Source organism: Pristiophorus japonicus, chromosome 14 (assembly GCF_044704955.1).
Source record: "Pristiophorus japonicus isolate sPriJap1 chromosome 14, sPriJap1.hap1, whole genome shotgun sequence".
NCBI classification, from domain to species: Eukaryota; Metazoa; Chordata; class Chondrichthyes; family Pristiophoridae; genus Pristiophorus; species Pristiophorus japonicus.
In genome coordinates, this window is record NC_091990.1 from 10,623,613 (window position 1) to 10,695,701 (window position 72,089).

Below are 72,089 nucleotides of genomic sequence, written 5' to 3' on the forward strand. Positions count from 1 at the left end.
GCTCACTCCAAACCCGCCTGTCCCGAGTACTGCTCAGCTACCGCACGAGACCCCACTCGCTCAAAGGGGTGCCCCCGGCTGAGCTACTCATGAAAAGGACACTTAAAACCAGACTCTCGCTGGTTCACCCCAACCTGCATGATCAGGTAGAGAGCAGGCGGCAGCAACAAAATGTAAACGATGGTCGCGCCACTGTGTCACGGGAAATTGATCTGAATGACCCTGTGTATGTGCTAAACTATGGACATGGTCCCAAGTGGATCGTGGGCACGGTGATAGCTAAAGAAGGGAGTAGGGTATTTGTAGTCAAACTAGACAATGGACAAATTTGCAGAAAGCACCTGGACCAAACGAGGCTGCGGTTCACAGACTGCCCTGAACAACCCACAGCAGACACCACCTTTTTTGAGCCCACAACACACACCCAAAGGATCAACGACACCACGCCAGACCAGGAAATCGAACCCATCACGCCCAACAGCCCAGCAAGGCCAGGCTCACCCAGTAGCCCTGCAGGGCCAACAACACACCAGCCCAGCGAGGGCACAGCCAACACACCAGAACAGACATCTGTACTGAGGCGGTCCACCAGGGAAAGAAAGGCTCCCGACCGCCTCACCTTGTAAATAGTTTTCACTTTGACTTTGTGGGGGAGTGATGTTGTGTATCTGTAAAGCATGCACTCCCATGTTCCGCCACCAGGGAGCGCATCCCCTGAAGTCCCAAGGGATCCCAGCATCCTTTGGGAGCACTGTATATAAGCCAGCCCCTAAGGCCTGTTCCTCACTCTGGAGTGTCTTATTAAAGACTGAGGTCACTGTTATTTTAACCTCCCTGTGTGCAGTCTCATCTGTGTTAGGAACACAATAAAACCCATCACATCTCTTTCAACACCCACAGGTGCATGTGCACACACAATGTACCTTCTACTGCTGTCATATTTATTGATGACTATGTTTCAGTTCAGTTGAGCTGCACATAGGCGGTCATATCTGAATATATGAAAATTGATAGAAATTATGATGAAAAGGGGATAACTGCTCATCCATCACCCCTGTGCTCGCTGACCTCCATTGGCTCCCAGTTCAGCCATGGCTCGATTTAAAAATTCGCATCCTTGTTTACAAATCCCTCCATGGCCTCGCCCCTCCCTATCTCTGTAATCTCCTCCAGCCCCACAACACCCCAAGATGTCTGCGCTCCTCCAATTCTGCCCTCTTGAGCATCCCTGATTATAATCGCTCCACCATCGGTGGCCGTGCCTTCTGTTGTTGGGCCCCAAGCTCTGGAACTCCCTGCCTAAACCTCTCCGCCTCTCTACCTCTCTTTCCTCTTTCAAGACGCTCCTTAAAACCTCCCTCTTTGACCAACCTGCCCTAATTTCTCCTTATGCGGCTCGGTGTCAAATTTTGTTTCATAACGCTCCTGTGAAGTGCCTTGGGATGTTTTACTACATTAAGGGTGCTATATAAATGCAGGTTGATGTTGATACTACAACTCATGTTTAAATGTTTGACATTGCAACGGTTGAGTATATTGAAGAATACAATTATAACAAATGGGCATCGTACTGATAAACTTTATTTAAATTTTGATCTTATACAAATATAAATGTTTTGAAACTTTACTAATGCAGAGAAGTAACAGATCCATGTCTATCTGACAGGTTAAATAAAACCTGCCTTAAACCAATGAGCACCTCCCAGTTACTTTGTAAAACACAGACCGAGGCTTTTAGATAGCTGATATTCATTAACATTATAAGGAGAGGAAAAGGAAGCATGTGTCAGGGCAGTGTTACTAATTATTCTGTAAAACAAGCAATATTTGATTGTCACCACCAAATTACATGTTCTGTAAAACAGCTGGTAAAGCGCACAGGTAACCTCCACTCTCACATGCTCGGGGATACATTAATAGGATATATGGCAAACTGTTAACATTCATGATTCAGTATCTCGTCACTGTTCTGAAGGTTGAATATGAATTCGGTGGACAAGGGATGTCCACCAAAATATGATTGCAATTTTTCTTTTCAACATCAGATGGCGCTGCATTGCTTTTCTAGATGCAAGCACCCTTTAAAGGTCTCCAATTTTAATGCAACATTTACTGAAACACAACGAATTTGTGACTTACTGAGACAGTGAACCTGGAATAAGCTTTGTATCAGTTCTGTGGCTTAAAAAATATAAAGCCATAGCTATTTGAGGCTCAAAACTCCGATAGTAATATCTTTTTAACTGGATCCTCACCCTTCCTATAGAGGAAAGTAGATGGCCTACATCTTTTTTATAGCTGTATATTATCTTTCAATCCTAATACGTATTGAGCTTTCCTGCATAAACCAATGCTGACAATTGCTAAGTGCGAGTGAAATTACCAACACACACACACACAAAAAAAACACTTCTGACCTGGAATATCTTCAGAGAAACTCTTTCAAAAATATAACAAAAACTGTCCAATTCTACCTCTAGCGCCCAGGAGGACAGCTTGGGCTGATCTGATTCCAGTACTGCAGATACTCCGAAGACTTGGCTGCCCCGCTGTGGACCACAAGGCCCTCATCCTGTCCTCAGACCAGAAACAAGTCGGTGCACCAGCGAATGTGAGCTGGCTGAATAATCAGTAGCTACGGGTGTCAGCAACATGCTAAGACGGAAAATATCTCACTTGAAATCAACACACGCTCACACACCGATTCATCAGCGTGTTCTTACCAACAGAGCAAATAATAAAAAGTTAAATAAAAATGGTCTTTTTAAACTTTTATTCCACAATAAATTGCGTTTGGAAAACTGCGTTCGCCCAACTCTCCTTTCAACTTAGCAATCAATGGTTTTCGACATCCACCCCTGTGGGTACAAGGTCCCAGTTTTCTGCTACCGGGCAGTAGCTGATGGATGACCTCGAAAGGACTAGGCTGAGAAGTTCCGAAAATCAATCAGAGCGACACTGACGCCTGAGTACCAAGTGCTGAGAAGTTCTAGTTTCCGCAGTAGTCTTCCATCGGCACGCACCGTCCTGTGTTTGTCGGATTGGACTTTCTCCTGCTCTGTTCCATGATGTGATTAATCTGCTCCCAAGCCTCATGCTGGCGCTCTGGCGACTGGTTCCATCTCAGAAACAAGCCTGAAACAAACAAACAAACAAAAACACCAATGGACTACCACTGCACACAAGCAAAATACTGCCGGTGCTGGAATCTGGTCAAGCAGCCTTGGCAGAGAGAGAGAGAAAACAGAGTTAGCGTTTCGGGTCGCTGACCCTGGCTCAGAACTGGCGAATGTTCGAAACGTAACAGGTTCTTAAGGAGCGCTGAAAGGGAGGTAGGGGAGGAAAGAACATAAGGGAAGCTGCCTGTGATAGGGTGGAAGACAGGAGAGATCTGAGAGAAAAAAAGGATGATGGGCCGACTTGAGATGGTAATGGCAGAAGTTAGAAAAAGATGAGTCTAGACAGGGTGTGAATGGCGGGATAATTACCGGCTGCCATGAGAAAGAGAGAGAAAAAATACGTAAGATCAGAGCGGGGATTATAATGGAGTACCATTGACGTGAGTATCAAAACAGATAACTGGACCAATTCAGTATTCACACAAAAACCAAGGTGAACTCTCCACTTTCCTTCATTCTACTCTTAGCTTTGTTATCTTGTCCCACCCCTTCTTGCTTTCTCCTTTTCTCACTTACTCCTTCCCTTTCCATCTCTTCTCTGTTCCCCTGACTTCCTTCTTGCTCGTATTCCTCCCACCCTGCATCTCTCCTTTTGTAATAATTTCCCACTTTCTGAATTACCCTTATTCCTCCATCTCCTTATATCATTAGATATACTCAAAAGGGAGTTAGATGTGGCCCTTGCGACTAAAGAGATCAAGGGGTATGGAGAGAAAGCAGGAATGGGGTACTGAAGTTGCATGTTCAGCCATGAACTCATTGAATGGCGGTGCAGGCTCGAAGGGCCGAATGGCCTGCTCCTGCACCTATTTTCTATGTTTCTATGTTTTCTATGTTTCTTTCCCCATTTGTATGTTCTTATTGAGATAGAGGAAAAAGACTTGCATTTCGATAGCGCCTTTCACGACCACCGGACGTCTCAATGCGCTGTACAGCCAATTAAGTACTTTTTGGAGTGTCGTCACCATTGTGATGATATGGGAAACACGGCAGCCAATTTGCGCACAGCAAGCTCCCACAAACAGCAATGTAATAATGGCCCAGATAATCTGTTTTTTGTTATAGATAGATTTTTGGACTCTGGGAGAATCAAGGGATATGGGGATCAGGCGGGAAAGTGGAGTTGAGGTCGAAGATCAGCCATGATCTTATTGAATGGCGGAGCAGGCTCGAGGGGCCGAATGGCCTACTCCTGCTCCTGGTTCTTAATCTTCTTTCTCTTCATTTTCCTTTCTTCTGCTCTTCTTTGCGGGGAGCTGGAGTTGCTAATATTGAGCTTCTTTGGGCTTTGGTACAGCTGCGTCATTCTGTATAGGGTAACGTTGAATGCTTCATTTAACCTGAGCGACATGAGCGTGGGCCTGGATTACCAACACAAGCAAGGCAGCTTCATTGTTTGAGAGAAACCGCAATGTTAGCTGGCAACGAGGCTGAGAATTTACAGGCAAAATGAGGCTAAATTTCAACTATCAGACTCTTTTCTGCTATTTTTAACATTGCCTTGATGAAGCAGAAAGTGTGCTTCTTATACTAACTCTCCTTATGGTTGCTACCACTGTGTGGGTTGATTGCATCCTTTCTCCCTCTAGATCCTCTTAGATTCTGTTTCTATCTAAGTTGTATCTAAATGAGGGCCTATTTTTTATAATTTATTCTCCAACATTCGAACCAATAAAGAGGCCAACATTTTTGATTTGCTAAAGAAAATACGTCTCAAAATTTGGGAAACGTTGCCATCCAGTTAAGTTCTCCTTTTCGGCTCATTAATAGTCATCTGTGGGTTTGCTGCTCTCGATTCAGCTAAAGTCCCTTCCCTTCTCATCAGTTTTGGGTACTTTCTCAAACTTGGTGCTTTCAACAGCACTGCACACATCTCGTAAAGCTCCCGTGCATCTTACACGACAAATCTCGTCCTGAGTCGATTGGCTGAAAATTTGGTACCGCCCCATTTGGGGGGGGTGGGGGGGGCCGTGACAGCCATGAGGTGGGAGTTCCTGCTCCGGTTGTCCCCGCGAGCTATATTGGGGCTTACCTCTTCCTCCCCTTCCCCCCCCCCCCCCCACCTCCCCCGAGAGAAAAATCTCACGCTCCACTTCCTCTCGGAGCGCGAAGTGATGCGGATCTTCCAATGCCACGCGGAGGGACGTGTAACGCTGGTGGGAAGACAGGGCCCGCCCCCTTCCGTTAAAGGGGAGGGGCCAAGCTGCTGACTCTGTAGGGGGGGGGAGAAGGGGCCATTGCTGGACCACCCGGGAACGGGGTAGTCATGGCAACAGCCCGCAGTGAAGGCCGCGAGCGATCAGTCAGCCATTTTGTTATTATTCACCGATGTCCCTCCCCTTTAATTTTTGGCCCGCGAGGGGCCTACAGCCGGAAACCACTTTTGAAGAACGGTCTGAGTATCTGTCCGGTGGCAGCGGTGTCCCTCAGAGGACAGCTGATGCCTTTCTTTAACTTGCCCATGAATTGTTTCTGTTTGCACAGCAATGGAGGAGCTAAATAGACAGGGTAGTTCGACTGCTGTGCAATTTCTTTCCTCTTTAGGTTCCTCCTCCCGATGCCAGCCACAGCCACACGGGGCACTACCGAACTTTCACTCTGGGACGGATACGGGTTGCGGTGCACAGTGATGACCATGGGAATGAATTTGGCAGCAAGATCTGCTCGGAAGGGGTCTCTGGCCATTTCCATCACTGATGCTCTCACCAGCTGGCTCGCGGCGGGTTTTTGGCTCATTGAGAGACTCAGCATGTCGATCACTTGCTAACTCGCCCATCCTTTTATCTCGAGAAACTTGCATTTTTTTTTTACTCTCTGTATTTTCTGGCAATAAATCTTTCCTGAGCGGCTGCGGGGTTTCTACACTGACCTGGCACTGACCATCAAATCGAACCTCGCTGGCTGCCAGACTTTGCGAAGGAAATTCGTCTGGGCCCAACCCTGAGGCCCGAGGCCTCATTAACACATGGTGTGCGAATGGCCACTGTATGTTGTGCCTTCAGCCGCAGCTCAGGCCTTTACTGAGAAGAATGGCGGGTGGTTTGCCTCTTCACAAGGGGCCCAAAGGTGAACCCTGGGGGGAGTGTGGGGAGCGGGTCAGGACAGGGGATGGCGGGGGCATCTTGCCGACTGCAGAGTCGGAGAACAAGGAAGAAAGAAAATAAAAAAGGAAGGGAGGGGAAGGAAGGAAGGAAAGAAAGAGAAGGAAAATAATAAAGAGAGAGAGAGATTTAAAAAAAGACAGAACTTGCATTTATATAGCATCTTTCAGACTGTCTCAATGTACTTGTCTGCCAATGAAGTACAGGTTGAGAGTCCGAAATCCGGGAAACCTCGGGACTGAGGCCGTTCCGAATTCCGGGTATTTCCGGATTTTGGAACGTCTTTGCCTGGGCCGAGGTAGGTGGGGTCTGAGGGGGGAGAAGGGGTGAGCCAGGCCGGGCCGAGGTCGGGCTGCCGAGGCAGGGGGGGAGTCCAGATTTCGGAACATTTTCCAGTTTCCAGGTGACCCCACCACGGATCAGCCTGGTGTCCGGATTCTGGAACATTTTGAATTTTGGAACTCCGGGTTTCGGACGCTCAACCTGTACTCTTATAAAGTGTAATCACCACTGGATGGCCAATATGGTGCACAGCAAGCTCCCACAGCAGCGATGAGATAATGACCAGATAATCTATTTTTTAGTGATGGTAGTTGAGGGATAAATATTGGCCCCGTGACAGCGGGGATAACTCCCCTGCTCTTCTTCGAAATAGTGCCGTGGGATTTTTTACATCCACCTGAGAGAGCAGACGGGACCTCGGTTTAACGACTCATCCGAAATCTGTGTGATGTCACCTGCCTGTTTTTTTAGCAGCAGTTGCTAGGTGGGCTAGGGAGAGCAGAAACAGGTAGCTTGGTTTGCGCTCCCCAGCCACTATGTTAATCACACGTACCTTGCCAAAGCTGCAAGGTCTGAGGAGCTACTGAAGGCCATATGGTGAGGTTGTTCCGTTCATACAGAGGATTCACGTAGCGTTTTCGCTCAGAAAGACTGTTCATCCAAGCCCAAATGGATATGGTCTGGTCCTTCACATTCAGTATAAACCTACAAACAGTGCATAACAATAAGGGAAATATTCAGAAATTCAATGCACTTTATAGAGTGTCTCTGCTACCAGTAATTTACGTGTCCCGCAAATTCTTGCAAACTTGGGGAAATCTGAGACAACCAAGCTCTTTTATTTTCTTCCAACTTGCAGATGAAAAAGTGACATTGGAGCAGGATGCAATAATAACGGGGCTGATTAATTCCCCCGACCCGATTTACTGCAAAGTCCGAGACGGTCACTAATCTACTAGTGATTAGCCTCAAACCATGTTTCCAGGGATTTAAAATAAAATAGCAATTTATGGTTCATGCCCCAGATAATGAGAGCTGTGGAAGCCAGGACATTGAATAAATTTAAGACAGAGATAGACAGTTTCTTAACCGATAAGGGATTAAAGGGGTTATGGGGAGCAGGTAGGGAAGTGGACCTGAGTCCATGATCGGATCAACCATGATTGTCTTAAATGGCGAAGCAGGCTCGAGGGGCCGTATGGCCTACTCCTGCTCCTATTTCTTATGTTCTTATAGGCGATCTTATTGATGTAATATATTCTTTACAACATCACTAACAAACACACTACACAAGATGGTTCCAACACAGAAACCTGTCATCATGTGACTTTACATGACCCTTTATTGTATTTACATCAGTAGTTGCATTACCACAGTAGTCCACTAGCAGAAGCTCTATATTACAATTGAAACATAAGATTCTGAGGGGGCTTGACAGGGTAGATGCAGAGAGGATGTTTCCCCTCGTGGGGGAATCTAGAACGAGGGGCCATAGTTTCAGAATAAGGGGTCACCCATTTAAGTCGGAGATGAGGAGGAATTTCTTCTACATAAGAACATAAGAAATAGGAGCAGGAGTAGGCCATACAGCCCCTCGAGCCTGCTCCGCCATTTAATACGATCATGGACTCAGCTCCACTTCCCCGCCCGCTCTCCATAATCCCTTATCGTTTAAGAAACTGTCTATTTCTGTCTTAAATTTATTCAATGTCCCAGCTTCCACAGCTCTCTGAGGCAGCGAATTCCACAGATTTACAACCCTCTGAGAGAAGAAATTTCTCCTCATCTCTGTTTTAAATGGGCGGCCCCTTATTCTAAGATCATGCCCTCTAGTTCTAGTCTACCTCATCAGTGGAAACATCCTCTCTGCATCCACTTGTCAAGGCCCCTCATAATCTTATACGTTTCGATAAGATCACCTCTCATTCTTCTGAATTCCAACGAGTAGAGGCCCAACCTACTCAAACCTTTCCTCATAAGTCAACCCCCTCATCTCTGGGATCAACTTAGTGAACCTTCTCTGAACTGCCTTCAAAGCAGGTATATTCTTTCGTAAATACGGAAACCAAAACTGCACGCAATACTCCAGGTGTGGCCTCACCAATACCTTATACAGCTGTAGCAAGACTTCCTTGCTTTTATACTCCATCCCCTTTGCAATAAAGGCCAAGATACCATTGGCCTTCCTGATCACTTGCTATACCTGCCTACTATCTGTTGTGTCCTTACACACTACAGCAAATCAACACAAGGCCATTACTGGAGTCAAGGTCACTCTGTGACCTGTACCTTTATTCACAGGACCAAGAAGTGATGACCCTGCGTGGGACCTCCCTTTATATACCTGGATGACCAGGTGAGGAGTGTCTCCCACAAGTTCACCCCCTGTGGTCAAGGTGTGCATTTCTCAGGTGTATACAGTGTACAGTGTTGTTACATAAAGGTTACAGTTATGTGAAGGTTACAAACATGACACTATCCTTTTGTGTTTCATGTACAAGTACCCCCAGGTCCCGCTCTTCTGTGGCACTTTACAATCTTTCTCCATTTAAATAATAACTTGCTCTTTGATTTTTTTTTTCTGCCAAAATGCATGACCTCACACTTTCCAACATTATACTCCATCTGCCAAATTTTTGCCCACTCACTTAGCCTGTCTATGACCTTGTGCAGATTTTTTGTGTCCTCCTCAAACATTGTTTTTCCTCCCATCTTTGTATCATCAGCAAACTTGGCTATGTTACACTCAGTCCCTTCTTCCAAGTCATTAATATAGATTGTAAATAGTTGGGGTCCCAGCACTGATCCCTGCAGCACCCCACTAGTTACTGGTTGCCAACCAGGGTTGTGAATCTTTGGAATTCACTACCCAGAGAGCTGTGGAGGCTGGGTCATTGAATATATTTAAGGCGGAGATAGACAGATTTTTGAACGATAAGGGAGTGAAGGGTTATGGGGAGCGGGCGGGGAAGTGGAGTTGAGGCCAGGATCAGATCAGCCATGATCTTATTGAATGGCGGAGCAGGCTCGAGGGGCCAAATGGCCCACTCCGGCTTCTATTTCTTATGTTCTGATGTATTATCTGCTAATTTACTATTGAACATTAAGGTTACACCACGTTAGGTTCTGTACAAACAGACGGCATTAATCACTGCTAAGTAAACCTTCCCATTTACACAGATTCATCCAAACAGAAACATAGAAAATAGGTGCAGGAGTAGGCCATTTGGCCCTTTGAGACTGCACCACCGTTCAATAAGATCATGGCTGATCATTCAACCTCAGTACCCCTTTCCTGCTTTCTCTCCATACCCCTTGATCCCTTTAAACGTAAGGGCCATATCTAACTCGAACCAAATTCCTGTCTGAGCAATAACTCTGTTATTCATTACACATGTTGATGCTTATAAAGGCCAGGAAGAGATCCAAGGAGCAAAGCGATTCTGAGATTGATGGTGGGGCTCCATGATAGTGATGCTCAGGCAGAGGCTTGGGATCTTCGAACGTCCTTCTGCCATTTACTACATGGACCTAGAGGAGGGTCAATAAGACGCAGCACTGTGTCTTCTGTGCCTTTGGTCACCAACCTTGGGACTTAGGAAAGATCATCCCCAGAAAGTCGCTGGAGATTTAGGGCCAGAGTTTGCTGGAGCCTGCCCCGCCTGTTAGACTTGCTCATACACGTTTGGGTTTAAAAACAAATACCCCACAAATTTGCTGGAAGTTTGAGCTGATAACGACATGCGCCAGCAAAATCTGGCCCACTGAAAAATGAAAACTTGCATCTCTGTAGCACCTCTCACGACCATCGGATGAAGCACTTTTGGAGTGTAGTCACTGTTGTAATGTGGGAAACGCGGCAGCCAATTTGCACACAGCAAGCTCCCACAAACAGCAATATGATGATGACCAGATAATTGGTTTTAGTGATGTCAATTGAGGAATAACTATTGGCCAGGACTAACTCCCCTGTTCTTCTTCAAAATAGCGTCATGGGATCTTTTACATCCACCTGAGAGGGAAGACAGGGCCTCCTTTTAATGTCTCCGAAAGACGGCACCTCCGACAGTGCGGCACTCCCTCAGCACTGCACTGGAGTGCCAGCCTAGATTTTTGTGCTCAAATCTCTGGAGTGGGACTAAGAACGCACAACCTTCTGACTCCGAGGCGCAGGTGCTGCCCACTGAGCCACAGCTGACCTATAGAAAGCGCCAGAGATTTAGGGCCAGAGTTCCCCTCATTTGTATAGACGTATGTTGCGAGTGCGGGAATAGCATATGTTTCCTGCCAGTGGCACCCTATCAACATAAACGTGTCTTAAGGCCTGTGGAAGAGCAAGTTTCTTCTGTGTTACATCATTGCCAGAACTGCTTACAAGCAGTGCCACGTTAAAATAGCCTGATCCAAACTGCAATGAAAATAATGGCCATCTCCTTTCTCTCTGATGCAGTCCCAGTTACAATTTTCCACAACCAGCCTCCCTTTTTTTTAACAGCAACATAATTTTGGCCGTCAGAAATGTGCTGGATGTCTGGTGGGGGATAACCACTTATTTTGAAAACGTGACCATTTCCTCTTTCATTGCCGAGGCAGTGCAGACTGAATCTGCGATTGCAATCTGTAAAGAAAGAACCAACTTGAGATACGCTGTGGGAGACAACTTCCTGTGATGTACCTTCGGGTGACTTGAGGAAGGAAGGGGCGTCTTTCTTCACCAGCAGCTCAGAGTAAGATGTAGTGAGCAACGACTGCTCTCACCAGAGAGCCAGCTCATCTCAGAGGCACAAAGCTTTCATTATCCAATGACCCACCATCATGGAGGTCCGTGTGGACAATGGGAATCAGCAGATAATTGGGACTCCCCAAATCTCCTTTCAACCGGTGTTTTAAACAAACCTCTTGAAACTTATTTTGTTTGGAACTAGACGTTTTTCTTTTTTTCCTGGCAGATGGAGTCCCACTGATCGTCTAACTTAAAACACACACGGCATTTTTTTTTTATGCATTCTAGGGATGTCGCTGCCAAGACCGGCATAATTGCCCTTGAACCGCTGCAGTCCATGTGGTGAAGGTGCTCCCACAGTGCTGTTAGGGAGGGAGTTCCAGGATGTTGACCCAGCGACAATGAAGGAACAGCCCATATATTTCTGAGTCGGGACGGTGTGTGACTTGGAGGGGAACATGGAGGTGGGTGGTGTTCCCATGCGCCTGCTTGCCCTTGTCCTTCTAGGTGGTAGAGGTCGCAGGTTTGCAAGGTTTTGTCAAGTGCATCTTTTTGTAGCAGTTTGGTATAACTGAGTGTACCTCGCTGGGCCATTTCAGAGGGCAGTTAAGAGTCAACCACATTGCTGTGAGTCTGGAGTCACATATAGGCCCAGACTGGGTAAGGCCAGCAGATTTCCTTCTTTAAAGGACATTAGTGAACCTAGTGGGTTTTTATGACAATCTGGTAGTTTTATGGTCCCCATTACTGATCCTAGCTTTTTATTCCAAATTTATGTAATTAACTGAATTTAAATTCCCAAGCTGCCGTGGCAGGATTTGAACTCACATCTCCGAATGATTAGTCTGGGGCTCTGCATTATTAAGCCAGTAACATAACCACTCTGCTACCAGACCTGGTTTGATAGATATCGGTGGATAAGCAAGAGTGCAGGTGATATAATCTTGGATAATCAAAGTTACTTCGCCTGCACTGTAGGCTGTCGGAGCAGACTCGAGGGGCCGAATGGCCTACTCCTGCTCCTAATTCTGATGTAAGGACAATTGAAGTCACGGTTGTGTTATACAGGGCTTCTGCATCAGGAGCAGTCTCTTGCAAATTCTGATGCTTTTATTATCGCCCCTCACTCACTAGATTTTGCAAGAATACTGGTGGCTATGTGCTAACCTATGTTGAAATTGACTCTTTCTTTAATGGTTGACCAATTGATATTAAAGTTGAGGAAGTAATTTGTTGCACACAGCTAGAGTTTCACACATCCGAGTTGCGTGTAAGTGGGGGTCAACGGAACAAACGGCCTTTGCCTGGAATCTAACGAGAAAGTAGAAATGGGAGAAGCAACCGAATGGTTAACCGAACGTTTAAACTCCACGTCACACGGGGCCGTTATTTGAGACCCCCAGGGGTGTGTACGGGGTGCCCTCGTGCCCGTAGGGGGCCACACAAGTTCGGGATTCTGGCAAACGTTGCACTTGCGCTGAAACCCGGAACTTGCAATCTGTCAAGAATTCTCTTCAGAGAAATTCAGCGTAAGAGTCTTAAAAAACAGAAAAATAAAATGTTATCAATAATTTATACATTTAAAAACCTGTGAAATAAGGTACGTTTATTTTTAAAACATGTAAATTTATTTTTCAAAACTTTAAATTTTTGTTTTAAATATTTAATTAAATGCCATTTTAATTCATTTTAAATACGTGATGTTTTTTAAAATTTATTTGATGTCTGGATGTATTTTTTGGTGGTATTCCCATTCATGCTTATGAGGTTTATAACAAAGACTGGGTTGGTGTCTGAAATTCATCACATACACTGCTTTCTCACGGCCTGGGTTTTGGTGGCCACGTTCGAAGCACATTCTTTATACATCCATTTCATAAGAATCTAAGAAACAGGAACAGGAGTAGGCCATTTGGCCCCTCGAGCCTGCTCCACCATTCAATAAGATCATGGCTGATCTGATCTTGGCCTCTTCACTTCCCCGCCCGCTCCCCATAACCCTTCACTCCCCTGCAGTTCAAAAATCTGTCTACCTCCACCTTAAATATATTCAATGACCCAGCCTCCACAGCTCTCTGGGGCAGAGAATTCCACAGATTCACAATCCTCTGAGAGACGAAATACCTCCTCATCTCAGTTTTAAATGGGCGACCCCTTATTCTGAGACTATGCCCCCTAGTTCTAGATTCACCCACCAGGGGAAAGATCCTCTCTGCATCTACCCTGTCGAGGCCCGCTCAGAATCTTACACATTTCAGTAAGTGGTGGTATTTTGTGCAGTTGCTTCCTGTTCCTCCTGGCCCACGAGCAGTGCTGTAAAGGGCATTTACCTTCGCCCCTAAACTCTCAATCGCCTCCCTTCAGCTGCCGGGTTTCCCGAGGCCCGGGAAACCCAGCCAGCCAGGGTTAAACCTGGGAGACGGGTTAAATATGGGACACGCAGCCTCAGTATTATATTTAAATGACCAAGCCGCCTCCTGGGAGTGTGCTGGTTGCCCTGCCTCTGTTGAAACCAGAAGTGAACGGGTTGGGGTTGGGTTTGAGATTTTTTAAATTTTAACATCACACCTGTCCCCAACCCAGCTGTTTTTTTTTTGTGGTTAAAGTTACCCCCAAGGAGTCTGCAACGTGAACTTTCTTAACTAAGTTCTGTGCTGGTAGCATCTGACTTTACACACCACTTAGGCTGCACGGGGCAAACACAGAGATTACATCTGTACAGAGGAGAAGAGGCACTTATCACCATTGGTAGGTATGGGACAGGTTCATGGGAGGTGCCCACCAACCTCAGGGGTATAAGTGGGGTACGTTTCATAATCCACCACTAATTGAGGTTTATTCTGTTCACGCCACACACTTTTTACAATTTAATTTTTAAAACATTTAGCAGTTTAGGAATGATCTTAAAACAGACAATGAAATGTTTGAGCTGTAGAAGCCAAGTTCTGGTAACATATTACAGCTCTACTGACGTGTGGCTCAGTGGGCAGCACACTTGCCTTTGAGTCAGAAGGTTGTGGGTTCAAGTCCCACTCCAGGGAGTTGAACACATAAATCTAGGCTGACGTGCTGTCTTTTGGAGACGACATTAAACCGAGGTCCCGTCTGCCCTCTCAGGTGGATGTAAAGGATCCCATGGCTCTATTTTGAACAAGAGCAGGGGAGTTATCCCTGGTGTCCTGGCCAATATTTATCCCACAACAAAAACAGATTATTTGGCTATTATCACATTGCTGTTTGTGGGAGCTTGCTGTGCACAAATTGGCTGCCGCGTTTCCCACATTACAACAGTGACTACACTCCAAAAGTACTTCATTGGCTGTAAAGCGCTTTCAGACGTCCAGTGGTCGTGAAAGGCGCAATATAAATGCAAGACTTTCTTTTATTGGGCTTATAGAGAACTGTAACCCCGTGATTCACTGACAACCACCTCAGCATTAAGCGTATTTTGGTAAAGTGATTCCCTTGGTACATTACCGTTCCTTTTCGTTATTGCACAGGAAGGTCCCAAAGCAGGAGGCGTACGCATGCTCAAACAGCGCGATGAGGAAGGGCTCATTGAACTGGAAGGAGCAGGGGAATTGACAGCTCATCTGCCAGCAGCAGTCGAGGAAGATGAGGAAGACCGGGGCTTCCTGTCTGGGCTTGGCGTGAGAGTAGGCTGAGCTCACGCAGCGAAGTTGGAAAGAGTGACCAGCCTGCAGGAAAGGAAAGTCAGACTGTGAGACCAGGATCAACAGCTCTGTCCGCTCACCTCCGCAAGCAGAATCGCAAATATACTTCAGAGCTAGAGTCACCCTCAGGATCACTTAATGAAACAAGTTAGCATGAATATTGTTTCCTCGAGAGTATTCACTTCATTCTGCGAGCCGAGACAGTAAGGGGTCGGAATTCGGTAACCGCCGGGGCGAGGCGGCTAATGGGCGGCTAAATCCTTACCATTGGCGGCGACCGGGTTCCTCGGCTCACGGTAAATTTATCTGGCCGGTGGGAGGCGGTGGTGACGTCAGCGGGTGTGCAACCCCCACTTGCCGCCGCTACTGCGAGATTCGGTAAGTACGGGTTCGGAGTTTTGGATGAAGTTTACGGAGGGTAAGCCAGCCCGGAGTGTATTGGAATGGTCAAGGGTAGAGGTAAGAAAAGTGCGGATGAGGGCTTCAGCAGCGGATGAGCTGAGGCAGAGGCGGAATTGGGCGATGAAACGGAGAGGGAAATAGACGGTCTTAATGATGGTGCGGATGTGTGGCCGGAAGCTCATCTCTGGGTCAAATATGAGACCAAGGTTGCAAAGCATGCGGTTCAGCCTCAGACAGGTGCGTTGGGACTGCCTGTTTTGTTAACAATGAATTCCTTCAACTCTTCGAGCTTCTAGGGATAGTTACAGACTAAGTGAGTAGGTAGTTAATGGAACAACACCCTGCAGCTGAGCTAGAGGTTGGGACAGTATTGCCTGTTAGGATGAATATTCTGGAGTGTTACTTTATAACATTTGAAGATTAGAGGGTATTTATGCAGAATTTATCCTTAGCAGATTAAATGGGTGGAGTAGAGAATGGACTGTACATGGTCTGTGCAAGGAGTGGATTTTGGGGGGGACCCAAAAGGCCTGTTCCCATTCACGCTCTCTTCTGACTTTACCTACCTGTAACCATTCCCGTTCGATAAGTGCTTGAAAACCACTAATGGTCCTGCAGTCTGGATCCAAGATGATTTGTGCCAGCGATGTGAGTTGTAGTGTGGTGTCTCTCCCCTCAGAGCCATGGATCAGGACAGATGCTTCTTCCCTGCACAGAATGACAGTATAACTCGCTCGTGTAGTCAAACAATCAGCTGTGATTTTTTTTTCAGGTTTCATTGTAGTTATTTATATTTAACCTTCAGCTAACATGGCGCTTAGAGTTGATGCAATCAAATTCTTTGCTTAAGTCCGTTCTCTTTCTCCAATGTCATAAAAACCCATCTGGTTCGCTCATGTCCTTTCGTGAAGGAAATCTGCCGCCCTTACCCGGCCTGGCCTATGTGTGACTCCAGAACCACTGCAATGTGGTTGAATCTTAACTGCCCCCTGAAATGGCACAGTGAGTCACTGGGTTATACCAAACTGCTCACCACAACCTTCTCAAGGGCAACTGGGGATGGGCAATCAATGTTGGCCTTGCCAGCAATGCCCACATCCCGTGAATGAATAAAAACATTAGACAATATGTATGAAAGAAAAAATGTTCCGGGATCATTTCAGAGCCAATGAATTATATTTCCAACTGTAGTCACTGTTGCTTTTCTGGCAACCTTGAGGTATTAAGATTATCAGGCTTTTAAAGTTCTGAGTACCTGCTTAAGACCCATATTCATGTGTCTGTGTAATCAGGCACTTCTGTTGACACCCAAGAGGTGAAATGCTACCCTGGCAGAGGACCTTTATGTAGGAAACGATCCCAAAGTCCCCAATGAACAGTATGGCTCCTTGTAAATCTGTTTTGCACCCTATCCAGTGCCACTATATCTTTTTGATAATACGGCATATCCTTTTTATAATAACAACCCACAGTTGAATAGCCTGCTGATACTCTGGGCTCACACACGGAAAATGGTCACGTGGGCGAGTTATAGAGGGCTGAATCAGGAATGGTGCAGTTAAGCTTCACTGCTGAAGGAATACTAACTCCTTCAGCAGTGGAGGATGTTAAGCAAAATTATGATGACCAAATATTATAAACGTTCACCCCTAAAGTAATCGTGAAAGGTTCCTGGTTGAATTAGCTGCCCTCAGCCGCAGTAACAGTTAGGTCTCTATCACGGGTATCAGTGTTCGCCGAGCTAGGGAGAGGAATATTCCGCCGTATTCTTTCCCCTCATTGCTGTTGAGTGGCCCCTGCTGGAACTTGTGCTTATGTGAACATCGGACAAGAGCAGGATTGGGCTTGGGTGTAATTACATCGGATTACATCGGATATACGGCACAGAAACAGGCCATTCGGTCCAACCAGGCCATGCCGGCTTTTATGCTCCACTCGAGCCTCCTCCCGTCTTTCCTCATCTAACTCCATCAGCGTAACCCTCTATTCCCTTCTCCCTCATATACTTGTCTAGCCTCCCCTTAAATGCATCGATACTATTCACCTCAACCGCTCCCTGTGGTAGCGAGTTCCACACTTTCACCTCTCTCTGGGTAAAGAAGTTCCTTCTGAATTCCTGTTTGATTTAAGAACATAAGAAATAGGAGCAGGAGTAGGCCATTTGGCCCCTCGAGCCTGCTCCGCCATTCAATTAGATCATGGCTGATCTGATCATGGACTCGGCTCCACTTCCCTACCTGCTCCCCATAACCCTTTACTCTCTTGTCGCTCAAAAATCTGTCTACCTCCGTCTTAAATATATTCAATGACCCAGCCTCCACAATTCTCTGGTGCAGAGAATCCCATTGATTTACAACCCTCTGAGAGAAAAAATTCCTCTTCATCTCAGTTTTAAATGGGCAGCCCCTTATTCTAAGACTATGTCCCCTAGTCTTAGTTTCCCCTATGAGTGGAAATATCCTCTCCGCATCCACCTTGTCAAGCCCCCTCATTGGGCCCAAATTTGGCCAGTATAGATTTCTGGCGCACTCACCAGAGGTGCGCCGTTTTGTAGAACTCCAAGGGCGCCAAAAATCTTCGGGCCGAGTTTGACCGCTCCCCAGCCTCTCCTCCATGGTGGCGTAGCCATGGCAACTGGATTTGGGGGCGGAGCCAGGTCCCGGCGCTGAAAACAGTGCCGGGACCTCTGCACATGCGCTCTCGAGTGTGCGCGCATGCGCAGCAGCTCCGAGCCCCCAGAATCTGAGAGTGTGTGATGCAGGCTGTGTGGGAGGGGCCGACGCTCACCATCCCTATCCCGGGCCGAGTGGCCTGCCGCACAGGAGAACCGCTGCCTACCCTCGCTGCGGGCTACAAGAGACAGGTTGGTGGGGAGAAGAGTTTTGATGGGGGGAAGGGGAAGCGTTTTGATCCGGCGGCGGGCGGGGGAGTGGGGGGGAGAAAAGAATCTTCAAAGATTTTCCAGTACTTTAATATCTAGCTATCTTTACTAAAAAGATGCTCAGTTTAATCAGGCTGATAGCACCTACACCCTGTCCAGTCTCGCTGCTTGGGATTTAAAAAAAAACTAGCATTCCTATCATAACACTGTCATTTAGAGGCTACCTGCGCTGATCTCTTAATTCACCGCAAGGTTTTTCTGAGCAGACACAAGTGGCCTCATACGCTGGCCTAAGTTAGTTTGGAGTAACTTTTAACTGGCCAAACTTGCTTAAATGGTCAAAACCGGCGTAAGTGGCTGGTAACGCCCCCTTTTGAAAAAAAAACTAGACTAAATAAAAACCTAACTAACTCACTTACACTGGAGCAAATTAAATGGGGAGAATTGCGATTTTTAAGTTACTCCAAAAAAATCTAGTTGCTCCAAAAAAAACGGAGCAACTCCTGGGGAAACTTGGGCCCAATATCTTAGAAGTTTCAATAAGATCACCTCTCATTCTTCTGAACTCCAATGTGTATAGGCCCAACCTTTTCTTGGTGACGATCTTATATTGATGGCCTCTAGTTATGCTCTTCCCCACAAGTGGAAACATTCTCTCTGTAGCCACTCTGTCAAAACCTTTCGTTATTTTAAAAACCTCTATGAGGTCACCCCTCAGCCATCTCTTTTCAAGAGATAAGTGACTCAGCCTGTTCATCCTTTCCCGATCAGTTCTAGTCTCGTCCTTGTAAATCTTTTTTTGCCCTATCCAGTGCCACTATACCTTTTTCATAATATGGCATATCCTTTTTATAATAACGGCCCACAGTTGAATAGCCTGCTGATACTCTGGGCTTACACACGGAAAATGGCCGTGTGGGAGAGATATAGAGGACTGCTGGAGCCGATGGAAGTGTGTTCCAGCAAGGCTTAGCGCCAAGGAAAAAAAGTTGTGTGTGTCCTCACTATATGGAGTTGCTGATATTGTAAAAGCCCCCTAAAGTACGTTACCTGTCTACACACTGTGCGGCGAGGCAGGCTGTTGTCAGTATGGTTTTAACATGGGACAGCCATTTAGAAGCCTCCAGTTTACTGAGCCACCTGTCGATGCTGTTTGATTGGTCATTACAAGCGTCCACCAGCTTACTCAGACTTTCCTGAAGGACTCTGCCTCTGCAATAAAATAAAATACATTGAAACATGTTAGAGAAAAGCTTTTTGAGTTCTCGTAGTTTTACTGACAGTAATCCATGAGAAAGAATGGGGCTACAAGTGTTGTTCTGAGCTGTTTTGTGATCCTTACGGATTTAGAGAGTAGACTGCAGAAATTGTGGTCTAAATATTCAGTTAAGTTGCACTCATTTTACAGGCGTAAGATAGACGTTGCAATGTATGCACCTGTGAGTATGCTCACAGGTTTGTGGAGCTGTTCAGTTGGGAGTGGCTTAGCCAGTCACATGATGTTTACAAGAACTCAATAAAACCCCAGCCAGTTGGGTCTAGGTCATCCACAATGAGGTATGCAGTTGCGAGTCTAGTGGATGACCTGATAATGCGTAGTGTCCTAACTCGCACAAGTCCCGCTCACCCATCATCCCCTGTGCTCGCTGACCGACATTGGATCCGGTTAAGCAACACCTCAATTTCAAAATTTTCATCCTTATTTTCAAATCCCTCCATGGCCTCGCCCCTTCCTATCTCAGTAATCTCCTCCAGCCCCACAACCCCCCCGAGATATCTGCGCTCCTCTAATTCTGCCCTCCTGAGCATCCCTGATTATAATCGCTCAACCATCGGTGGCCGTGCCTTCTGTTGCCGAGGCCCCACACTCTGGAACTCCCTGCCTAAACCTCTCCGCCTCTCTACCTCTCTTTCTTCATCCAAGACGCTCCTTAAAACCCACCTCTTCAGGCGCTAATTTCTACTTATGTGGTTGGGTGTCAAATTTTTATCGCATAATACTCCTGAGAAACGCCTTGGGATGTTTCACTACGTTAAAGGCGCTATATAAATACAAGTTGTTGCTGTTGTTGTAGTAGTGTATGCCTTTGATAATAAACCAACTAATTCCTAATAACAATGTGTTGCTATGAATTCTTAAGCAAAGAACCCATGGAGCAAATACATTACAAAACATGCAATAGAGTAGGTGCTGCGTGTGCATTCTGAGCCAGAATTGTGCCGCCTGCCATATTGGTAAAGGCATCAAAGATGGTGTCTAATGTCAGATGCAACTGAAGCCTGAGGTGGACTATCGCCTACCTGTTCCAGCGCAGGGATTGCTCCCTGTGCCCAGTCCGTGGCGGCCAGCCAGCCCAGACCAATCTCTCGGCCTGCGCTACTGACATTGCATGTCTGGTGCTGCACAAACTAAGGTACAATATGAGGACAATGAGCTCACTAACATTTAAAGGGAAGTCCAACTCTCCAGCTAAACCTCTGCAACCCAGTGCACTGTTCCTCTTCCTCTCAGGTAAGACGGAATCCAAGTCAAACCCTTAAGTTACTTAAGTAACCCTGGAACTCTAAAGTGACAAAGAGCATTGTAATGCTCAAAGGTTTGTAGAGCTGTTGCTCTCTATACGGGAGTCCTCCCTTTATTTATTGGGGTCTTGGCCGGGAGGGTGTTGAACGAGGCAGTCCCTTGCAATACATTTTTAAGTCAATTCACGGACTCCTAGGCTGCCGGCAAGCAAATTTTAATTTGACCGTTTAAGATTCACAAAGTTTGGTTTGTTAATTTGTCGGTTCTAGTGCCCCTTTAATAAAGGGCCACTTGGCTTTATAGTTTAATTAAAATAGTTGTAGAGCTGTTGCATTGTGAGTGGCTTAGCCAGTCACGTGATGTTCACAAGACTCAATAAAACCCCAGCCAGTTGGGTCTAGGTCATCCACGATGAGGTATGCAGTTGTGAGCCTGGTGGATGAACTGGTAATGTGTAGTGTGATTGTTAAACCTTTGTTAATAAACCAACTATTTCTTAATAGCAATGTGTTGACATGAATTCTTAAGCAAAGAACCCATGAAGCAAATACATTGCAAGCATGTCTTGGGAAATTTAGCTGTGAGCTTATTGGCACACACCGTAAAACAATAACTGCTTTTAGAAACTATAAGATAAAGCTAACTGGTAAAACCTGGATAGTTTTAAGATGAATACGTCAGGTCAGATCAAACATTTGTATTGAGGTGACAATGTGCCACATATAACCCAGCAGTCTTCACTAAAATGTTTAACTTTTTTTTGTCTTCTTTTGATGGCCCTTTACAAAAATTACAGTTGGTAATATTCTCCAAGGCTTGGAGTATTTCATCACCTCGAGTAACTGAGTGCGTGTCCCAGTGGGTTGTCAGGTGAATGACATGGACAGTATCAGCGCGGAGGTCCATGGGATCGATATCCGGCTGTACAGAAGCCCAGCTCCAGCTGTCTGATAGCAATAACATCGATGGAGGTCTGTTGATCACACACGATCCCAACACAATTTGTTCTAGTAAGAAAAATGGTGTTTCTCCACTCATTTGGAACTAGACTGACCAGGTTGTTGCCAGGACTGGAGAATTTTTAGCCATGAGGAAAGTTGGATAGGCTGGGTTTGTTTGTTTTCTTTGGAACAAAGAAGGCTGAGGGGAAACTTAACTGAGACATATAACATAATGAGGGGCCTAGATAGAGTGGCTAAGAATGACTTATTTCCCTTAGCAGAGAGGTCAATAACCAGGGGACGTAGATATAAAGTAATTGGTAGAAGGATTGGAGGGGACTGAAGAGAAATTTCTTCACCCAGAGGATGGTGGGGGTCTGGAACTCAATGTCTGAAAGGCTGGTAGAGGCAGAAACACTCAATGCATATTAAAAGTACGTGGATGTGCACTTGAAGTGCTGTAACCTACAAGGTTATGGACCAAGAACTGGAAAGTGGGATTAGGCTGGATAGCCCTTTTTTGGCCGACGCAGACACTATGGGCCAAATAGCCTCCTTCTGTGCCGTTAAATTTCTATGATTCTAGTACAACATATTTGGAGCAGGTGATTGCTTGCTTGTATATGATTTCCTTGCATCCACTCTTGCTACCAATAGTACCGACATATATACTTCGATACACTGTGAGGAAATGATTAGAGGCTAGTTCACTTGTATTCATTACCAGAACATGTTTGCTCTTGCTGTCAGTGAGAGATGAATGCTTTAATGCAGATGTGCTGAAGGTAGGTTAATCTCAAGTCCTGGCATGTTACAGCTTCATAAGAGGCAGGCCAGAACTGTTCACTAACAGAGCTGTCAGATCAGACTTACTAAATTTCAGGTCATCCAAGAACCGAATGACAGATCGTATTAGAAAGCTCAGGGCATATATTCTTTGCACTGTAGAATAACTAACCTCTCATCGGTTTAGAATGACAATACGGCAGGTTTTCCTGTGGCAGTGTCCGGGAGTATTGCTTGACCTAGGCACAGCTCGAAGAGGGAAATCAGGCAGGGAGGAGGAAGAAAGGCTTGCATTTCTATAGCGCCTTTCACAGCCACCAGACCGCCCCAAAGCGCTTTACAGCCAATGAAGTACTTTTTGAAGCATAGTCACTGTTGTAATTTGCGCACAGCAAGCTCCCATAAAATGCAATGTGATAATGAGCAGATAATCTGTGATTGAGGGATAAATATTGACCAGGGCATCAACACTGCTCTTTTTTAAAATATGGGATCTTTAAGTCCACTTGAGAGAAGGGCCTTGGTTTAACATCGCATCCGAAAGATGGCACCTCTGACAGTGCAGCACTCCCTCAGCACTGCACTGGGAGTGTCAGCCTAGATTTTTGAGCTTAAGTCTCTGGAGTGGGACTTTGAATCCACAACCTTCTGACTCAGAGGTAAGGGTGCTGCCCACTGAGCCACTGTCTGACCACAGCTGACGCGAGTGCACATGTATAAGGGAATCTGTCTGATTTTCTTTCCATTTAAATTCAGCATCCCTCTGAGGGGCCTGTTCTGTTTTCCCGCCCAACTTTCCTCCATGCACCGTTGCCAGGTGACCCAAAATATGCCCAAGTGCAGGAACAGGAGGATTTAGTCCGATATTTCTTTAACATTTTGCAGAGAGTCACGTTTCCTCCACCACTGCTGCTGTAACTCTATGGAGAGAGGCCTCAATACGAGTGTTCCATTCTCCTCGCACTGGTCAGTGGGTCAATTCACTATGCGGTCAGTTTAACCCCAGCGGGAGCAGGGCAGGTCCGGGTCAGATGGCTATTTTCCATCCTGCCAAATTTTACGCTGCGCTCACTGAACCTGCCCGATTCCCGCCCAGCAGTTAGGTTAAAATTGCCCCCAATGATGCTTAGAGCATCACGGTTCTGATCATTTAAAAAAAATCCCAGAAAGATATAGCAATAATTAATAGGGTAGGGGTAAACTATAGGACACATATTTCAAATTGTAGAAAGCATCATAGGCAGGACAGTAAAGAATTTTCATCCACATAAGAACATAAGAATTAGGAGCTGGAGTAGGCCATTCGGCCTCTCGAGCCTGCTCCGTCATTCTCTTTTACCTCGATTCCAACATCCCACATTATCCCCATGTCCCTTAATCCCCTAGTTCCCAAAGATTTATGGACCTCTGTCTTGCATATACTCAACGACTGAGCATCCACAGCTGGTGATTGAGTTTTGGACAAGTTGCAGTTTATGGACGGTTGGGTATGTAAGGCCAGCAAGGAGAATATTAGAGAGACTGTGCATTAAGATTAAGAACGTATGGATAAGGGTTTCAGCAGTGGAGGGGGTGAGGTAGAAGTGGAGATAGGCTATATTCCAGCCTATCCAATCTTTCTCCTAATGGACATGAGGTCACATAAAATGCCATTACAATTCAGAATTGTCTTCCCCCCTCCCACTCCCCCATCAGAAACGTTGTTCCCTTACCCGACAATTAAGGAGTGGCTGTTCTGTCAGCCGGTCGGTTTCCTTACCTGTCTATGGGTCTGTGCAGTCTTTTCCAGTTCTGGTAGTTAGCTTTCGATTCAAAGCCCCCACCCTTGACCTTGGCCTGATGTGCAGCTTGTATCGACCTGGTATCAATGATGTAACCCTCCTTATCAGCCTGAAGAACGGCGGCCAGGAAAGATTCATCCTCTTTACACCTCTTTCCATTGGCCCCAGTCAGTGGCTGGCTGCTCCGCATTATTACCTACAGGTAACAGTATCTTCAGATCAGTCTACACAGTGAAAACAGGATCATCCAGACCCGAGTCTAATTCACTGCACATTAACTGTGCTGAAAAATCAAATGCATATCGTCTCTCCTCCACACAACCAAGTGTATATATTACTGGTATATTACAAGGTCTTCTTTACTCATGGAATCGACTAAATGTTTAACCCTTTACAGTGGCTCAGTGAGTAGCACTCGCTCCTCTGAATATTTAGGCCACAATTTCTGCAGTCTGCTCTCTAGAATCTGAGGCTTAATTACACAAACTCCTTCTCCGTATCTGTTGATGGTATGAGGTACACCTTTAGGGACTTTTGTTAACGATTAGTTTCCCACCACATAGGCGGTCCCTCCAGTCGAGGATGACTTGCTTCCACGTCAAAAAGTTCACAGGTGTTTCAATGAAGGACCTAATATTCCAGGTCCTGAACTACATCCTGAAGGGTGGAAGATGCCTGTGCGTGGATTTTTTTAATGTGGGGTGGCCGTTGCACACCAGCCACCACACGGGCTTGACAGAGCTCGGTCTTGGTCCAGTGGCAAGGGTTAACGAAGATGACTGGAGTCCAGCTCTGCTGCACGGACCTAGTGCGCTCACATATCGCAGTGTGGGCTGGGCCCGTGCTGCCCCTGGGCCCTCGCCCCTTCTGGGCTCCGAACTCGTGCCTCTCCTGCGCCCCGATCACGTCCCACTACAGTCTCTCGCCGATCCTTCGTCCCGACCTCGCCGCTCCTGCTGTACCTGCCCACGCTCCAATCACCGACCTGGACCTTGGTGACATCCCTCTTCTGCATTGTTCTCCTGCTCCAGCTCGTGTACGTGGGTGCGCTGAGTACAGCAGTAAAATGTTTTTAATTCATTCACAGGATGTGGGCATCACTGGCAAGGCCAGCATTTATTGCCCATCCCTAATTGCCCTCGAGAAGGTGGTGGTGAGCCGCCTTCTTGAACTGCTGCAGTCCCGTGTGATGAAGCTGCTCCCACAGTGCTGTTAGGGAGGGAGTGCCAGGATGTTGACCCAGCGACGGTGAAGGAACGGCCGACATATTTCCAAGTCAGGGTGGTGTGTGACTTGGTGGGGAACTTGCAAAGTCACCAGGCTGATTCCTGGGATGGCAGAACTGTCGTATGAGGAGAGATTGGGTCGACTAGGCCTGTATTCACGAGAGTTTAGAAGAATGAGAGGGGATCTCATTGAAACATATAAAATTCTGACTGGGTTGGATAGACTGGATGCGGGGAGGATGTGTCCCCCTGGCTGGGAAGTCTAGAACAAGGGGTCACAGTCTCAGGATACGGGGTAGGAAATTTAGGACCGAGATGAGGAGAAATGTCTTCACTCAGAGGGTGGTGAACCTGTGGAATTCTCTACCACAGAAGGCTGTGAAGGCCAAGTCACTGAATGTATTTAAGAGGGAGATAGATAGATTTATAGACACAAAAGGCATCAAGGGGTATGGGAAAAAAGCGGGAATATGGTGTTGAGATAGAGGATCAGCCATGATCATATTGAATGATGGTGCAGGCTCGAAGGGCCGAATCCTGCTCCTATTTTCTATGTTTCTATGTTAAGGCAGACCAGGCCGCTACAACTCCACACCCCTGCCCCCTCCGCACCGCCACTTAAAAGAGCAGACGGGGCCTCGGTTTGACGTCACATCCAAAAGACCTCCGACAATGCAGCGCTCCCTCACTACTGCTCCTGACAGTGCAGCACTCCCTCAGCACTGCACTGGAGTGTTAGCCTGGAGTTATGTGCTCAAGTTCCTGTAGTGGGCCTTGAACCCATAACCTTCTGCTTCAGAGGCAAAAGTGCTACCCACTGAGACACAGCATGAATCTGTTTGAAGGATACTAACACCGACTAAAGTGCAGCCCCACTGCACCGATGGCCGTGTGACAGATCTTGTACCACCGCTACAACGTACATAACAACAGAGTAAAATTCTCACCATCCCATTGGTTTTGTGGTAGTAACTCAGCACAGGAAAACGACCACTCTGGCGAAACCTGGCCACAGCCTTGAGTGCCTCATCATCGACAGACGTGTGAACAATCAGCGCATCAGGGTAGCTTGTGCACACAGCATAGTCTTTGTTCACATAACTGAGCCTCCAGTTATCGGTCTAGGCGAGAAAGACACTGTTAACACTCAGCTTTTTAACGAATTTCTGAACAGCGAGGGCATTTGTTGCTTCGAAAATGAATGGTTACGCTGGCGGTGGAACACAATGGAGTACCAGTGTGTTGCCAGATAAAGTGATAGGTTGCAAGTTCCTGCTGATGTGGAGAGCTCCCCGCGCCCCTCCCCCCCCCCCCCCCCCCCGCCCCTTAGGCAAGATACCTTGGGAGAGGCTTCCCTAAGGCAGTAATGAACAGTTAAAAAAAAAGACTTGCATTTATATAGCATCTTTCACAACCACCGGACCTCTCAAAGCACTTTACAGCCAATGAAGTACATTCGGAGTGTAGTCACTGTTGTAATGTGGGAAACGCAGCAGCTAATTTGCCCACAGCAAGCTCCCACAAACAGCAGTGTGATAATGACCAGATAATCTGTTTTTTTTGATTATGGTGATTGAGGCATGAATGTTGGCCCCAGGACACCGGGGATAACTCCACTGCTCTTCTTCAAAATAGTGGCCATGGGATCTTTGACATCCGCCTGAGAGAGCAGACGGGGCCTCGGTTTAATGTCTCATCTGAAAGACGGCACCTCCGACAGTGCAGCCCTCCCTCAGCACTGCACTGGGAATACCAGCCTAGATTTGTGTGGTCGAGTCCCTGGAGTGGGACTTAAACCCACAGCCTTCTGACTCAAGAGGCGAGGGTCCCACTGAGCCACAGCTGACACAACAGTAAAATGAGCACCTGTCCACCTCCAGGCAACCAATCTGTGGGTGACGTTTTAAGGCAGGTACAAGCGCAGGTGAGCCAGAACGTGGCTTGTGTATGATATGGGGACTGGCCCTCTTTCCCTCCCTGAATGCCAGGATGCACTGGACACTAATGCTCCAATTCAGCCATTTGCAAACAACGTCTCTGCGAAAGGAGCCTGGCAGAAAAGCCATCCTGATTTGGTCATGTGGCTTTGCAATCAGAATTTTTAAAAGACAAACAAAAATGATTGCGTGGACCACAAAAGCGTTTAGTCTGGGCTGCCTAGCAACGACTATATTTGAAAGGTCTATCTTCAGCGTCTAAAGCAAGGTCAATGTTTAAATTGTTCCTTTCATAATTCAGCGGTTGCAGCTTTGATTACCCAGTGGTGCTTGTCATTTTAATGAAGTGGCTCCACATTACATGTTGGCTGCGTGAGGCAGAGACACACCAAATCACTGCTGCTCATCTCTCCACCCACCCCCCCCCCCCCCCCCGCCACTCACACTCCCAGCAGGATATGGGGAGGGCAGCTCCACAAGAATAAAAACGGGAAAACCTCAATGAAATACATTGAAAAATAAAAGATTATTTCATAAGGAGCAAGAGTCGGCCATTTGGCCTCTCGAGCCTGCTCCGCCATTTAATAAGATCACGGCTGATCTGATCCTGGCCTCAGCTCCACTTTACCCGCCCGCTCCCCATAACCCTTGACTCCCTCATCGTTCAAAAATCTGTCAATCGCCACCTTAAATATATTCAATGACCCAGCCTCCACAGCTCTCTGGGGCAGAGAATTCCACAGATTTACAACCCTCTGAGAGAAGAAATTCCTCCTCATCTCAGTTTTAAATGGGCGACCCCTTATTCTGAAACTGTGCCCCCCCCTAGTTCTTGATTCCCCCACGAGGGGAATCATTTCATTTTAGTCTTTGATTTTCTTTTTAATGTATAGGTTGAATGCACAGTAATAAACTAACATGCAAAGACAGCTGAGTGAACTGTTCCTCAGGAGTGAATACATCCCAACCTTCCTGAAGGTTCAGTGTCTTTGGCCGATAAAAGAAGGGGTACATGTGACTGGTAGACTCCAGCGATGACAAAGCCTAAAAAAAACAAAATCACAGCAGATGGACATTGTGTCAAAGAAAGGCACCGGAGACATCAGTGAAAACGTCACACGCTTACCACAATGACGCAACATTTTTGCCCTTATGGAGGCTAGCACTAAAATTATGACATGAAGTGATTTGTAATACAAACTACTATTGTATTTGTGTCATAGCACAATTAGTGTTACAAGTTGTGACTATTTTTCGAAGTAATATCACAAACACACTAAGCTAGCCTCCCCCGCCGCTCCCTGCACTTACGCACGTAAGAAAATGACGGGCAGGCAAAGACCGCTGCTCCATCAAGCACCCGCAACACTCATGGTACCTGGAGCATCGTGACCAATGTTCTCTCTCATTTTTTGGGGGGATGGACAGTCTCTTTAATGGGCTGCACGTTCAAATTTCTGCGCACACGCCTTTTTCCATTCCTTTCGAGTCTTTCCATTCCATTCCTCATCCGTGCCTTTGTTACTCTAGACTTGACTATTCCAACGCACTCCTGGCTGACCTCCCACTTTCTACCCCACGTAAACTTGAGGTCATCCAAAACTCGGCTGCCCATGTCCTAACTCACACCAAGTCCCGCTCACTCATGAGCCCCTGTGTTCGCTGACCGACATTGGCCCCCGGTTAAGCAATGCCTCGATTTCAAAATTCTCATGCTTGTTTACAAATCCCTCCATGGCCTCACCCCTCCCTATCTCTGTAATCTCCTCCAACCCCACAACCCCACGAGATATCTGCATTCCTCAAATTCTGCCCTCTTGAGCATCCCTGATTATAATCGCTCAACCATCGGTGGCCGTGCCTTCTGTTGCCAAGTCCCTAAGCTCTGGAACTCCCTGCATAAACCTCTCTGACTTTCTTTCCTCCTCTAAGATGCCCCTTAAGACACACCTCTTTGACCAAGCTTTTGGCCACCTGCCCTAATTTCACCTTCTGTGGCTCAGTGTCAAATATTTTGTCTTATAACACTCCTATGAAGCGTCTTGGGACATTTTACTATGTTAAAGACGTTATATAAATATAAATTGTTGTTGTTAAGAGCCGCTGACCATGACTAGAAATGTCCTCACCCCACCCCCATCTCCGGCCATGTAAAAAAAAAACAGGGGGAAAAAAAATAACCAATAAGGGAAATAAATCTCTGGAAAATTCCTCCCCGACCCCCTGAGGCGATCAAACCCAGTCCTGGAGATCATAGCAACCATGTATACATTAACAGTCAATCTACTTACCTTCCATATTCTATGATCCTTGGCCCGGTGTATCGGTGTCCTTGACTGTATTAATGCCCCAACTGGGCAATGAAGAAATCAATTCTAATTATTTTCCAGCCAGGTACCGATGGAGACCATCGCTTCACATAGTATTCCCCCATGCACCAAGAGTTGTGAATCGATTTGGAATGATTTGTTAGTCATCATTTTGGCTGCGAGGATCAGAACCAATAATGAAACCTGCCTGGATCTACCATGACTGATTGCTTAACACTGCCGTGCAGCAAAGTGAAGGATATCGGTGGGGAGAATGCGTATTTTTCACTTGTGGGGCCCTCCGTGATCCGTTGCTGTATATGTGAAGAAGGGTTTCCCACATTACAGCACCTAACCTCAAAACAGGACTTCAAATACCAACATGGCATTTCCAACCCCATTAACCCGCAAATTTCATGGCTTTTTTTGTGCCCGAATACAAAAAAGTAGTCACTGTGCTTTATAAAGTCAGTTATTCTGTGAAGGACTTTCAGTTATGAAAATGTGATGACGCACTCTATAACACCAAGTGTCAGCTGTGGCTCAGTGGGTAGCGCACTTGCTTTTGAGTCAGAAGGTTAGTGGGTTCAAGTCCTACTCAAGGAACTTAAGCACACAAAACTAGGCTGACACTCCAGTGCTGAGCTGCGGGAGTGTTGCACTGTTGGAAGTGCTGTCTTTCAGATGTGATCTTAAACCGTGACCCTGTCTGCTCTCTTAGGTGGATGTAAAAAATCCCATGGCATTATTTTGAAGAAGAGCAGGGGAGTCATCCCCTGTGTCCAAGCTAATATTTATTCCTCAGTTAACATCAAAAAAACAAATTATCTGGTCATTATCACATTGCTGTTTGTGGGAGCTTGCTGTGTGCAAATTGGCTGCCGTGTTTCCTACGCTATAACAATCACTACACTTCAAAAAGTACTCCATTGGCTGATTCCAACCTATTCTGCCTTACTTCCTACGTGAATGGCACAGTTCCTATCTTCGATCCAATGGGCTCGAAATTCCGCTTCTGTTGTTACCAGCCTGCGAGTTTCAGCCCAGTCAAAGTAATAAAGAAAGAAAGACTTGCATTTATATAGCGCCTGTCATGACCACCAAAACGCTTTACAGCCAATGAAGAAATTTTTAAGAGTGTAGTCACTGTTGTAATGTAGGAAACGTGGCAGCCAAACGTGGCAAGTTCCCACAAACAGCATTGTGACGATGACCAGATAATCTGTTTTAGTGATGTTGGTCAAGGGATAAATATTGGCCCCAGGACACTGGGGATAACACCACTGCTCTTCTGCGAAATAGTGCCGTGGGATCTTTTACACCACTCAAGAGCAGACGGGGCCTCAGTTTAATATCTCATCCGAAAGACAGCACCTCTGACAGTGCAGCACTCCCTCAGCACTGTACTGGAGGATCAGGCAAGATTTTTGTGCTCAAGTCCATAGAGTGGGACTTGAACCCACAGTCTTCTGACTCAGAGGTGAGTGTGCTACTCACTGAGCCACGGCTGAGAATAAAACTGTGATCTGCTGAGTGCAACAGCAGCATCTCTGTCCTAACATATTGTTTTTTTAATTCCTCCGACATGTGGAATAGGGATTGCTACCGATACTAAAGCACTCATTCATCAGTTAGTACCTCAATGGAGCGTGCAATGTTCAAGCATTCTTCCATCCCTGGTATCTCCAGGTACATGACACACAGGTCTTTACATTTAACAGTTATTATCCCTGAAGACCCTGCAAATCTGGAAAAGAAAGAAAAGATTTAGTGTTGCTTAAACGCTTTGAGGAGCGTGGATATCGGAATCAAACACAAACACATTAAGATTCTTTTTACTGATTTTCAGAAGTAGGATCATCAGGGATGGCTTCTCTGTTTCTGTGTTCTCGCCTCGTGTTCTGTAATATACAGAACTAGGTTTCTCGTGGGCCTTTAATTGTCGTTAAAAAAAAACCCTGTCTGTTTCTTAGCGTTAAAAACGATAGACAGATTTTTAAACGATAAGGGAGTCATGGGTTATGGGGAGCAGGCGGGGAAGTGGAGTTGAGGCCAAGATCAGATCAGCCATGATCTTATTGAATGGCGGAGCAGGCTCGAGGGGCCATATGGCCGACTCCTGCTCCTAATACCTATGTTCTTATTACATCAGAAAAGAGACGGTTCAATATAACAGATGCAGAAAGCGTACAAACAAGAGCTTTGCAACATAACGTTAGCAATAACTGAAGCACTTCTTTAAAAAAATCCTTGCAGAAAGTAAGGTGTTGGACCGCTGAAGTCTCTCTTACATTGAGAGATCAAAATAACAAAGCTCTTTATCAGTCGCTCGGGAGACACGTTTAGTTGTCCAATATAATCTGCGAAAGCAAAATGCTTTTAAGTCTAACATGAAACAAGCAGGCTGAGAGCGAGTAAATACCAAACCTGTCCCCGCTCTCCCGATTTACAAGCTCGTTGCTTTGGTATCCACTTAGATTCTGAACACTGGTTAGAGAACAAAGAGAAAGGGAAAAAAAAAAGGCAAACACAGGCGATATTAGTGTCAGAAAGAAGGAAGCATTTGTTAAATATTGAGTGCTGCATTTAACAAATCCTGCTTTTTCTACCCATGTCACAACAGAAAGTTAGAATGATTCTTACGGGTTAAATACAAATCATCGCTAAAATTGGAAAAAAAAATTAGGGAAATTTAGAATTTCAGTTGAAGAAATACTGGAAATACACAGCGGGTAAGTAAGCATTTGGAAGAGAAAGATGGGCTAACATCATCAGAGCTGGAATCAGATCATTGTTAATCTTGTTTTGCCACGATTAACAATGGCGTAAAATGCCCCTGGGACTAAAGGTTTGCCACCTGGTATTGGTGCCATTTTGCAAAGTTAGAGGGACATCCCTTGATATAAATATGATGGGTGGGCACCTGCAGCACTAAGAACTTATCCTGGGCCTCCACCTACCCATGGCCTATTGTGTTGGTTCCCGAGTGGGGGGGGGGGCAGGGTTTGTACAGGGTCTCCCCCCCTCCCCCGCCGCCGGAATGGGATTATAACCACCTCAAAGGTAGTTGCAAATTTTGTGTTGCAAACTGCCTCCTCCTTCGAGGCTGAGGTCACAACCGAGGCCCCGGATCCCCAGGCAAGACCCACTGCAACCAAGTGGTTGGGATCTGGAAGGCACGGCCCGAAAGGATGGTGGAGGCACACTCAATCTTATCTTTCAAAAGGGAGTTGGGTAAGTATCTGAAGGAAAGAAATTTGCAGGGCAACGGGGAAAGGACGGGGGGGGGGGCGGGTGGGACTAGCTGAGAGTTGGCGCGGGCTCGACAGGCCGAATGGCCTTCTTCCGCACTGTAGCCATTCTACGATTCCTGATATTGAGTGGATCAGTGGGCCTGGTCCCACCCAAGTCTACCGGGTGCCAGTCTGTAGACCATGGTGGGTTGTGTAGACCACGGCTGGGAGTCACCCTCCCCATCGCCTCCTACGCCAATGGCCTTGTTTGAGGCGAGCAGAGGCTCCGCCCCTCACAGGGCCACGAGGAAACTCTGACTGAAGACTGGGGCCCAGCGTTGCTCGGTCCTGGCTTAACTCGCGATCCTCCCGGCAGCTGCAGTTACAGCACAAGTGCACTGAGAGGGCCCCCAATTGTCCACCCCTTCACATTAGCCTTCAGTGGACAATCGAACTTCCTGTTACAACGTGACAAATAGTTCACGATGATTTTCCAATGCAAGGCATTAATAATGAAAGACATTACATTCTTAACTAACCCTGGGGTATGGTGGCATGCTGATTATGTTACTGGACCCGTAATTCCCAGGCCCGGACTAATGATCCCGAGACATACGTCCAAATCCCACCATGGCAGCTGGGGAATTTAAATTCAATTAAATAAATCTGGAATAAAGAGCTGGTATACAACCACTGGATTTTTGTAAAAACCCATCTGGTTCACTTAGAGAAGGAAATCTGCCGTCCTTACCCGGTCTGGGCCTATATGTGACTCCAGACCCACAGCAATGTGGTTGACTCTTAACTGCCCTCTGTAATGGCCTAGCGAGCCACTCAGTTGTATCAAACTGCTACGACAAAGACAGCACTGTGCGAGCACCTTCACCACACACTGCACCTTCCCGAGGGCAATTAGGAATGGGCAATAAATGCTGACCTTGCCAGCGACACCCACATTCAATAATAAAAATGATTGTCTGAAAATGATTCTAGGCTAACAGCAAATATTTGCAAGTGCTAAAAAGTATCAGAAATGTACAGCCACTTGACCAGCCAGTGATCAGCTTTGGTTACTGTATATTTTTGATTGGTGATATACTTTATAATCTGGTGATGTTGATTAAGAAATAAAGTGATCCCCGCACTGTAATAATATTGCACAGAGAGTATACATTCACTTACCATAAACTCTATCTCACAGAATCCTATCTTAATTTTTCACAATATTTAGTCTTTAGTTAATTATTGAAAGGACTGAATCTTTATTTAAACAATGATGTACCTTGAACCATTCTATGTAAGCAAATATCTTAGTGTTGATATCATAGTTACGTGTCTGTGTCTCAGTGGGTACCACCCTCACCGCAGGGTCATGAAGGTTGTGGGATCAAGTCCCACTCTAAAAACCTGAGTACTCAAAATCTAGGCTGACACTCCCAGTACTGAGAGAGTGCTGCACTGTCAGAGGTGCTGTCTTTCGGATGAGACATTACCCCCTCATCATCATAGGCGGTCCCTCGAACGGGGATGACTCGCTTCCACACCAAAGAGGATGAGTTCACAGATGTTTCAATGAAGGACCTAATATTCCAGGTCCTGAACTACATGTTGAAGGGTGGAAGATGCCTGTGCGTGGATTTTTTTAACGTGGGGTGGCCGTTGCACACCAGCCACCACACGGGCTTGACAGAGCTCGGTCTTGGTCCAGTGGCAAGGGTTAACCAGGACGACTGGAGACCTGCTCTGCTGCACAGACCTAGTGCGCTCACATATCGCAGTGTGGGCTGGGCCCGCGCTGCCCCTGGGCCCTGACATTACACCGAGTTCCTGGCTGCCCTCTCAGCTCCACAGAAGGGTTGTGGATTTCAGTTTCTCATTTTCATAATAAATTGCAAGTCAGTTTTGCCCACATTATTGTAAATTGCAACACTGACATTATTCGTTGGCTATCTTGGGAGTGTTTGCTTGATATTGGTAGTCAAGAATATTGATCATCAAGAAGGGCTGCACCAATTTTGCTCGTTATATAATAATCTGGAAAGTGCGACCATGTCTGTCAGCTCTCAGTTACTGTCCTGCAACTGCACCTCATGATCTGCCGTACAGAACTGAAATAGTAAATGCCGGATTCACTTCCACACACAGTCACACGCTTCACATCAATGTGGCTCTTTTGTGTTTTAACATTTTCTTCTGTAGGACTCCCAGGTCCTGGTAAGGGTTTTAACAAAGAGAGAATGCCTTCCCATGCAGCTGCGATCTTCTTCCTGTTTTGTCTTTGTCTGTAGCAGCACTGAGGGAGTGCTGCACTGTCAGAGTTGCCACCTCTTCCCTGCAGCCTCCTTCACTGTCAACACTCGTCACAGCATCTTATTCTTTTACTCACCTTTTTAATTCAGAACTCAAAAATGAAGCTCTTTGCCCCTCTCGCTCTTTCCAACTTTCCACAATCTATAGCTTTTTGAAACCCAATAAAGAAACCATTTTGGCAAACCGGGTATGATCGCCTCGATGGGTCGGAGAGGAATTTCCCAGATTTCTCCCGCCCCCACCACCACCCAAATTGGCCGGGGTTTTTAATCGTTTTTTTATGTTTCTCCCAGGAGTTCACACGGTTTCGGGGTGGGGTGGGGAGTATATGTTTTGATACACAAGGTATCGGGATTGTGTGGGACAGACTCGATGGACCAGAGGGTCTTTACCTGTCCGTCATTGTTCATATGAAACACAGAAACATGGTTTTACAAGTGACTTTCCACTCCATCATATGGCAAATGTGCTTTGCTTATGTGAATACCGTAGCTTTATTATATCCAAAACGTCATTATGATCATATGAACATGTTCCGATCATTTTTAATCGATTTCTCAGTTAAGGGTGCAATGATGGCAAAATGCTTTGGTGCTAATCAGTGGCAGGACGTGGGTTTGAAGCTAAGAACATAAGGATTAGAAGCAGGAGTCGGCCATATGGCCCCTCAAACCTGCTCTGCCATTCAATAAGATCATGGCTGATCTTCGACCTCAACTCCACTTTCCCGCCCGATCCCCATATCCCTTGATTCCCCTAGAGTCCAAAAATCTATCGATCTCAGCCTTGAATATACTCAACGACTCAGCATCTAGGGGTAGAGAATTCAAAAGATTCACAACCCTCTGAGTGAAGAAATTCCTCCTCATCTCAGTCTTAAAAGGCCGACCCCTTATCCTGAGACTGTGAGCCCTGGTTCTAGACTCTCCAGCCCAGGGGGAAACAACCTCTCAGCATCTACCTTGTCAATCCCCCTCAGAATCTTCTTTGTTTCATTACGATCACCTCTCATTCTTCTAAACTCCAGAGAGCATAGGCCCAATCTACATTTCTCAATTTGGTAACTTGCTAACCTTAACCTTATTCCCACAGGCCGGGTTAAACACTGAAGGGAAGATTCACCCTGGCCCCACTCTTGCACACCTCCTAGAAGTTGGGTGCGAAGTGGCATTGATAAGAGATCTGGGGCAAAAGTTAACTTCTGTGGATGGTGTGTGACAAAAAGCCAAAAAGATGAAGAGAAAACAAATAAAATACTTTTGAAAACTATAATAAATGTCTCAGCCATTTTCTGCCTTCAATACAAAGTTTACAATCTTGTTTATATTTACTGCCACCTCTTTGCAAAAACAGACAGAAAAACAGCACAAAAATAACAATAATCACATTTCTGTGTTTTACCAGATTTTACTATTTCAGCAGTGTCAGCTGTGGCTCAGTGGCCAGCATACTCGCCTCTGTGTCAGAAGGTTGTGGGTTCGTAGACCCACTCCAGAGACTTGAGCACAAAAATCTAGGCTGACACTCCAGTGCAGTGCTGAGGGAGGTGCTGTCTCTCAGATGAGATGTTAAACTGAAGCCCTGTCTCCCCTCTCGGGTGGATGTAAAAGATCCCTTAGCACTAATTCGAAGATGAGCAGGGGAGTTATCCCTGGTATCCTGTCAATATTTATCTCTCAATCAAGATCACTAAAAAACGATTATCTGGTCATTATCACATTGCTGATGTGGGAGCTTGCTGTGTGAAAATTGACTGCTGTGTTTCCCACATTACAACAATGACTACACCTCAAAAAGTACTTCATTGGCTGTAAAGTGCTTTGGGATGTCCAGTGGTTGTGAAAGGTGCTATATAAACACAAGTCTTTCCTTATTTCTTCTCTATCTACAATGCAATAGGGACTTTCCTGTTAAAGATATGAGTCCCTGGTTACTGATGCTGAGTCACCGCTGAGAATTCATGCCAGCTCTCTGAGTCATTGCCAAACCAAGCTGCATGCCTGAGACTGAGATGATCTTTTCACAGCTGAGTAAACTGGCAACCAGTCATCTGGAATGCAATGAATTACGTGGCATTACATAAGAGTGTACAAGAGAGAAATGGGTCATTCAACCCACGGTCCAAAGGTAGCATCTGTGGCCATGCTTCGAAGAGGGAAGATGGACAGAACAGAAGAATTAGGAACAGGAGTAGGCCATCTAGCCCCTCGAGCCTGCTCCGCTGTTCAACAAGATCATGGCTGATCTGGCCGTGGACTCAGCTCCACTTACCCGCCCACTCCCCGTAACCCTTAATTCCCTTATTGGTTAAAAATCTATCTATCTGTGATTAGAATACATTCAATGAGCTAGCCTCAACTGCTTCCTTGGGCAGAGAATTCCACAGATTCACAACCCTCTGGGAGAAGAAATTCCTTCTCAACTCGGTTTTAAATTGGCTCCCCTGTATTTTGAGGCTGTGCCCCCTAGTTCTAGTCTCCCCGACCAGTGGAAACAACCTCTCTGCCTCTATCTTGTCTATCTCTTTCATTATTTTAAATGTTTCTATTAGATCACCCCTCATCCTTCTGAACTCCAACAAGTAAAGACCCAGTCTGCTCAAGCTGTCATCATAAGGTAACCCCCTCATCTCCGGAATCAGCCTCGTGAATCGTCTCTGTACCCCCTCCAAAGCCAGTATATCCTTCCTTAAGTAAGGTGACCAAAACTGCACGCAGTACTCCAGGTGCGGCCTCACTAATACCCTGTACAGTTGCAGCAGGACCTCCCTGCTTTTGTACTCCATCCCTCTCGCAATGAAGGCCAACATCCTGATTACCTGCTGCACCTGCAAACTAACTTTTTGGGATTCAGGCACAAGGACCCCCAGGTCCCTCTGCACCGCAGCATGTTGTAATTTCTCCCCATTCAACAGACACGTTAGATTTGGCGATATGCGGTGAGTGCACGGAACAGACAGCCCAGGGATGCACTGGAGACAGATAGTGTGGAAACATTTCAGGGAGAACTGGATCGATCTTTAACGGATTGGGTGCTGGAGGAATATTCGTTTTGGAGACAGACCAGATGGGCTGCACAATCTTTTCTTGTCCTGTATTTTCCTGTGTTGCGAATCTCAAATAAAATAACTCTCTTTGGAGAACGAGTATTAGTGGCAGCGCGAATATTTCTTAAGAATGTATTCATGGGATATGGGTGCCAGTTAAGATTCAACCACAATGCTGTGGGTCTGGAGTCATATTTAGGGCAGACCGGGTAAGGACGGAAAATTTTCTTCCCTAAAGGACATCAGTGAACCAGATGGGTCTATTATGACAATCTGGTAGTTTCATGGTCACCATCGGCGGCCCCGACCTGCGAGGACCATCAGCAGGTCGGGGCCAAAGGAGCAGCGCGGAGCGTACCACTTCAAGGTGCAGCGCGAGCCAGTTCAGGAGAGCAACGGCTGTGAAAAGGGCAACTGGATTGGACGTCACCATAACCCAGGTCAGTGATTGGAGCGTGGGCAGGTACAGCAGGAGCGGCGAGGTCGAGATGCAGGAGCGGTGTGAGATCGTGGAGCAACGTGGAAATTTACCGCCCGATTAACGTTAGTGATTAATTGATTCACTTTCGCCATTTGGGCTTTGCGCCGAGGGAGGCGTTGAACTCCTTTCGCGGTGCAAAAACGGGAACCTCGCCAACGTTCGTGTGGGACTGGGAGTGCTCCAAGAGGGGCCTTGGGAGGGGAAATAAACATTCCAAAAACATTCAGAAAACGTTGCCAACACCCTTACAGTACAAATCGCTACAAAAAAGTAAAAGATTATAAACTGGAACTTAACTTTTTTGGAGATTATCCAAAGGTCAAACAAGGGTCGCAACTGACTCGAAATTCAAGCCCTTGGAATTCTCTACCCTGGAGAGCTGTGGATACTCAGTCGTTGAGTATATTCAAGGTGGAGATCGCTAAGAATTTTGGTTACTAAGGGAATGAAGGGATATGGGGACAGTGCAGGAAAGTGGAGTTGAGGTAGAAGATCAGCCATGATATCAGTGAATGGCGGAGCAGGTTCGAGGGGCCGAATGGCCTACTCTTGCCCCTATTTCTTACGTAGCTGTAAATTCTTTACTGTCCTGGCAATGATGTTTTCTATCATTTGGAGTATGTGACCAATAGTTCTGCTCCTATTAATTATGTTCTTGTGACTATTGGATGGATTTCGCTCCCCTCTAACTGGACTGTTAAAAGATTGAAGGGATAGGTGGCAGATTGGGAGAATCAGCCATAGGGAGAAAAGAAAGTGAATAAATTGCAAGTATTATGGATTTATTTTCAGTCGCTCGCCTGAAGCTCAGTTCAGCTGCTAAATTCAACCCACCAAGGACAAAATGTTCAGGACGGAGGCACAAACTGGCAAATGATTTCTCTGTTCATACTGCACTGTTTTCTAAACGGATCAGGCACGATGGAATCAGAATGGTCAGCATTGGATATAATTCTGACGTTTTTTTCTTTTCAAAAACATGTACCTGAATTTTGGCCCCAGTTCACCACTGTGCTTTTAGCTATAATGATATATTATTGTTATTATTTCTTGCTATACTTTGCCAGGACAACAATTCAGCAAATTGTGGAAGTATTTCAACACGACAGACACCATGCGAGCAGTAATCCATACGGATGTTATGTGGGTTTTTAACCCTGCAAGATCAAGAGGGGGAAGGGGCAGGACTGATTTAAAATGACCCTTAGTTTTAGAGGGCTCAATTTTCCACAGTGATTTGCGCCGCTTTTTTTCACCTAAGTTCAAAAATACAAGTTTCCCCAATCAATGTGCGCGGCGTAACTCAGTTAGTTACGATTTTTTTTAGGTTAGTTTTTTTTTGTAACTGTCACCCGTGCCAATTCTGGCCATTTAAGCACGTTTAGCCAACTCCGATTTACTCCAATTCTTCTTAGGATGGCGTGAGTGGTCCCTGTGGAAAAACCTTCTGGTGAGTTAAGAAAATCAGCGGAGGTAAGTGAATCAGCACAGCAGATGCAGTTCCACGGCCCAGACAGCAGCTGCAGGAGAGGTGAGAGAGAGTGGGAGCGGGGGATGGAAGGGCCTTTCGGGCATAGTTAGGAGCAGGGACCGGGAGGGAGGAGGCCGTTCAGCCTGGGATAGGAGCAGGGACCGGGTGGCCATTCGTCCTGGGATAGGAGCTGGGATCGGTGGGGAGGGGGCGCCATTCGGCCTGGGATAGGAGCGGGGACCGGGAGGCCATTTGGCCTGGGATAGGAGCTGGGACTGGGACCAGGAGGGAGGAGGCCGTTCGGCCTGGGATAGGAGCAGGGACCGGGTGGTCATTCGGCCTGGGATAGGAGCAGGGACCTGGTGGCCATTCGGCCTGGGGTGGATCGATGGGGAGGGGGGGGGAGAGGCCATTCGGACTGGGATAGGACCTGGGACTGGGACTGGGAGGCCATTCGGGAGAGGGGAGATCAACTTTTGTCATTACACTTGAATAATGTAATGGCGGTAAGTTGCTGCAATGTGTAATGTGCGTGTGCAGGGTGTTGTGAGCTGGCTGTAAGTGTCACGTTCCAGCCTCAGCCCGCATTGTGTCCCTGGTTACCGTGGCAACCCGATCTTTTTGGCGCAGATCAAGGCTCCACCCCCAAAATTAAAAGACAGGCTAGGCGGCGCCAAAATGAAGAATGCAAACGTGGAAACTTGGATGATTTTTTTTTGGCATACTTGGGCCACAAAAAAAAAACAGGCATAACTCTTCAAGTACGCTAAAAAAACAGCTTTGGGGAAAACTGAGCCCATTACTCCCCCCTCTCCCCATAGCCTGAACTGCTCACAGAAAATGCCCTAACTGCACTTGAAGATAACAATCACTTTCTCTCTCATCTCCTTCCTGTTCAAGGTTATGTCATGGTCACAGCAGCTATTCTGATTGCTGTTGGCAGTAAATCCATCTTGGAGAGAAGATATTACTGAGAGTATTTCCTGCTCAAGGTCATGTGCCTTGACTACAAACGGAGCAAGAATTTGACCTTGATGTTTTTAAGGTACTTGCTAAATCCTCCGCGACCTCAGAATTGGAAAGCAGTTTGTTATTAAAGCAGCTGTTGTAAGAACTTTTCTCACCCAGAGGGTGGTGGGGGTCTGGAACTCACTGCCTGGAAGGGTGGTAGAGGCAGAAACCCTCATCACATTTAAAAAGTACCTGGATGTGCACCTGAAGTGCCGTAACCTACAGGGCTATGGACCAAGAGCTGGAAAGTGGGATTAGGCTGGGTAGCTCTTTGTCATGGACACGAGGGGCCGAATGACCTCGTTCTGTGTCATAAATTTCTATGATTCTGTGATGAGCAGTATGTGAAACATAAAATGTAACAAGTGGAATAAATGGCTGCGTAAAAATTGAGATTAAAATATATGTTGAAATACTGTATACCTTTATCGTGTAAGCCTTTTTAGCGTTCTATTGTCGATGCCAATTATTACTTATGACTACGAAAAAAATTGCATGCTTTCTTGCTTGTTTCCCCTGGCTGGAGAGTCTAGAACGAGTGGGCATAGTCTCAGGATTAAGGGGTTGGCCATTTACGACTGAGGTGAGGAGGAATTTCTTCACTCAGAGGGTGGTGAATCTTTGGAATTCTCTGCCCCAGAGGGCTGTGGATGCTCAGTCGTTGAGTATATTCAAGGCTGAGAGAGGTAGATTTTGGACTCGAGGGGAATCAAGGGATATGGGGATCGGGCGGGAAAGTGGTGTTGAGGTTGAAGATCAGCCATGATCTTATTGAATGGCGGAGCAGGCTCGAGGGGCCGAATGGTCTACTGCTCCTAATCCTTATGTTCTTTTTCTGTTAGTTTTTTTTTTACTTTCTCTCCCCAGAACTGTCCTTAATTTACTGCAAGTAGAATGAAGCTACCTGGTTGGGCAAATATTCCATTAGTTGGCTTATTTGAAAATATAATGGTATCGCCTCGGGCAAGAGTTAAACGTTAACATCTGTTGTGAGTCACTGAATGGTATGTAACTATTGCTGAGGTACGTATTATATAAATATTAATTGCAGTTAAAGGCTGTGACTGGAACACTAAATTACACTTAAATTACAGGGGGGGCACACATTCAACTTTGGACATTATATATTCAAAGTCACTTCTGAAAGGCAACAGTTTACATTATAATACATCGGCTATTAACAACCAATCGGCGAGAGATTTCGCGCTCCTAGTCACAATTTATTTCATTAGCAGCCTGCAAAAGGGCATGAGTCATAAAACTGGATGGAACTATTACAGAAAAATATTTAATATAGATATTGATGGTCCTTACAGCCACCATTCCTATTCAGTTTCTTAATCACTAAATCAACAAACTATTATAGCCTAAAAATCATAACGTCAAAGTATTTGTTTTATTACATCCAAGCTAAGAGCATTTTAAAACTCTAGCCAAGACATTAAACCGAGGCCCCGTCTGCTCTCTCAGGTGGATGTAAAAGATCCTACGGCACTATTTCGAAGAAGAGCAGAGGAGCCCATCCCGGATGAGCAATATTCATCCCTCAACCAACATCACTGGAACAGATTGGCCCGGATTTTGCAATAGGAATAACAGTGAGGCTATCAACACTCGCCGTTATTGAGGAGTAAATCAAACAACATCTTCTGGCGTACACATGTGCATGGTTGAACACGGAAATCGGGAAGTTGCTGTCTAAGTTGCCGGGCTACTTAGCAGAAGGGCATGAAGTTGCTGTACTTATCCACTAAATACCCACGAAACACGGCAGAAAAAGTTCGGGCTGTTGCATTCAAGTGTAAGTGAATTTTTAAAGATGTGCTAAGTCTTAATTACTGCCAAATAATCTCTCCGGCCCTGAAAAATTACTGTTACAAGTGTTGGAGTCTCATTCCTTCAAATGTTAATCATTGTTGGAGATTTATGAAAATTAAAAAATTAAAATAAAAGTTTTTTTACTTTTTCTTTCTAGCTCTTAATCCCGTCTTTCTTTCCCTCTCTTTATTTTGCATGCTGGACATGATTTTATATTTAATTAAATATTCTAACCTACACTTCCTGGTTTAGACTCTGCATGTCTCAGTAAGGATTCTTCAATCTGATTGGTTGGAGAGACACACCGTTCACACAGGTCCCAAATCCCCTGTAGAGGGCGCCGCACTGTTCATTAGCGCACATCGCAGTCTAAAAGCCCACAGAAAGTTTACGGGGAAGTATAAGTGTAATGAACGGTGATTTCTGTTACTTCATTGCAGACGCAAAATCCAGGCCATTATCACATTGCTGTTTGTGGGAGCTTGCTGTGCGCAAATTGTTGAACATTATTTGCCAATTATGTGCCCATTCTGCAAGTTTATTAATGTCCTCCTGTAATTTGGTGCAGTCCTCCTCAATATTGACTACTTGGTGTCATCCGCAAATTTAAAAATTGTATTTTTGATTCCAAACTCTAAATCGTTAATATAAATTGTGAACAACAGTGGTCCCAGCACTGATCCTTGTGGAACACCACTACCCACCTTCTGCCACTGTGAATAGCTACCCTTTACCCCTACTCTCTGCTTTCTGTCTTGAAGCCAGCTAGCGATCCATTCTGCTACTTGTCCCCTGACTCCGCATTCTCTGACCTTGTTCATCAGTCTGTTACGGGGTACTTTATCAAAGATCTTTTGAAAATCTAGATAAATGACATCTACTGCGTTGCCCTTATCTTCTCTCTCTGTTGCCTCTTCGAAAAATTCAATGAGGTTGGTCAAGCAAGACTTTCAACGGTGAGGTGAAGGAGGGAGTGGGGGGGGGGGGGCACCAAAGGCCAGAGTGGGAGGAATGCAGAGTTCTAGAGGAGTTATAGAGCTGGATAGGCAGCGGTGAGGCCATGAACGGATTTAAACATGAGAATAAAAATGTTTTAATTGGCAGCGTTGGTGAACCGGGAATCAATTAGTTCAGCAAGGACAGGGTTGATGTGAGAGTGGGACCTCGTGTGGGTTAGGAAATGGGCAGCGGGGTATTTGGATGAGCTAAAGTTTGTGGAGGGTAGAGGATGGGAGGCCTGCCATTTTGAGTAAAAAAGAATTGTTTAGAAGAATGAGAAGCGATCATATTGAAACATATAAGATTCTGAGGGGGCTGGACAGTTTGGATGCAGAGAGGATGTTTCCTCCCATGGGGGAATCTAGAACTAAGGGTCACAGTCTCAGAATAAGGGGTCGCCCATTTAAAACGGAAGTGAGGAAGAATTTCTTCTCTCAGAGGGAGTCTGCGGAATTCTCTGCCCCAGAGAGCTGTGGAGGCTGGGTCATTGAATATATTTACGGTGGAGATAGATTTTTGAAGGATAAGAGAGTCAAGGGTTAAGGGGAGCGGGCAGTGAAGTGGAGTTGAGGTCAAGATCAGATTAGCCATGATCTTATTGAATGGTGGAGCAGGGTCAAGGGGCCTACTCCTGCTCCTATGTCTTATGTTCTTCTTCCAACGTCTGATGTTACAGACATCAGTTAGGTTGCTTGCTGCTGACTGTGCTTGTGTCTGTAACACATTCCCTGGGAAAGAGACAGCTGAGCAAAGAACAGAGGTAAGACAATGAATAGAGAACACACACACACTGTAAGGTTTGCCAAGTCCCACTGGGAGGTTATCCATTGTTAGAATGTTGGACTGATCCCATAACTGTATAAATTAAAATCATATTTCTGCACCTATACTGTCACAAGGAAACAGTAACACGAGTTAATTGTTTACACAGCTCACACTAAACAAAACCATTAGAAACCAGTATTTTTTTTTAAGTAAGCTAACATAATTACTATGAATAGAACATTTCACATCTGTCCATTTAACTTGCGCTACAAGAGGTTGACTTTGTTCATCAGTTTGTTATAGGGTACCTTATCAAAGAGCTTTTGAAAAATCTAGATAAATTACATCTACTGCGTTCCCCTTGTCTTCTCTCTCTGCTACCTCTTCAAAAATGGAATTATGTACTTCTCTCATTTGGGGCAACACAATTGCTTATCTTCCACCCTATCACAGACCTCCCCTTTTGTTCTTTCTTCCCCTCCCCCTTTCAGTGCTTGTTAAGAATCTGTTCTTTCCGAACACGCTCCAGTTCTGACGAAGGGTCGTCGATCTGAAACGTTCACTCCGCTTCCCTCTCCACGGATGCTGCCTGACCCGCTGAGATTTCCAGCATTTTCTGTTTTTATTCCAGATTCCAGCATCCGCAGTATTTTGCTTTTGTGCTTATCACACTGATCTCACTGAGTAAGTAAAGTCAGGCGATGCTTGTGTCAATGAGCTGCTCATTTCATGTTAAATATACCCCAGCCAAGTTCTGAACTGCTGCTAACCAACAGACCCAACATTCAGCAGAAATGCATTTATAACAAAACAACGATCCCCAATTGATCGATGCACAGATTAACCATGGAAGTAAAAAAAACATGGGGGACTAAGTGAACAGCTTCTGAATTAGATTGTAATGAAGTGCCGTGAAGGAAAGGGGGCTGTATCATATAGATGATAAAGAACGCATCCCAAAAATTCCTAAAACTGCCATCTGAATTATTGTTAATATGAACAAAATGTTGAATCATTGTGGGTGGTGATTAGAGATAGTAAGGGGAAAAAGTCACTGGTCGGCGTAGTTTATAGGCCCCCAAATAATAACTTCATGGTGGGGCGGGCAATAATCAAGGGAATAATGGAGGCATGTGAAAAAGGAACGGCAGTAGTTATGGGGGATTTTAACCTACATATCGATTGGTCAAATCAAATCGCAGGGGGTAGCCTGGAGGAGGAATTCATAGAATGCATACGAGATTGTTTCTTAGAACAGTATGTAACAGAGCCTACAAGGCAGCAAGCCATTTTGGATCTGGTCCTGTGTAACGAGACAGGAAAAATAAACGATCTCCTCGTAAAAGATCCTCTCTGAATGAGTGATCACAATATGGTTGAATTTGTAATACAGATTGAGGATGAGGAAGTTGTGTCAGAAACGAGCGTACTATGCTTAAACAAAGGGAACTACAGTGGGATGAGGGCAGAGTTGGCTAAAGTAGACTGGAAACAAGGACTAAACGGTGGCACAATTGAGGAACAGTGGAGGACTTTTAAGGAGTTCTTTCATAATGCGCAACAAAAATATATTCCAGTGAAAAAGAAGGGCGGCAAGAGAAGAGATAACCAGCCGTGGATAACCAAGGAAATAAAGGAAAGTATCAAATCAAACACCAATGCGTATAAGGTGGCCAAGTGGGAAACTAGAGGATTGGGAAGATTTTAAACAACAGCAAAGAATGACTAAAAAAGCAATAAAGAAAGGGAAGATAGATTACGAAGGTAAACTTGCGCAAAACATAAAAACAGATAGTAAAAGCTTTTACAGATATATAAAACGGAAAAGAGTGACTAAAGTAAATGTTGGTCCCTTAGAAGATGAAAAGGGGGATTTAATAATGGGAAATGTGGAAATGGCTGAGACCATAAACAATTATTTTGCTTCCGTCTTCACAATGGAAGACACAAAAACCATGCCAAAAATTGCTGGTCACGGGAATGTGGGAAGGGAGGACCTTGAGATGATCACTATCACTAGGGGGGGTAGTGCTGGACAGACTAATGGGACTGAAGGTAGACAAGTCCCCTGGTCCTGATGAAATGCATCCCAGGGTATTAAAAGAGATGACGGAAGTTATAGCAGATGCATTTGTTATAATCTACCAAAATTCTCTGGATTCTGGGGAGGTACCAGCGGATTGGAGAGCAGCTAATGTAACGCCTCTGTTTAAAAAAGGGGGCAGGCAAAAGGCAGGTAACTATAGGCCGGTTAGTTTAACATCTGTAGTGGGGAAAATGCTTGAAACTATCATTAAGGAAGAAATAGCGGGACATCTGGATAGGAATAGTGCAATCAAGCAGACGCAGCATGGATTCATGAAGGGGAAATCATGTTTAACTAACTTACTGGAATTCTTTGAGGATATAACGAGCATGGTGGATAGAGGTGTACCGATGGATGTGGTGTATTTAGATTTCCAAAAGGTATTCGATAAGGTGCCACACAAAAGGTTACTGCAGAAGATAAAGGTACGCGGAGTCAGAGGAAATGTATTAGCATGGATAGAGAATTGGCTGGCGAACAGAAAGCAGAGAGTCAGGATAAATGGGTCCTTTTCCGGTTGGAAATCAGTGGTTAGTGGTGTGCCACAGGGATCAGTGCTGGGACCACAACTGTTTACAATATACATAGATGACCTAGAGGAGGGGACAGAGTGTAGTGCAACAAAATTTGCAGATGACACTAAGATTAGTGGGAAAGCGGGTTGTGTAGAGGACTCAGAGAGACTGCAAGGAGATTTGGATAGGTTAAGCGAATGGGCTAAGGTTTGGCAGATGGAATACAATGTCGGAAAGTGTGAGGTTATCCACCTTGGGAAAAAAACAGGAAAAGGGAATATTATTTGAATGGGGAGAAATTACAACATGCTGTGGTGCAGAGGGACCTGGGGGTCCTTGTGCATGAATCCCAAAAGGTTACTTTGCAGGTACAGCAGGTAATCAGGGAGGCGAATGGAATGTTGTCCTTCATTGCGAAAGGGATGGAGTACAAAAGCAGGGAGGTCCTGCTGCAACTGTATAGGGTATTGGTGAGGCCACACCTGGAGTACTGCGTACAGTTTTGGTCACCTTACTTAAGGAAGGGTATACTAGCTTTGGAAGGGGTACAGAGACGATTCACTAGGCTGATTCGAGAAATGAGGGGGTTACCTTATGATGATAGATTGAGTAGACTGGGTCTTTACTCGTTGGAGTTAAGAAGGATGAGGGGTGATCTTATAGAAACATTTAAAATCATGAAAGGGATAGACAAGATAGAAACATAGAAAATAGGTGCAGGAGTAGGCCATTCAGCAGAGAGGTTGTTTCCACTGGTCGGGGAGACTAGAACTAGGGGGCACAGCCTCAAAATACGGAGGAGCCAATTTAAAACCGAGTTGAGAAGGAATTTCTTCTCCCAGAGGGTTGTGAATCTGTGGAATTCTCTGCCCAAGGAAGCAGTTGAGGCTAGCTCATTGAATGTATTCAAGTCACAGATAGATAGATTTTTAAGCAATAAGGGAATTAAGGGTTACGAGGAGAGGGCGGGTAAGTGGAGCTGAGTCCACGACCAGATCAGCCATGATCTTATTGAATGACGGAGCAGGCTCGAGGGTCTAGATGGCCTACTCCTGTTCCTAATTCTTATGTTCTTAATATACTATACAGGCAGCTAGAGATGACTAATACAATTTTTAAAAATTATAGAATCAATATCGTTTGGCTTTGATCATTTCCTTTCTGATGTCCCATTAGACTTTCCCGGTCTGGTCTATATTTGACTCCAGACCCACAGCAATGTGGTTGTCGCTTAATGACCCTCTGAAATGGCGGCTCACCGCCACCTTCTCAAGGGGCAATTAGGGATGGGCAAGAAATGCTGGCCTTGTCGGGACGCCCACATCGCATGAATGAGTAAAAAAAGAAGTGTTGGTACCACTTCTGGCGAACATGCAAACAACCAACGCACACAATCAGTGCTCGGTCACTGTTTCCCCTGTCTGAGCATGTGCACAATTAGACTACATTTAAATGACGTGTAAGTTACAGTGCACCAACTTACTGAAATTTACTCAGAACCGGTCACAGTCGATGCTGCCACCTTCTCCATAGGTGGGAGATTAAAGTATCCCCATTGTGTGACTGTGGAGCTCCTAATCAGACCCTAGAGCACACGATTGAGCACTGCCCTCAGAGTGAATTCACAGGCATCAACAACAACAACAAAAGCAACAACTTGTATCTATATAACACCTTTAACGTGGTAAAATGCTCCAAGGTGCTTCACAGCAGTGTTATAAGACAAAACAAAAACATTTGACACCGAGCCACATACGAAGAAATTACAGCAGATGACCAAAAGCTTGGTCAAAGAGGTAGGTTTTAAGGAGCGTCTTAAAGGAGAAAAGAGAGGTAGAGAGGGAGGGAGTTCCAGATTTTGGGGCCCAGGCAGCTGAAGGCACGGCCACTGATGGTTGAGCAGTTATAATCAGGGATGCTCAGGAGGGCAGAATTTGAGGAGCGCATACTGCAAGATTACAAGATATGCATGGTGTTACACAGGAAGCTCTGGCCTGGATATCCGACTTAGATATTGACCTATGACTTGCTTTGCTAGTACCATACGGAAGGAGAAGACTGAGTGGCAAAAATATACTTGTCAGAGGACTGTACGAAGCAGCGGTGCCCTTTCCTCCCAAGCAGGCTTGATTTTAAAATGAAATGTAATCTAGTCTGGACTTGCCTGCATCCGTGGTGAAGATGATACAGTACGGTGCCACGATTGCACATCACCTTCTGAACAGGAAAGTACAAAAGCCACGGCCAACACCAAATTGTACATTATCTATCAGAGACTCCACATTGTGCTCACTACGAACCAAGCAAGTTTTAAACGTTCGATCTTTGCACACTCTGGGCATCCAAATAATGCTTACTGTTACAAAAGCAAAATACTACAGGTGCTGGAATCTGAAATAAAAACAGAAAGTGCTGGAAATACTCAGCGGGTCAGGCAGCATCTGTGGAGAGAGAGAAACAGAGTTAGCTTTTTCGGATCTGTGACCCTTGATCAGAGCTGGAGAAGGGTCACAGACCCGAACCGTTAACTCTGTTTCTCTCCACAGATGCTGCCAGATCTGCTGAGATTTCCAGCATTTTCTGTTTTTTTATTAATGTTCACTGTTATTAGGTTTCATATATTTTCAGCAGTTTCTTTCACTTTTGCATTCTACAATTTACACATTTTTTTCTTCAAAACGTTATCTATTACCTTCATATAGGCGCACCAACCAAGTAACATCAAGTGCATTATTTCCCTCTCCAACCCAATCCCTTGTGTGAGAAGGACGTGCATTTTGGATCTTTTTCGGAATGGCTCAATATTTGTAAACCGCCCCTTCCTATGACATTGTGTGAAGGTGCACAGTAAAGTTTGGCAGCCAAATGAAATTTGCCTCCAGTTCCTGACTGCACGGTGATACAACTATATGTAAACCGAAGCAAAACTGGGAACCCGCTAAAGCGTTAGGAATTCTAATGAGAAATGTCTCAAGGTCTTAGGGCCAAAGACTGACCTAAGTGGAGGAAGAGCATCCGGGAGGGCGCTGAGCACCTCGAGTCTCATCGCCGAGAGCATGCAGAAAGCAAGCGCAGGCAGCGGAAGGAGCGTGCGGCAAACCAGTCCCACCCACCCCTTTCCTTCAGCGACTGTCTGTCCCACCTGTGACAGAGACTGTAATTCCTGTATTGGACTGTACAGTCACCTGAGAACTCACTCTTAGAGTGGAAGCAAGTCTTCCTCGATTTCGAAGGACTGCCTATAATGATGATGGGAAGAAATAGACAAGAGTGTACACAAAAGATCTGAGAGCATGTTCGAGGTTATATTTCTTTGGCAGTACCTCCCAAACCCGCGACCTCTACCACCTAGAAGGACAAGGGCAGCAGGCGCATGGGAACACCACCACCTCTACGTTCCCCTCCAAGTCACACACCATCCCGACTTGAAAATACATCGGCCGTTCTTTCATCGTCGCTGGGTCAAAGTCCTGGAACTCCCTCCCTAACAGCACTGTGGGAGCACCTTCACCACACGGACTGCAGCGGTTCAAGAAGGCAGCTCACCACCACCTTCTCGATTAGGGATGGGCAAATAAATGCTGGCCTTGTCAGCGACACCCACATCTCAGGAATGAATTTTTTAAAATCACTGTTGTGATCCAGCTCACATTTATAAACTGTCCCACTGGTCTATGTCAACATCTGGACCTTCGAAGAGAGCTTCGGGCTGTGTTCCAGCTCTTTCAATCTCTACACGCAGTATTTCTAAAATACAAAAATCCCTTGAGCTATCTGCAAATCCTATAAAAACAAGCAACAGAAATATGTGCAAAATAACACACTGTGCACTCCAGGAAGCCAGAATGATGCATTTCCTTTGCAGTTCATGTGTTAGATAACACGAGGCATGTTCTCTGAGCACTTCGTTATTAATATTCGTGCACTGTCTAAGCTTTCCTCCTCTTTACATTTAAAATAAATGAGATTCATGGCATTATCTTCCTGAGCATTTTGGGGGGGTGCAGCACTTTGAGTGATTATAGACACACTTGTACAACTCTGCATAACTTCAGCACTTCCAATAGACTGACCTCTTCTCGATCGCATCTATGTTCCTGATCAGTAGCCAAAGCTCCTCTTGTTCGCCAGCCCTGGAGGACAGCAGCAGATGGTGGCTGGTGATACACAGGGTCCCCTTCACAGGCTGCAGGAAGGGGCGAGAAAGAACGACATGGTCCACTTTAGAAGTCTTGATCAGCTCCGCGAACTCCATTCCAGGGGAAGCCCTGCAGCCCGGGAACTAGCGAGGAGATCCCATCTTAAGCAAACTACAGCAGCATCTCATTCAGTGAAAGGGGATCGGAAAAGGAACGTACAATACAGTATAGCTCATTTGAATACAACGTAACAAAGAGCTATTGAATATGACCTAATTTGGCAGCTCAGATTTGTTGTGATCTATGCAATGTGACATGCACAGAACTTTTTAAATATATCTATATCGATTAATTGCATGGCTTGGCTGAGAATCGTTCATTTTTTTAAAAAGCTTTGCTGCCTTGAGCGGATTGTTAGAATTAACGGGACAGGAACTTTTTCCCTCGCTGAAAAATGGGTGGGATTGAAGGAGGATGTGATATTTAAAGTGGGTTATTGTGAAATAGCCTCAATCAACAATCGTGTTCTGCAAATCCCCGGGCACATCAAAGTGACTTATTTTAAATACATCCCCAAAATAATTTGTTCCTTTAACTGCTCAAGTACTGCAGGGGATTGAGAAAGAAATGGTGCATTTTTTTAAAAAAGATTTATAACCCATATGTATCTTTTAATTCTTTTCTTGTCTCATAGTTTCAAAGCTGTAACATCAAACTTTTAAAGAGTATTCGTGCTTAATATTCCCCCCCCCCAAAAAAAAAATGTTGCATCACACTTGCAATATGCAACATCAACAAGGAAATGAAAAATCTGCTTGCTTTCGGACCAATGATCGACACTTCCTCTGGCCACAGACAAGCCACTAGTTTCTGAAGACCGGTAACCAATAAAGGCTTCACAGAGAGGAGGGTCTTCTGGAGCCAATACTTCGTGAGCAGGACAAGCCCCAGGGAGCGCACTGATCGATTCATTTTTTGGTGTATCAAAAAATATGATGTTGCCTCTCTCCTGGTTGAGTGCAACAAAAAGCAGTGTTTTCACTGCCAGCCAAAAATAATGCGTTTTGTTACATTGGACACGAGTGGGGTTTCAGAGCAGATTGAATCCTTGGAAAAAGCTGTGCTGATATTCTACAAGTGTCATGATTGAAGAGGAACTTGTGGGGAAGAGCATAACTAGAGGCCATCAATATTAGATTGTCACCAAGAAATCCAATAGAGAATTCAGGAGAATTTTATTTTCCCAGAGAGCGGTGAGAATGTGGAACTCGCTGCCACAGGGAGTGGTTGAGGCGAATAGTATCGATGCATTTAAGGGGAGGCTAGACAAGCATATGGGGGAGAAGGGAATAGAGGGTTATGCTGATAGATTTAGATGAGGAAAGACGGGAGGAGGCTCGAGTGAAGCATAAACGCCGGCATGGACTGGTTGGGCCGAATGGCCTGTTTCTGTGCCGTATATCCCGTGTAAAGAGCATCATCATCACAGGCAGTCCCTCAGAATCGAGGAAGACTTGCTTCCACTCTTAAAATGAGTCCTTAGGTGGCTGAACAGTCCAACACGAGAGCCACAGTCCCTGTCACAGGTGGGGCAGATAGGCATTGAGGGAAGGGGAGAGTGGGACAGGTTTGCTGCACGCTCCTTCCGCTGCCTGCGCTTGATTTCTGCATGCTCTCGGCGACGAGACTCGAGGTGCTCAGCGCCCTCCCAGATACTCTTCCTCCACTTAGGGCGGTCTTTGGCCAGGGACTCCCAGGTGTCAGTGGGGATGTTGTATTTTATCAGGGAGGCTTTGGGGGTGTCCTTGTAACGTTTCCTCTGCCCACCTTTGGCTCAGTTGCCGTGAAGGAGTTCCGAGTAGAGCGCTTGCTTTGGGAGTTTCGTGTCTGGCATGCGGACAATGTGGCCCCGCCCAGCGGAGCTGGAAAGAGCATTTGCAACCTCCCAAGAGTTCAAACTTTATTGCACTGGACTTTAAAATTATGTGTTTTTTTTAAGTTATTGCAGCCCACGATATAATAATAGGATCCCACATATCATTGTAAGCAGCCGTGTTTCTAAACTGAGATTATTACCGTACTGGATTTTTTGTGCGAGGTGGCACACAGAACATCAGATTTAGGAGCAGGATCAGGCCATTTGGCCCAAGGCGCCTATTCCGCCATATCGGCATATCCCTTGATTCCCTTAATATCCTAAAAATCAGCGATCTCTGTCTTGAATATACTCAACATATAACAACATATTGAATATAACAACTGCACCTCCACAGTCCTCTGGGGTAGAAAAGTCCAACGACTCACCACTCTCTGTTTCTACTCATCTCAGGAAAAAAAAGAAAGACTTGCATTTATATAGCATCTTTCACGACCACCGGACGTCTCAAAGTGCCATACAGCCAATGAAGTACTTTTGCAAGTGTAGTCACTGTTGTAATGTGGGAAACGCAGCAGCCAATGTGCGCACAGCAAGCTCCCACAAACAGCAATGTGATAATGACCAGATAATCTGTTTTTTTTTAATTGTGTTGATTGAGGGATAAATATTGGCCAGGACACCGGGGATAATTCCCCTGCTCTTCTTTGAAATAGTGCCACGGGATCTTTTACGTCCACCTGAGGGTGCAGACGGGACCTCGGTTTAACATCTCATCCAAAAGACAGCACCCTCTGACAACAGTGCAGCACTCCCTCAGCACTGCACTGGGAGTGTCAGCCTAGATTTATGTGCTCAAGTTCCTGGAGAGGAATTTGAACTCACAACCTTCTGACTCAGAAGCAAGTGTGCTACCCACTGAGCCACAGATGACACCAGCACCCTATATAATTGCAGTAAGACCCTTTAAATGAATACATTGAACCAGCTGAGGACTGCAGTACCAGCCCCTGGCACTTAGAGTAAGCATAAATCATAGCTGGTTCGGTCAGTCCGGACCATAATAGCATTGCTCAGTTTAAGTAGATGAAAGAGTAGCAATTGTCCTGGCCTGTAAAGACGGATTTCAGTCTGTTTTATTTGAAATCTCTCATTCTCACCTGAACACATAAATCTAGGCTGACACTCCAGTGCAGTGCTGAGGGAGTGCCGCACTGTCGGAGGTGCCGTCTTTCAGATGAGACGTTAAACCGAGGCCCCGTCTGCTCTATCAGGTGGACATAAAAGATCCCACGGCACTATTTCAAAGAAGAGCAGGCGAGTTCTCTCCGGTGTCCTGGCCAATATTAATCCCTCAATCAACATAATTAAAAAAAACCAGATTATTTGGTCATTATCACATTGCTGTTTGTGGGAGCTTGCCGTGCGCAAATTGGCTGCTGTGTTTCCCACATTACAACAGTGACTGACTACACTTCAAAAAGTATTTCATTGGCTGTAAAGCGCTTTGAGAGGTCTGGTGGTCATGAAAGATGCTGTAGAAATGCAAGTTTTTCTTTCATTCTCAGTGACAACATTCCTGAAACATTACCAGGCTGAACAGATTAGTTGTTCAAGGGCCAAGCAAGTGCCATTAGCTGCTGGCATTTGCAATGATGGCTTTGTTTTCAAAGTTTCCTGATTCGACATGACTTCAGCCTCTCAATGTGGCTGCAATGGAAAAGGCTGCTGCTTTCACGAACTGCAGCTGTACTGACCAGCAGGAGGCGCTGAGCTCCTATGTGACAAATCCGTGATGCTTGCAGATGAACTGCAGATGACAGTAGAACAACAGATTATCATATATATCACTCGTAGAAAATTTGAACCATTTTACCAAGATTTGCCTGTCAGCAACATTGACACGGACTGAATCACAAACAGATCCGATTTCAAAGGGCGCAGTCCATTTCTGTTAGTCACATATCTCTTATCAAGTAGGAATACTATTTTTTTGCAAACAATCATTTAAAATAACTTGCTTTAATTGCGCAGATTATGATCTATTTCAGCAGGTAGCAGCCTGTTTTCCTCACATTAACTTTTCCTTACAGTACGGTACTTTGCAAAGACGGAAGGATGGGGGAAGGGGGGTTGAGGAGGGGGAGTGGTGACGGTGGATTTGAAAGGGGCTGGAACAATACCCGAGGAGAGGGAATCGTTTGCGTTTGTCAGGTAGCACGGGGGTCAGGAAGGGAAGTTGGGTGGTCAGCGGTTCAGTGGGAATGGGGACGAGAGAGAGAGAGAGCAGGAGATGGGTTTCAGAGGCAAGGTGAGCTCGGAGGGGGAATCAGAGGAGACAGGAAAAAAGATAGAGAAAGTTGCGGATTCAGGGCTAGGGCAGGGGGAAATCCTGGGAAAAGTTAATTGGTGGGCAAGTGGAAAGAAAGAATGAAAGACTTGTATTTATATAGCGCCTTTCACGACCACCGGATGTCTCAAGGCGCTTTACAGCCAATGAAATACTTTTTGGAGTGTAGTCACTGTTGTAATGTAGGAAACGCGGCAGCCAATTTGCGCACAGCAAGCTCCCACAAACAGTAACGTGATAATGACCAGATTATCTGTTTTAGTGAAGTTGATTGAGGGAAATATATTGGCCAGAACAGCGGGGATAACTCCCCTGCTCTTCTTCAAAATAGTGCCATGGGATCTTTTACATCTACCTGAGAGGGCAGATGGGGCCTCAGTTGAACATCTCATCTGAAAGAATGAAGGGTGCATGTGGCAGAGACAGCTGAATGGATGTATCCAGTCTTAGTGACAAAGAAGTCCTTGCACTTATTGGAGGTGAGGGGTGGGGGGGAGGGAGAGGGGAGGGCGGGGGCAGCAGAGGGGGCAGGGGTTGTGTCTGTAAGGAGAAAGTATTCCAAACTTATTTTGCAGATATTACAAATTCACCTTGCTCTCTCCCATCCCACTCCTTTACAAATCCACAAGTTCCTGTTTTTCTCATTTGTAAGCTGGTTAGCTTTGAAACTTCACGCAACATAAATTATCATCAAAAGGCTAATGGAATGCTGGCCTTTATATCTAGAGGATGAGTGTACAAGGGGGAGGAGTTATGTTGCAGCTGTACAAAGCCCTGGTTAGACCACACCTAGAGCACTGTGAGCAGTTCCGGGCACCACACCTTAGGGAGGATATATTGGCCTTGGAGGGAGTGCAGCATAGGTTTACCAGAATGAGACCCGGACTCCAGGGGTTGAATTGTGAGGAGAGATTACATAAACTATGGTTGTATTCCCTGGAATTTAGACGGTTAAGGGGTGATCTGATTGAGCTTTTCAAGAAATTAAGGGGAACAAATAGAGTAGATAGAGAGAAGCTATCTCTGCTGATTGGGGATTCTAGGACGAGGGGACCATAGTCTAAAAATTAGAGCCAGACCTTTCAGGAGTGAAATTAGGAAACACTTCTACACACAAAAGGTGGTAGAAGTTTGGAACTCTCTTCTGCAAATGACAATTGATGCTCGATCAATTGTTAATTTTAAATCGAATTAAGCTTTTTGTTAATTAAGGGATATGGGCCAAAGGCGGGTTGATAGAGTTAGGTCACAGATCAGCCATGATCTCATTGAATGGCAGAACAGGCTCGAGCGGCTGAATGGTCTCCTTATGTTCCTATGGATGCTGCAAAATATTCCATCAAAATTTCACACAGCTTACAGAATCATCATTACGCTTTCCCTAAAGCCTTATTGTCAGAGAATGTAGAAACGGGAAAGAATGCAGCAGCCTCGAACAGTCAAACCAGACAGAATAATCAGCGTGGGGTAAACTCTCTTCCAGTTAACCGAGCACAGCCAGCCAAGCAGAACGGGTTGAGCAGAAATAGTTTCACTGTCCACAACACCAGTAAAGTGGGGCATTTTGAAATTGTTTATAGCTGGATATTACTTGCACTTTATACACTCTGTGGTCCTAAGTATGAATTATTTATGGTAATCATAAGCTGCCATCATACATCCTGGAGCTGCAAAACCTTTTTGTAAAGTGGAGTTAAAACCACTATCACCTGTTACACCATTTCAGGTACCCAACTCTCAAGAAGCACGACACCATCCAGGACAAAGCAGCCCGCTTGATTGGCACCCCATCCGCCAACGTCAACATTCACTCCCTTCACCACTGCCACACCATGGCTACAGTGTGTACCATCTACAAGATGCACTGCAGCAACTTGCCAAGGCTTCTTTGACAGCAACTCTCAAACCCGCGACCTCTACCCCCTAGAAGGACAAGGGCAGCAGGCGCATGGGAACACCACCACCTACACGTTCCCCTCCCAGTCACACACCATCCTTCATCGTCACTGGGTCAAAATCCTGGAACCCCCTCCTAACAGCACTGTGGGAGCACCTTCACCACACGGACTGCAACGGTTCAAGAAAGTGGCTCACCACTATCTTCTCTAGGTTGACTTATGAAGATAGGTTGAGTAGGTTGGGCCTCTACTCATTGGAGTTCAGAAGAATGAGAGGTGATCTTAATGAAACATATAAGATAATGAGGGGGCTCGACAAGGTGGATGCAGAGAGGATATTTTCATTCATAGGGGAAACTAAAAATAGGGGACATTGTCTCAGAATAAGGGGCCGCCCAGTTAAAACTGAGACGAGAAATTTCTTCTTTCAGAGGGTTGTAAATCTGTGGAATTCTCTGCCCCAGAGAGCTGTGGAGACTGGGTCATTGAATATATTTAAGACGGAGATGGACAGATTTTTGAGCGATAAGGGAGTAAAAGGTTATGGGGAGCGGGCAGGGAAGTGGAACTGAGCCCGTGATCAGATCAGCCATGATCTTATTAAATGACGGAGCAGGCTCGAGAGGCCAAATGGTCTACTCCTGCTCCTATTTCTTATGTTCTCAGAGACAACTAAGGATGGGCAATAAACCTTGCCAGCGACGCCCACATTCCATGAACGAAAAAAAAAGTTTGGATGCATTAACATTCTGGCGGCTGCAGCGTTAATTCTGTACCAAATAGCAGGCAAGTTTGCTCTGTTACTGTATCCAGAAGCCTATCATGCAGCTAAGTCTATGGAAATTATTTAGTCATCTTTTTTGCACAATAGATGTGTTATAACTCAAGCAGTGTTATACCAAGTTCTCACAAGGCAACTTCCAATAATAGCAATCCACACCATGTGTCAAAGCATCATATGGTTGCTATCACTTTCCTCCAGAATAATATTGTATGTAAAAAAAAGGAGAAAGATATTATTTAAAATACAAAACACAACCAACCCAAAGCAGGAATGCTTAAGTAAGGATCAGAAATGGAGCTTGCATTTACATAACTCCATTCAACACCTCAGGACATCCCAAAACACTGCTTGTCAGGGTCTCAGTGTACAAAATATTTTTGAAAGGATATACTTGCTTTGGAGGCAGTTCACAGAAGGTTCACTAGGTTGATTCTGGGGATGAGGGGGTTGACTTATGAGGAAAGGTGGAGTAGGTTGGGCCTCTACTCATTGGAGTTCAGAAGAATGAGAGGTGATCTTATCGAAACGTATAAGATTATGAGGGGGCTTGAAAAGTTGGGTGCAGAGAGGATGTTTCCACTGATAGGGGAGACTAGAACTAGGGGGCATAATCTTAGAATAAGGGGCCGCCCATTTAAAACTGAGATGAGGAGAAATTTCTTCTCTCAGAGGGTTGTAAATCTGTGGAATTCGCTGCCTCAGAGAGCTGTGGAAGCTGGGACATTGAATAAATTTAAGACAGAAATAGACAGTTTCTTAAACGATAAGGGAATAAGGGGTTATGGGGAGTGGGCGGGGAAGTGGACCTGAGTCCATGATCGGATTAGCCATGACCTTATTGAATGGCGGAGCAGGTTCGAGGGGCTGTATGGCCTACTCCTGTTCCTATTTCTTATGTTCTTTTGTTCTTATGCAATGATTCGTCCAAACGACAGCCTGTCTGACCCCCTCATCCTTGTTTTCAAATTCCTCCAGGGCCTCGCCCCTTCTCTTTTCCTGTAATCTCCTCCAACCCCACAATCCCCAAGATATCTGCGCTCCTCCAATTCTGCTCTCTTTAGCATTCCCCAATTTTAATCGCTCCACCATTGGCAGCCTAGGCCCCAAGCTCTGGAATTCTCTCCCTAAACCTCTCCTGCTCTTCACTTCTCCCTTTCCTTCTTTAAGACGCTCCTTAAAACCTACCTCTCATCTGCCCTAATATCTCCTAATGTGGCTCGGTGTCAAATTTTGTTTTATAACACTCCTGTGAAGCGGTGTATTACTGTTAAAGGCGCTATATAATTGCAAATTGTTGCTATTGTTGCACTCAATTGTCAACCTAGATGCTTTGTAATGAGGCATAAATCCACAACCTTCTAACACAGGGAAAAGGATGCTGCCTCTGAGCCAAGGCTGACACTATTAAAAGCTCTGTCTATATTAAAGGTGTTTGACAAAATATTTGTTTACAGATATGTAATATGATGATGTAAATTCCATTCAAATGTATCTTTATACCACTTACACCTGATGTTGTGACAAAGATGGCTTTCTGCCCATCCGATTGCAAAAAGATTCAACAAATAGTTGTCACAAAAGCAATGGACTTTTAAACTTGTAGAAATGCAGTTCAAAAATCCTACCGGAAGACATAGAAAGTACAGCACAGAAACAGGCCGTTCACCCACCGCTCTGTGCCGGTGTTTATGCTCCACACCAGCCTCCTCCCACCCCTCTTCATCTCCCTCCATCACCATATCCTTCGACTCCTTTCTCCCTCATGTGTTTAACCAGCTCCCCCTTAAATGCATCTGTATCAAATGCTGTGGTTACTGAAACATCCACTCACAGGCCGGGATTTCGCCAACGGAGATGAGTTGGGTGCCGGCGGCATCGGTGGTATGTGGGGATCGCGCTCCCAAATCCATCCCGCCCTCCCACAGCAATTTTCCGATGATGGGGGCTCGTTAAGCCCGCCCTGCGGGATTCCCGGCCAATTAACAGGAAGCCGGTCCGATGACATCATCTGATGATGCGTCATCAGCCGGTTTCCCTATAGGGACTGTATCCACATTGATTTTGACAGTTGTGCTGTCAGTGTTCTGCAGCGCTGAGTTGCTGCAAACACTGAAACACTGCACAAAGGTGCACGGCTGCACCCAAGCTCTCCCATCACTCCTTCCAGATGCTTATGGAGGGAGTCACAGCATGCAGGGAGGTTCTCTACCCTTCCGATGGGCAGAAGAGGCCTCCCCAGGACACCAACGCAGTCTGGTTGCACATTGCACAGGAGGCCACAAGCAGGAATGTGGTCAGGAGGACCAGGCTGCAGTGCCACAAACCTTTAATGACCTCAGTGAATCAGGAAACATTACTGCAAAGCCACATTCAACCTCATCCTGCTGTGCCACTCATCACATCCCCATCACTCTGCCTTCCCTACCCGACCCCTGCACATCCTTACTCACACCAACTTACCTTGCACCTCCACCCAACCCTCTCTGTCTATCACATCCCCATCTCACTAGCCACACCTCAACTCACCCTCAAACTTGTCCAATCATAGCAACTAACAACACACAAGGGTAGGCACTTGGGTCTTTCAGCCAATGTTCAGATAGAGTTTATGACAATATGTTCTCAAACATTGAAATCTTTATTTTGAACACCTTGGACGGATTTGTGGGCACATTTGGAAGTGGCTTTAGTGAGTTGTAGTGAATGATCAGACATAAGGGTGCGCCCACAATGGTGATGAGTGTGAAAGGAATGGTTGGGCATTGCAGGGATGCTTTATGGAGCTGGTGTGGGGTGGTGCCAACATGGCACATCGTGTGGCAGTCAGGGTGTACAGCCTCAAGTGAAGTAAATGTGGCCATGTTGAGGCCATCCCTGGGTACCAATGTGGTCAGGTGCTGACGCCCTGTGTCCTGTGCAGCATCAGGTGATTGCGGAGAAGGTTGGGGTTGGTGGTGGTGATGCTGGTGTGCCTGGCGATGCTGGTGTTGGGGCTGATCATAGTGGGATTCTGAGGAACAAGGTGAGATTTTGTCAAGGGCACCGATGGTGCTGGAATAGATGAGATGAGGTTGAAATGACAGAAGCGATCTGTCAATGGTGAGGGAGGTTGCTCCAAGGAGGTGACAATGGATAGAGAGTTCACTGCAAACACTTCCAACCTGCATACAGCTCAAACGTTTCTTCCAATTCCTGAAAGCTCCAGCTTCTGACATTGGAAAGTGAACAGCTGGGAAATGGTAGCTTTTACACCATTTCTGCAGCTGTCAACTAGTCAAAGCAATAGAGAATCATTGAGAACCCACTTATAGAAACATAGAAACATAGTAATTTACAGCGCAGAAGGAGGCCATTTCGGCCCAGCTTGTCCGCGCCGGCCGACAAAGAGCCGCACGGCCCTCGGTCAGCAGCCCTGAAGGTTATATATAAACCCACGAACAATGAACAATGGCGGAAAGGTAAGGAGCACCCGGCCCAGCCAGTCCGCCCCACACAACTGCGACACCCCTTACACCGAAACATTCTACACTCCACCCCACCCGGAATCCCGAGGATGGCAAACCCGTTAAAAAGTTGGTAAAATTCTAAGTGCCTGCTTTTAATCCTCTGAAATAGCATTCAACTACCAGGTAATGATCTTAGTTAACTGTCCCGTCGCTTGTTGTCAGAAACTGACACGGAGGCGGGTTCAGAGCGGGATCCCGTCCCGCTGTCAATCAGGGCCATTTTGACAGCGGGCCCACCTCCAAACCCGCACTCTCAGGGCTGGGAAGGTTTCGGTCACAATGAGGGGACCTGATCCTCACAACCGGTTTACCAGGTCAATCACTGAGTATAGCTATGCTGTTGTGGTGCAACAATGAATGTTGAATGTTAACCTTTTGTCAAACACCTTTAATATAGACAGTGCTATGAATAGAGTCAGCCTTGGCTCGGAGATAGCAGCCTTATCCCTGAGTCAGAAGGTTGTGGGTTCAAGTCCCACTCCAGAGATTTCAGCACATAAATCTTGGCTAATACTCCAGTGCAGTGCTGAGAGAGCGCTGCACTGTCAGAGGTGCCGTCTTTCAGATGAGATGTTAAACCGAGTCCCTATCTGCTCTCTCAGGCGGGCGTAAAAGATCCCATGGCACTGTTTTGAAGAAGAGCAGTAGAATTATCCCCGGTGTCCTGGGGCCAATATTTATCCTTCAATTAACATCACAAAATCAGATTATCTGGTCATTATCACATTGCCGTTTGTGGGAGCTTGCTGTGCGCAAATTGGCTGCTGTGTTTCCCACATTACACCAATGACTATACTTCAAAAAGCATTTCATTGGCTGTAAAGCGCTTTGAGAAGTCCGGTGGTTGTGAAAGACGCTATATAAATGCAAGTCTTTCTTTCATATAGTATCGAATGACATTTCTGCATTAGAATCAAAATATACCACGTTTTGAAAGACAAACTTTCAGTATGTTGAAATAAGAAATGGTCTACGGTTCAAAGTATTTCTGTAATGGTCCCATAGAAGAATTTAAACGTTAGAATTTTGGGGGAATGGCACGATGTACTGGTGAAATAATGAGCTATGGCTGGATTGATGCCAGTGATTCACAAAACAATGAGTACCCAATATAGACTGTGCCATCAGGTGGGGGTATCGAGGAATGGGGGTGGGGGGGCACTGCCCACAGGCATGTTGTACTAAATGAGTCGCCCTACACTAGAGCTCAGATATCACATTGTGGGAACCATGGGTGGGCAGGAGGTGGGATACTGGGTGCCACCCAGTCACATGACCAGGGATTGATTTATGGCACCCTGGAGGCGCGTAAAGGAGGCAAGACAAATGTATATTCTGCATTTTGTAATAAAGCACAATGCTGTTCTTTAGATATATTCAAGAGGGAGTTAGATATGGCCCTTACGGCTAAAGGGATCAAGGGGTATGGAGAGAAAGTGGGAAAGGGGTACTGAGGTGAATGATCAGCCATGATCTTATTGAATGGTGGTGCAGGCTCGAAGGGCCGAATGGCCTACTCCTGCACCTATTTTCTATGTTTCTATGTTTCTAGACCACAGCTAGTGTAACAATAAATCTTAAATATAAATAAGCTATTTTTTATTAATCATTCACGGGATGTGGACATCGCTGGCAAGGCCAGCATTTATTGGCCATCCCGTATTACCCTTATCTGAGTGTCTCGCTGGGTCATTTCAGAGGGCAGTTAAGAGTCAACCACATTGCTGTGGGTCTGGAGTCACATATAGGCCAGACCGGGTAAGGACAGCAGATTTCCTTCCTTAAAGGACATTAGTGAACCAGATGGGGTATGGCGAGAAAGCAGAAATGGGGTACTGAAATTGCATGTTCAGCCATGAACTCATTGAATGGTGGTGCAGGCTCGAAGGGCCGAATGACCTACTCCTGCACCTATTTTCTATGTTTCTATGTTTACAACAATCGGTAGTTTCATGGTCACTATTACGGAGGCTAGCTTTTTATTACAGATTTATTTAATTAACTGAATTTAAATTCCCCAGCTGCCGTGGTGGGATTTGAACTCATGTCTCGGGATCATTAGTAAAGACCTCTGGATTACTGGTCCAGTAACATAACAACTATGCTTTATTATATAAATGGGCACAATTCTGTGTGCAGTTCTGGTCACCACATTACAGGAAAGATGCGATTGCACTGGACAGGGTGCAGAGGAGATTTACAAGAATGTTGCCTGGACTGGAGAATTTTGGCTATGAGGAAAGATTGGAGATGCTGGGTCTGTTTTCTTTGGAACAGAGGAGGCTGAGGGGAGACCTGACTGAGGTGTATAAAATTATGAGGGGCCTGGGTAGAGTGGATAGGAAGGATCTATTTCCCCTGGCAGAGGGGTCAACAACCAGGGGGAATAGATTTAAAGTAATTGGGGGGAGGCTTAGAGGAGATATGAGGCGAAATATCTTTACCCAGAGGGTATTGGGGGTCTAGAACTCACTGCCTGAAAGGGCGGTAGAGGCAGAAACCCTCAACGCATTTTAAAAAGTACTTGGATGTGCACCTGAAGTGCCGTAACCTACAGGCACTTAGCTCTTGGCTACGGACCAAGAGCTGGAAAGTGGGATTAGGCTGGGTAGTTCTTTGTCGGCCGGTGTGGACACGATGGGCCAAAACGGCCTCCTTCTGTGCCGTAAATTTCTGTGATTCTATGCATTCACAGGGTTGGTTTTGTTGTGTTTTAGCACAATTTCTGCTGTTGGCAATGGTGGGGCTGCTCCCCTATAGTGAGGGGCCGCTTGCTCCGCTCACCAGACCATGAGCTCGGAGCAGGAACAGTGCTCAGTTTATTTCATTGCGCATTACAGGGGAATAGCATAACCTGCTTCCATCGCTTACAGATAGAGCAGAGCATTACCAGCAGCAGCACGGTCCCTAGATTTGATGGATTTATAGTGTAAAGCCTCCATGTGGGTCAAACATCATTTATTATTTAACTCTGGCTGGGTGACAGCTGTGTCCTGTGATGTTGATGCTGTCGGCCGGAGATCCATTTACGGTGCTTTGCTGTCTCTGAGTGTCTGCGTGTTATTGCAATTTTCCAGGATTCAAAAAGGTGCTCTGATTTGGTCAGTCACGTGTGGGAGAGAAATATGCGGTTGCTGTCTCCGTGGGTCAGTGTACATGGTCACTGTCCGTGGGTGTGTGGATGTGGTCACCTCTATTCTTTTTTGGAAATGACAGTATGGTTTTGGTTTTATAAAATCAGTGCTGAGTTTCACCCTCCCCATTTCGATCCTGTGTGAGCATGTGAGACAGACAGAGAGAGAGAGAGAGATGGGCACATGCAGTACTGTATTTCATTTAAGTTTACAAACCGTCAGGATTCTTTCAACTCCACAAAATTTTAACCTTTTTAAAACATTTATTCCTGGGATGTGGGCGTCGCTGGCAAGGCCGGCATTTATTGCCCATCCCTAATTGCCCCTTGAGATGTTGGTGGTGAGCCGCCTTCTTGAACCGCTGCAGTCCGTGTGGTGAAGGTGCTCCCACAGTGCTGTTCGGGAGGGAGTTCCAGGATTGTTCCAGCGACGATGAAGGAACGGCCGATATATTTCCAAGTCAGGATGGTGTGTGACTCGGAGGGGAACGTGGAGGTGGTGGTGTTCCCATCCGCCTGCTGCCCTTGTCCCTCTAGGGGGTAGAGGTCGCGGGTTTGGGAGGTGCTGCCGAAGAAGCCTTGGCGAGTTGCTGCAGTGCATCTTGTAGATGGTGCACACTGCAGCCACGGTGAGCCGCTGGTGGAGGGAGTGAATGTTTAAAGTGGTGGAGGGGGTGACAATCAAGCGGGTATAGTAAGTTAATGAACATCTTACTAAAGGGAGCCCTGAATTAAACGGAGACTTTCTGTTTGCACTGGTTGGCCTTCCATACATCAAATAGTGTTTGTTTCGAAAGAAAGAAAGAAAGACTTGAATTTATATAGCGCCTTTATGACCACCGGACGTCTCAAAGCGCTTTACAGCCAATGAAGTACTTTTGGAGTGTAGTCACTGTTGCAATGTAGGAAACACGGCAGCCAATTTTCGCACAGCAAGCTCCCACACACAGCAATGTGATAATGACCAGAAAATCTGTTTTAGTGATGTTGATTCAGGGATAAATATTTTCCAGGACACCGGGGATAACTCCCCTGCTCTTCTTTGAAATAGTGCCATGGGATCTTTTACGTTTGCTGGAGAGAGCAGACGGGGCCTCGGTTTAACGTCTCATCCGAAAAACGGCACCTCCGACAGTGCAATACTCCCTCAGCACTGCACTGGGAGTGTCAGCCTAGATTTTTTTTGTGCTCAAGTCCCTGGAGTGGTTTAATTGATTAAATGGAGCATTTCACTCCATATTGGAATGTTACTGTTAAGTATCTTCTGTATACAGTAAATAAGCTTGTATAGTCAAGTCCCATCAACTGATGATAATGGCCTCTGACAGAGCACATCTTCTTGGCATCCATCCATCTTGTTTAGACTTAAGCTTTGCTAACTGACTTTTTGCTAAGAGCAACCTTTTGCAACCAGGGGTTTGTAATATGTTGCGTATGTAAATAAACAGACAAACTGAAACACAAGTATTGCAACTAACTGTGTCCTTTATAGCGACATCATTTGGCAATGAGGATGACTCAAATTCACCTCCGTACCCCCTCGCCTTTCCTCTCCACACCCGGGGACCCTGCAATTCCGTGGCCGAGAAGGATAAAAGGTTTTTCTACCTATATCATGGCGAGTGGGTTAGACAGCGACAACGTAACACCATCTCGTCGCCGTGCAATACTTATCCACTGCCTCAGCACCGAAGACCAATGCATCTTTGGCCAAATCGAAGTCACAGAGTCCTACAACAAAGCGGTAAGCGCCCTAGAGAACTATTTTGGGCCAAAGAAAAGTATCGCGATGCAGAGATACAAAGGGGGCAAGGGAACGGTGTACTAATCATCATTATCATCATAGGCAGTCCCTCGGAATCGAGGAAGACTTGCTTCCACTCCTGAAGTGAGTTCTTTGGTAGCTGGACAGTCCAATACGAGAGCCACAGACTCTGTCACAGGTGGAACAGACAGTCGTTGAAGGAACGGGTGGGTGGGACTGGTTTGCCGCACGCTCCTTCCGCTGTCTGCGCTTGGTTTCTGCATGCTTTTGTGTGAGACTCGAGGTGCTCAGCGCCCTCCCGGATGCACTTCCTCCACTTAGGGCGGTCTTGGGCCAGGGACTCCCAGGTGTCAGTGGGGATGTCGCACTTTATCAGGGAGGTTTTGAGGGCGTCCTTGTAACGTTTCCGCTGCCCACCTTTAGCTCGTTTGCTGTGAAGTGAATGAGTAGAGCGCTTGCTTTGGAAGTCTCGTGTTTGGCATGCGGACAATGTGGCCTGCCCAGCGGAGCTGATCAAGTGTGGTCAGTGCTTCAATGCTGGGGATGTTGGCCTGGATGAGGACACTGATGTTGGTGCGCCTGTCCTCCCACGGGATTTGTAGGATCTTGCGGAGACATCGTTGGTGGTATTTCTCCAGCGACTTGAGGTGTCTACTGTACATGGTCCATGTCTCTGAGCCATACAGGAGGGCAGATAGTACTACAGCCCTGTAGACCATGAGCTTGCTGGCAGTTTTAAGGGCCTGGTCTTCAAACACTCTTTTCCTCAGGCGGCCGAAGGCTGCACTGACGCACTGGAGGCGGTGTCGGATCTCGTCGTCGATGCCTGCTCTTGTTGGAAGGAGGCTCCCGAGATAAGGGAAGTGGTCCATGTTGTCCAGGGCTACGCCGTGGATCTTGATGACTCGGGGGCAGTGCTGTGCGGTGAGGACAGACTGGTGGAGGACCTTTGTCTTACGGATGTTTAGCATAAGGCCCATGGTTTCTTACGCCCCAATAAATACGTCGACTATGTCCTGGAGTTCAGTCTCTGTGTGTGCACAGACACAGGCATCGTCCGCATACTGTAGCTCGACGACAGAGGTTGGGGTGGTCTTGGACCTGGCCTGGAGATGGCCCAGGTTAAACAGGTTCCCACTGGTTCTGTAGTTTAGTTCCACTCCAGCGGGGAGCTTGTTGATTGTGAGGTGGAACATGGCAGCGAGGAAGATTGAGAAGAGGGTTGGGGCGATGACGCAGCCCTGTTTGACCCCGGTCCGGACGTGGATTGAGTCTGTAATGGATCCGTTGGTAAGGATCACGGCCTGCAGGCCATCACGGAGCAGGCGGAGGATGGTGACGAACTTTTGGGGGCATCCGAAATGGAGGAGGTCGTTCCAGAGACCCTCGCGGTTGAGAGTATCAAAGGCCTTTGTAAGGTTGAAGAAGGCCATGTATAAGGGCTGGCACTGTTCCCTACATTTTTCCTGCAGCTGTCGCGCTGCAAAAATCATGTCCGTTGTGGCCTATAGGGGCCAAAATCCGCACTGTGACTCCGGGAGGAGCTCCTCGGCCACAGGGAGAAGACGGTTGAGGAGGACTCTAGCGACAACTTTCCCAGTGGCTGATAGCAGGGAGATTCCTCTGTAGTTGCCGCAGTCGGACTTGTCCCTTTTTTAAAGACGGTCCCGATTACTGCATCTCTGAGATCCCCCGGCATGCTCTCCTCCCTCCAGATGAGAGAGATGAGATCATGTATTCGCGCCAGCAGTGCCTCTCCGCCATACTTCAGTGCCTCAGCAGCGATTCCATCCGCTCCTGTAGCCTTGTTATTTTTAAGCTGTCTTGTGGCACTCTGCCTTTGACTCGAGTGTTCCCGATTCCAGCCTGCAGCATGCTACCCGTCACCACCTCAGTGAGACTCCAACACTGCACGAGGTTGAACTAATCAAACAGTACATCATTTAATTAACTCAACTGGCCGCTATGTGTAACTTTGGAGCAGAGGAAATGATCAGGGATCAAATGAGTGAGAAAACAACGATCCCCCGCATTCAGGAACGCTTGCTAATGGAGGATGACAAATTGACATTGGACAAAGAAACTAATTTGGCCATCCAAATCGAATCAGATCTTTCCTATTCAAAACCCCTGTGCTGCAGACTGCAACTACAGCCCATGCGCAAGGCGTTTGTTCAAAGCGGGGATCACAGCAGAGACCCAGGGCTAGTAATAAGCCACCCACTATAGATCGGGCCTAACTTCCATTGCTTTAACTGTGGGGACAAATCACATTCAGCAAAGAGTCCTAACTGCCCTGCACATGGGAAGAGATGCTCTGCATGTGGTAAAATGAGCCATTTTGCTAGTGTCTGTCGCTCATCGCAGCATAGTCGACATGTGGACAACCCCGATAGTGATGAGCCGAGTATGGTTTACACCGTTAGTGACATTTCGCACATCGGTCCAGGAAAATTCAAGGACTGTGAGGTAAACATTGACGGCACGCCCATCTGCCTCCTCATTGATCTTGGAGCCAAAGTCTCCCTATTGGGCGAGGCTGTGTACAAAACCCACTTCACGCACTGCCAACTGCAGCCCGCAACTTCCATTCTACATGCATACTCCGCCTCCAAAATTGAGGTACTTGGGATCATATCTGTCCCGATGTACTACAAGGACATAACATTGGAGAACTTTTGCTTTCATGTCGCAAAGGGACGAAGCCTCATGGGTGTTGACCTTTTTGACAAGCTTGGGTTCAAAGTTTACGACCCAACCGGCACACCTGTGTACACGGTGGACTTTGACAGGCAGTATCCCTCAATCTTCACAGGGTTTGGAGTGACAGCAAAATTCTGCCATTGTCCCCGCGTTGACCCTTCCGTCAAATCGATTACACAGCGACTTCGCCGTCTCCCATTCGCGGTTCGTGACCAAGTATCCGCAGAATTAACGCGACGCGAATCTCAGGGAATCATTGAGAGCATCGACTCCTCACCCTGGATCTCGAACGTAGTCATTGCTTGGCGTAAAAATGGGTCAACAAGGCCATCATCCCCGACAAGTACCCTCTTCCTACCATCAGAATTCCATGGCTCAATATTTTTCCGAAACTCGACATGCGCCGCAGTTACCTGCAAATACCCCTAGCAGAGGACAGCAAACCACTCATGGCATTCACGACGCATGTTGATCTGTATCAGTATCGACGCATGCCCTACGGACTATCTCCTGCACCAAGTGCATGTCAGAAGATTGTCACTACTATGCTAGCAGGCATAGAAAGAGGCCTCAATCTGCTTGACGATATCATCATCCATGGATGGACAATTAGAATAACATGACCAGCGACTTCACGCAGTTATGGCTAGACTTGCTGCACATAACATTACACTCAATGCCGATAAGTGTACATTCGCTTCTGGAGAAATAAACTTTCTGGGCGACAGAGTCACAGCACAAGGTGTCAAGCCGACGCTTGACAACATTGACGTGATCCAGCGAATGCAGGAGGCTGCCAACGTGAAAGAACTTTCATCATTCCTCGGCACTTGCAACTTCTATCTGAAGTTCATCCCGCACTACGCACACATTGCCGAACCACTTCGCAAGTTGCTGTGCAAGGACTTCCCTTGGGAATAGACAGATTCCCAGGCTCAGGCATTCACCACGCTTAAGGAGAAAATCACATCCCCTCCTATCCTTGCACACTTTGATCCGAATGCCACTACATACGTCACCACGGATGCATCAGGCACTGCCATGGGTGCTGTGCTCTCGCAATGGATTGATGGCCTGGAATGCCTAGTAGCCTTCGTCTCTCGCATGCTCTCGTCTGCAGAAGGTAAATACTCTACAGGGGAACACGAAGCACTCGCTTGCATCTACGCATGTGAACATCTACCTCTATGGCAGGAAATTTCATCATTATCATAGGCAGTCGCTTGGAATCGGGAAGACTTGCTTCCACTCTTTAGAATAAGTCCTTAGGTGGCTGAACAGTCCAATACGAGAACCACAGTCCCTGCCACAGGTGGGACAGACAGTCGTTCAGGATAAGGGGAGGGAGGGACAGGTTTGCCGCACGCTCTTTCCGCTGCCTGCGCTTGTCTTCTATATCCTCTCGGCGATGAGACTCGAGGTGCTCAGCGCCCTCCCGGATGCACTTCCTCCACTTAGGGCGGTCTTTGGCCAGGGACTCCCAGGTGTCAGTGGGGATGTTGCACTTCATCCGGGAGAATTTGAAGGTGTCCTTGTAACGTTTCCTCTGTCCACCTTTGGCTCGTTTGTCATGAAGGAGTTCTGAGTAGAGCACTTGCTTTGGAAGTCTCGTGTCTGGCATGTGGACAATGTGGCTTGCCCAGCGGAGCTGATCAAGTGTGGTCAGTGCTTCAATGCTGGGGATGTTGGCCTGGACGAGGACACGAGGACCGGAAATTTACCCTCCGTATGGATCACCAAGCACTAACTACTCTACTCGCTACAACTGGATCTGGGCACAGACCACTACGAATCAGCCGATGGTCAGATCGCCTTCATCGGTATAACTTTGATGTACAGTATATCGCTGGCAGTTGCAACTACGTAGCTGACCTGCTCAGCTGCTCGACACCTGCTTCAGACTCTGGTGCTGACTTGTTCACAGATGATGACACATATTTCACGTCGACCATCACTCAGTCCGTCAGAAACCTTGTCTCCTGCGACAAACTCAAAACCGAATCACAGAGTGATGCTACGCTCCAGCACGTGAGCCACTTCCTCCAGACTGAGTGACCGAAGCAAATTCCGGAAGAGCTGAAAACCTTCCACAGACTTTGCGATGAATTTTCTGTTTGGAAAGATGGCTGCCTAGCTCGTGGTGATAGAGCAGCAATTCCCAAGTCACCTCAACAGCGCGTTCTCTCATTGGCACACGATGGACACCCTGGCATTGTCCGCATGAAGCAGAGATGTTGCGATTCAGTATAGTGGCCTGGGATTGACACTCGCATCGAGGAGTTCGTCTCTCACTGCGAAGCACGCAGTCTGAGCGAAAAGGCCACAAACATCCGACCAGCGCCAATGAAGCCCATTCCATGGCCACACAGACCATGGCAATAACTTCAGCAGCTCCACAGCACCATTTTGGGAGTTGCTATAAAGGACACAGTTAGTTACATTACTCCTGTTTCA

General features: G+C 46.2%; 1 protein-coding gene across 2 annotated transcripts; it reads right to left on the bottom strand.

Annotated features, from left to right (window-relative positions):
• Nucleotides 1-1,577: 1,577 nt before the first annotated feature.
• LOC139279712 (myotubularin-related protein 9-like) lies at nucleotides 1,578-52,057 on the bottom strand. Of its 2 annotated transcripts, XM_070898867.1 has the most exons (11): nucleotides 51,555-52,057; nucleotides 32,174-32,233; nucleotides 31,385-31,493; nucleotides 28,356-28,481; nucleotides 26,448-26,621; nucleotides 24,253-24,470; nucleotides 19,293-19,454; nucleotides 15,928-16,069; nucleotides 14,763-14,983; nucleotides 7,116-7,267; nucleotides 1,578-3,135 (listed from the first exon to the last, which is right to left on the bottom strand). In XM_070898867.1, exons 1-11 carry the CDS (start codon nucleotides 51,734-51,736, stop codon nucleotides 2,990-2,992), a joined length of 1,692 nt encoding a protein of 563 aa, XP_070754968.1. In that variant the 5' UTR covers nucleotides 51,737-52,057; the 3' UTR covers nucleotides 1,578-2,989. The 2 variants fall into 2 exon arrangements, with proteins under 2 accessions (XP_070754968.1, XP_070754969.1); XM_070898868.1 differs by lacking the exon at nucleotides 32,174-32,233.
• Between the last annotated feature and the right edge of the window lie 20,032 nt (nucleotides 52,058-72,089).

What these genes read in the sequence shown, in the direction of transcription:
- LOC139279712 (XM_070898867.1), bottom strand. Translation starts at nt 51,736, where the DNA reads ATGGAGTTCGCGGAGCTGATCAAGACTTCTAAAGTGGACCATGTCGTT. An exon ending in TCACTCAGCTGTCTTTGCAT is followed by an intron (nt 26,622 to 28,355) that starts GTTAGTTTATTA and finishes TTTCTCGCCTAG; the next exon opens with ACCGATAACTGGAGGCTCAG. An exon ending in GACCTTGCAGCTTTGGCAAG is followed by an intron (nt 3,136 to 7,115) that starts GTACGTGTGATT and finishes TGTTTGTTTCAG; the next exon opens with GCTTGTTTCTGAGATGGAAC.